At 35.5% G+C, this 60480-nt stretch overlaps 1 long non-coding RNA gene across 1 annotated transcript; it reads left to right on the top strand.

Moving 5' to 3' along the window:
• Nucleotides 1-9743: 9743 nt before the first annotated feature.
• On the top strand, nucleotides 9744-11464 carry LOC126370179 (uncharacterized). Its single transcript, XR_007566830.1, has 3 exons — nucleotides 9744-9875; nucleotides 10292-10579; nucleotides 10723-11464. It is a non-coding gene; the product is annotated as an uncharacterized LOC126370179 (long non-coding RNA).
• Nucleotides 11465-60480: the final 49016 nt, after the last annotated feature.

Genomic DNA, 60480 nt, shown 5'->3' with positions numbered 1-60480 from the left:
TGTGCCGTCTATTTTTTTTGTATGTTTCCTCTGTCCTATTGTGTACAAATACGTACATTAAATGACACAAAATAAAACAAATAAATAAATATATTTATTTATTTCAATAAGTGCATTAAATGACAAAATATAAATAAATATAGGTATTTATTTATTTCAGATAAATACAATTATAATAATGAATTGAAAAATAAGTTTATAAATAAAAGAAATGTTATATATTCAGATAAAAATATAAACATAGGTACCTTACATATTAAAAAATATACCTAGTACGAATAATACTTACTAATTAATTACACTTAGTAATAAAATCATTCTGTTATATACTTATGTGTATATAACGAGTACTTCGCTTCGTTCTCTATTTACTCTAGGAGGATAGATTTAGGTGTTTATTAGGTAAGCGTACCTACTACATAGTCATTTACCAGCATCAGGAGAAATTCTGATCTAACCTAAGCTTAATTCCAATTCAATGTTTAGAATTCAGTCAGTCATTTAATATTAAAAAGCTAAAATATATTTATTAAGAAATGTTGTTTATTATGTGTTAGGTAATTTGAAAAAAGAAAAAGGAAACTATTTGATGTATTAGAAAGTCAAGTATATTATTAACTTAAATTAATGAAACGACATTTATGAAGCAACGCCGACTTTTTTTACTATTTTTTCCCTTTTTTCAATAATACTAACTAGAAGCAAAAAGCATTTTAAATGTACCGCTCCTAAAGTGGTGCGTTCATGAATGTTATTTTTTATCCGACTGCGGCAAAGCAAATAGGAGGGTTATAGAAGGAATACATTTTCGGTTGTTTAAAAAAGGTCGTCTATCTTATACTACGCATGTTAAATAATGTGAGTGCTTAACAATTTAGAGACACATTGCTAATGAAAAAATAATATTTCAGATATGGACTATGACGTTGTGACGTCACAAAGAGGAAGGCAGCTGTTGCTGGTCGAAGGCTACACGTTCAATCGTCAAAGCATGAATTCGTGGGCATGCTCATCCAGAACAATAAGAAACTGCAAGTGCAAACTCCTGATGGACAAAAATGGGCGGATTGTCAAAAAAATTGACTGCCACAATCATCTTCCTCCGAGAAATTGGAGGAAACGCATGCCTAAACCTGGTTTAAACTATATACCTTAAGATCGTATTGGTCTAAAAGGCATAAGGAGGATAACCTTCCGTTGTCGAAAAGCGAAATCTCTTAGATATTTATCTTCCCAATTCTCTAATAAAATGGGTTTGGATGGGTTTTACCCTGGTGTGAAAATTAATCAAGTCGGTACCTAAGATCTGCGACGAAGCTCATAAAAAAGCGCCGCTAGATTAAATGTCAAAAAGGTCTTATTTTAGAGAACAGGATACCTTTTTAAAAAGATAATGACATATTTATTATATTTTATAGTGCATAACGACTTACTAAGTCAATTGGACACGAATTCCAAAAATGTTTAGGTTCGATAGAGAAAAGGGCTTTTGCCCAATAGTATGGTAGTATAGCTTAGCATAGAATTAGAAAGAATAGTACAGCTACAGAATACCTACATAATATTATATTTCCAATAAAATTATATAATTCTATATAAAACGGCCTCTCAGCCTCTATAATGTTGTCTCGAATTGAATATTTCGTCGTGTTGATTGGTTTCAAACAAAAACTTGCACAAACGACGCCATTATGAACGCGTGGGCGCGAGAATATTTTGCGATCGATATATATTATATCTAAATATAATATAATATTATTTCATGTTAATAATTAAATGTTTATGTCTTATAAGTAATATATTTAAGCTCTTCATACTTACAGTCATATTCGTAGGTTGTAATATTGTGATTGTTAGTAAACTAAGCAGTTAGCAGCTATACATTATAGTAAAAACCACATACTTAAGCATCTTTTTGAAAAATCACATTCGTATGTGATTTCTATTCTTAACAAACCTCGCAATGGACACGCTAACAATACAAGCATAACATTGTGAATTATATTTATAGCCGGATTCTTCTTCTATCGTGTGGGTTGTGTGGTGGATTACCAACCCCATCAACCCTAGGGTTACTATTGAGCCGCCCTATTGGATTTTAGCCGGATAGAAATTAGTTGAAATAAATCAAGGTTTTGTTGAAGAAAATAACATCAAAATGTGATTTTTCAAAAAGGCGCTTATGACGTTTTCCCTAGCAGGTGATAAGCCTACTATAACTTGAGTATGAAGTTGATTCACGCACAAAGGCTTTAAGATTTTGGTTTCGATTCCTTTAAAAAGCGGACAAAATTGCGACCAAATTGAAGACGATATTTACCACAGAAATTTCGTTTGGGCGGATGACCAGAGGGAAACCACTGCCTTATTTTCTCTAAAAAAGAAGCACGGAGAATGCTACACCGACAAGAGCGTGGCTCTTAAATTAATGATGATGATGATGATTTACTACGGAGTATCTCCAGTTTTTTAATGTCTGCTACCTATTTACATTGGTTTTATGCGTGGCAGGATTTTTATTCAATTTTCAAAATGGCGGCTTGTAGCGAAGACAGTTTTTTTACGCTTGCAAAGATCTTGTGTTTATGGTATATTAAGTATTATCTTATATTAAGTGAATTTGCCATTCTTTTTTGAGAAATAAATATCTTTAACCTGATGTTATAGTACGGTCACGAGCATTAATATGTATACACTTTGGTACTATGTCACATTACATTTTTTTGACAAATTGAACTGTAAGTCTCACTAAATGTCGAATAAGTTAGTGGGAAGAGTCCTAAAGTGGATACATTATATTGCTCATGACTGTACCTACTACAAATAGCCAGTAGTGATCGTTCTCAGTGTCATATTGTGTTTAGTATAAGTATCAGAATCAAATTATATTTAGCGATGAAATGTAAAAATCTATGTTAGATTATAAATGTACATAATGTTATTATGCGAATTAATTACGAATGACTTTATTCGGATATTCTTTCTATGGATGTGTGTGTAGTCTGTGTCTAGTATAAATATTAAAAAATAAATGTTACTTAGAGATATATATATATATATATATATTACTAAAAATCTATGTTACTCACTGACCTAATAAATGTTATTTACGAATAAAACAGACTGTCCTTCACAATTTCATACGGACATAGATACAAGGTACACCTGAAAACAATAACCATTAAAAGTGTCAAAGCCACGATTTTTTTTTAAATAATGACAACTTTGATGTATTGGAAATTCAAGTATATTATTAATCTATCCAAATGAAACGACGTTTATGAAGCAACGCAACTTATTTAATATTTTTTCCATTTTTTCGGTACTTCCAAAGCATTATAAATTAACTACTCATCAATCAACTCTTTGGCCTCAATGAAGTCATTTACTTTCTTCCATCACAGGTAAAGAAAGAATACCTAGGCGAAGTAAACATGGTAGATGTTCGTTAGAAGATCTAAGCGTCGCAATGGAAGCAGTAACACATGACAACACGGCGCGCCTAGAAGCCACTCAACAATACAATATTCCAAAACAAACCTTAAGGGACAACTTAAAATAGGAATAGTATCAAAATGCGCAGGACGCAAACCGACGTTAGATCAAAATCACGAAAGTGACCTTGTTAAGAAACTAATAAAAATTGCAAATACAGAGCCCCTAACTTCTCGTGTTATCCGTAAAGAAACATTTTTGTTTTGCGAACAATTTAATATTAAACACGAGTTTGATAAACAAACAGGTCTTACTAGTTATGGCTGGTACCAAAAGTTTGTGAAAAGGCACGATATATTGTCGCAGTATTTGACTAGGGCTAAATAAAATACTTATTACGTAACTTTTTTATTTTCCTACGCCTAGGTACTATTTTTTTAGACGATTACAAATTCGACGTAACAAAAGCCTCTTATTAAATTAAATTATGAATGATATATTTTATATAGGTACCTACATACATAGATGACTAGTTTACGGCTACGGAACTGGTCCGCTGGGATAAACTGTATCTTCTTCTGTCGTGTGGGTTGAGTGAGACGATGAGATCTGTCCAAATATAATGATCAACCTCATCGACCCTGGTGTCAGGGTTGCTATCGAGCTAAAGGCCCCTGACATGGCTCTTATGACGACTATACTTAAGTAAATAGTAGTTGTGACTTATTATTTCTGTGTATATGTGTATTATACATGTATGATTATGCTCTTGCTCACAGATCCAACTAAAAGAGTCCGGAAGGGTATGTGGTTGGAAGAAGACTTACGCGCGGCTATGACAGCAGTGGAACGAGGTGTGATCACGCAGCAAGACGCTTTTGCGCTGTACCAAATCCCGCCACGAACCCTGAGAAACCATTTGAAAACAGGTAACACCGTAAAACGTCTCGGACGCAAATTGACGTTGGATGAACAACAGGAAACTGACCTTGTTAATCATTTAATAGAAATTTCAAAGACAATGTCCCTTACTTCGCTGGACGTCCGCAGAGAAGCATTTCTTTTCTGCGAAAAATTAAACATTAAACACGGGTTTAATAAAACAAAAGGTATCGCTGGTTACAGATGGTTCAGAACGTTTTTGAATAGGCACGAAATATTGTTGCATTATTTGACTAAAGTCTAATCTAGCCTACAAGATCCTACAGCTGGGCAAAGGCCTTCCCTTTCATTAAATTAAGTAAATAAATATTTATTTATTTTGGCATTATTTGACTAAAGATAAATAAATTCTTACCGGTATAAAATCGGTTTATAAGTAAATACGAAAATTAGAATAATATATATTTTTTTCAAATTCCTATATATTTATGACTTGTAGCACGTACAAATTTTAAGGGGCTTGACCACACGCAGGGTTGGTTTGTGTGTTTTTGTTTCTGTGTGTTAAGTATCATATGTCTATTTTTCTTTCTGTGTATTAGATTTAAGACTTACTTGTTTGGTTAGTTACAAGCCTATATGGATTATGTCCGAAATAAAACTTTTTATTACTATTATTATGTTTGTCATTTCCATATCTCGGGACTATAGAGTCCCAAACTGAAGCCAACACGTAGAAGGCATTTTAAGACAAATTAGTCAATGTGATGGTGAATACGTATTGTCTAGTAGATTGTTTGTTAGATTGTGTGGTGGGTTGTGTACCTGATAATGTGTTGGGTTGTGGGGTAGTTGGAGTGGCGGTAAGGATGGGAGCTATATTCAGGGGGGGTTAAAATGGTCACATCGAAGCAATTCATCTATGAAAGCAATTGAAATTTGTTAGCATTGCGCACTCACTTTTATACGCGCAAATTTCAAATTGCAGTATTGCTTTTTAACCCACCAGATTGCAAGAACATCCTGGCTAAACTGGTTTTTGTAGTATAAGGTGTGGGGTGGCAAAGTCAGGGTTTTGAATGATTTGTGCAGCTGTTTTGGTATCAACCCTGTCGTAGAAAGTACTATCGAGAGTCGTTACTTTCTGAAGGTGCCAGAGTCAGGTATTTCATCTTATTATTATACTCTCTCAATCACAGATTCACCATGTAAGGTCCGGAAGCGGGGAAGGTGGTCGGAAGAAGACCTACGTGCTGCTATGGCGGCAGTAGAACGGGGCGAGTTGTCACAGTATACCGCATCTAAGATGTACAAAATTCCAAGACGAACATTAAGGGATCATTTGAAAACAGGAAGCACCATGAAACGTTTCGGACCCAAGTCTACATTGCAAAAAGAGCAAGAAAGTGATCTTGTTAAAAAATTAATAAAAATTGCAAAGACGAAGTCCCTTACTCCTCGGGATATCCGTAGAGAAGCATTTCTTTTCTGCGAAAATATAAAAATCAAACACAAATTCAATAAAAAAATAGGACATGCTGGTTATAAATGGCTTGAAATGTTTTTGAAACGACACGAAATATTGTTCCAATATATGACAAAGTAAATCATTTTCTACATCTTAAAAAGACTTTTCTTTCTCTCTTACTTGTGTTTTTTTTAGGCTTGCAACCGTTTTTAGGCAGGCGCTGTCAGGTGCGACTCGATAAACCACGCAAGATTCGCCCAATAGCCGCAGCGCGTGTTGTCTACGTAGATAAATGTCTTTGTCTACTGGTCAAAGCGTGCTTTATTTATCATGTTACGGTCGTAGATGTTTCTTGCAGCTTGATCAGGTTATCATTTTTCAAAGCGCAGATGAACACTCTTTTTGTTTAAATAATTTATGTTATATTAAATTATCACATGTACTTATGAGCCGAAGTGCGCAAGATAATATAGGTGTTCTTAATCTTTGTTACGTTCTCAGTCATATCTACCACAATTAAATAATTTGTACTTTTTTAAATTTTTGATTCGATTCTGTGCTGCAGATTCTGGACCCAACGTTTTATTGTTGTGACCACCTCAAATGTCTTTTTTTTTCATCAGAGTACGCGTTCATCCGTTCTCTTCGCTCCAAGCATGACTTGCTGCTCTTCGGAGGCTACACGTTCTCACAGCAACACAGTCAACGGCACTGGTATTGCTCGAAGAAGAAGATCGGCTGCAAAGCAAGAGTCAGAATGTCCGACAACCAGGAGATAGTATTCAGTTATAATGAACACAATCATCAACCACCCAATTTGTACTTTAAGGAATAGGCTAATGATGAAATTGTTGCTTTCAAAATATTGGTCAAAATGGCGCCGTGTCTTGTTTGACAGTTCTAAAGCTAGCTCTATCGTTTTCTTGCTCTTTTTATCTATTGTGTGAGTTGTAAGGTGGACCACCAACTTCACCAACCGGGTTGGTTGTCACGAACTTCTTGTGCTCATTGTAATTTTAGAACTGTAAAACTGAAATAAAAATGTGTCAGAAAAATGTGCGAATTCCAGCACCAATATGGAACTGTACAATTCATTCTCAGCTGTAGTTCTTTGAGGATAACTTCAGCTGAGCTATCCTCCTGGCCTGGGATGTGACGTTTGTCAACTCTGTAGATAAGTCGACGGTCAACTACATAATGTAACGATAGGCAACAAGTTACGGCGTACAGAAAAATCTGTCCATAGGATTATAGTCCCGTCAATAAAGGAGTTATAGAGTGCGTGAGAGGGGAGGAGACCTAAGCGATTCTTTCAGAAATGAGTTCAGGGTGTTTAGGGAGCTAACATCTAAAAGTCCCCATGACTTGGAGGCGAGCCGGAGAGAGGTTCTCACGCACTCTACACCCCCTTCTGAGCTACTGGTTGACCGAACTATTATGAGACACCGTATTTTAATTATGAAATGTTAATGTTGTTACTTTGAATAAATAAAATAAAACAGAAAGCTGAAGTTTATACACGTCCACCACAGACTTGTCATGTATGTAACATACGTCGTTAAAAGTCACAGGCAAGCTATACATTATTATTGGTCTGGTAAAGATCAACATTTTCTTCTTCAGTAATGACTTCCATTCAGATTTTTCAAAATAAATAATATTTTTTTGTTTCTATTGAATCTAAAATGTATATTTGAAATGTACAATTATTATTATATTAGGTTAACTTATGAATACTTCGGTATATTCTTTTTAATATGTTTCAAATAAAATGAAATGTTGTGATGTAACTTTGTTTTCAATTACCATTTTATATAATTACTATATAAGTTACCGAACAGAAACATTACACAGTATGTGGTAAGATTAGTTTAAAGTAATTTCTACTTTCCCCTAAGTGGTGACAGAATTTCCCTCCTTATCATCTTTAATTTAAGAGCCACGCTCTTGTCGGTGTAGCATTCTCCATTCTTGCCTATCATAAGCCATTTCTTTGTCTTCTTTATAATACGCGGCAATCGCCTTCTCTGTAATTTGTATCCATGTACAAGCTCTTCTTGGTCTTCCCCTACCTCTCTTTCCATTTATCCTCCGTATTCGAAAAATAGAAATATGAATATATGTCATATATAAATATATAACTTATATACAAATTTATATATCGTGGCTGACTTTGCTAATGACATATCTTTATTTTTTTGCTAAAGTGATTTGTGTCTTATTGACAATTGTAAAAGATGCAAATCAGTTTCGCTAAGAATTGCAGAAACGTCAGTTCGCAACACCAACGACAATATGTAGAAAAAAAATCCTTAACTGGAGTAAAAACCTTAACAAAAGCTTTTATTTCAGATAACAGTATAGAGATAATTTCAACGAAAAAAGACAAGTACCTTTTGGTGTGGAGGGGGCATACTTATTCTAGTATGACCAGCCTGACTCGTTGGTATTGCTCGAAGAGAAAATCTGGGTGTCCAGCTAAACTTATCACCGACACAACCTTTGTCTATATAAAGGATTTGAACTCCCACAATCATCCCCCACCCAAACTGCATCGAATGTCTGATGGCTCGTTACTTCGTGTTTAATTAATTTTATAACGTAAAATAGTAGATCCTTCATCCACTTGAATCAGTACTTTGTTTATTAAAAAACATGTGAAGAAATTGATGTTTGTTTCATATCTAAATTTTCCGTCATATCTACATGAAAGTAATACTTGACTTATTATTCAATACATCTTTCATAGCATGATTTGAGTAACAAAAATCGTATTTTATTACGCTTAGAAAAAAAAAACAATAAATGAAATCCGCACAGGCTTCGTTTTATTTGAGTAATTGTATTAATCGTTTTTTAGGCTTGGAAAAGGTAGATTTTTCTCCAAACAAACGTAGCAAATTTGCTCAGGTCTATAAAGCGCACACTTACTACAAGCATAACAGAGGCCGGTGGTAATGTTCGATAGATTTGCCGCAAATTTACTACTTAGCCGGACAAATGGGGAGCGTTTGTCCTGATTACTGTTCGAACACACCTTCTGGCTGTAAAGCTAAAGTCATTACAACTGAAGAGTCAGCTTATTAGAGGTAATTGGTAATAGTTGTTAATTATTGTTAGTGTTTTTATATGTATTCTTGCTAAATTGCGCATTCAATCAAATTTTTTTCTTATATTTTTCTATATCTCCGCTCTCTTGTCTTGTTGTATAACTCTTTTTCTTTTATTTGTGGTAGCTTGTAATTGGCCTTTATTTACTACTAAGTACACTTAGTATGTTACAACATTGGGTGAATTAAGCTGTAAGCTCCCCAAACAAAATAAAATTAATAAAATTAAATTAAAATCAACCCCAGAAAGAGCGTAAATGCGTATGGCTTACATGGCCATCTGCCTCCAATCCTTGTTTAACTGTAAGAGTCAGGGTAAGCAAAATCCATTTATATTTAAAAATGTAATTAAACATTTGTTGAGAAACATTTAAAGACTTCGCTACAAATATGTTTATGAATGCTGTTTAGCAATAAAATCACCTATTATGCTTAATTCACCCGTTTGTAACTGTCCTATATGTTATATATCATGTGCAATAAAGTATTTTCCTGTACCCAAAGGTTTCCTGGAAGAAATTGGTGCATGAGCAATAAGGCCGCCTGTTGTGCTTTTCTGTATTATTTTGTCCTTATCTCTGTATTTTGTGTCCATTGTGCCCAATAAAGTATTTTATCTATCTATAAAGACTTATTGATTAATTGACTCATAAAAGGAAAATGCTGTTATTAGTTATAAAGGTTCTGACACCAAATCTTATAGTATATTCAGTTAAATCAGGTTTGCATTGAAGCAAAGTAGCTATTCTGCAAAATTATGATATCAAAACATTAATATTGCACTTCTTAGATTTTCTGATAAGTCTCTCATAGCATGCTTCTTTTTGTAACTAATAGTTTTTGTTTTTAAGGCAATGAAGAAAAAGAATTTGTTTCAAGCCAACGTGGATTTCCTCTGATGGAAACGCGAGTTACGGCTCGGGCCGCGGATCGTGAAGCAACCTGTGCAGACCCGATTGGCATCACATCATCGCTTTTAGGTAGGTACTTTTACTACTAATAATAATCAGGTGGAAGCTGTTTATCAATTTTATTAAACACTTTGTTAATTAAAGGAAATTATACCTCTATCATTTATAAAATTCTAGGAAATTTACTTCGTGCTAGGCTTGCGACGCTGTAGGCCCTCTTTGGCTTTAGACATCATTTAGTTAGAGATTTTGTTTTTGATCCGTGCGTCCGAAGGCACCTTAAACCGCTGGTCCCAGTTACTATTTACTGACGTAAGTTAGTAGTCGTAACATGAGCCATGTCAGGGCCTTTGGCGGTTGATGGGGTTGTTATTCCACCTCACAACCCACGATAGATTCAAAGATTGAATTTTAGAATAAATCACCTACCAGCTAGGATGTTGTAAAGCAATGTTTCGAATTAATCCTTTTTATTTTTGTTTCAGACGAAGAAAAATTAGAATTTATTCCAAGCAACGGTGGCAAATTTACTCTGGTGTATAAAGGGTACACTTACTACAGCAAGTGCAATAATACAAGTCGTTGGTACTGCTCGAAGACACTCTTCGGCTGTACAGCTAAAGTAATCACGACCAAAGATGGAGGTTCTTTCTTAGATGCTACTGGTTTCCATGACCATCCCCCGCCAAATCTTTTTCAACTTCCTGATGGCACATTTCACCTTGTTTGATGTACCTATGATTGAATATGAAACTTTTACCGCTTAAGTCAAGGTCTTGTTAATATTTCGAATAAATGTACTTTCGACAAACGAACGTGGATGGATTCCAATAAATGTTGTGTACCGAAACATGCGTCCACATAATCAACAAACCCAATCCAGCAGTAAAATTAAAAACTGCTTTTATATTTCCAGACAATAGCCTTGAGTACATCCCAAGCAACAAGGGGAAGAAGTTTAACCTTGTCTATCAAGGGTTTACCTACTACAGAATGCATAGTAAAACGAGATGGTATTGCTCAAAGAAATATGTTGGATGCAATGCCAAGGTCTGCACGACGCCAACTGGACAACTAGTGGCTGTTTTGGGCAACCACGATCATCGTCCACCCACTCTATATCGTGCATCTGATGGAAAAGTCACCCGTGTATAGGTAATTGTGAAGGTATATCATCTATCTCTTCTTTGCTCATTCCCATGATCCTAATTTGACGGAAGAAGAAGAGTGAAGTATAAGGAGTGGAATTCTCTGCCGTCTTCTGTATTTCCGAATGCACATACCTAACCCGGGTGATTTCAAGGCCAGAGTGAACAGGCACCTTCTGGGCGAGCTCCATCTTAGGTTCCTCGTCAATGCCTTCGGGCAAGCCTGAGGCCAAGAGCAAACCCATCAATGGTAAAAAAAATCCTGTCCGTGGTAGTCTACATGTAAGTGACTTCAAAACATGATTATTTCATACAAAAGACATTGTAGATCTTTGTATGAGCTTTGGTCCAAATGCTGCCCAGGTAGTGCCTGTGCTGGTTTTAGATACTAATGGCATTGATTTGTGACTTTTAGTTATATTAAATCCATAGTTATATTTTTTTTGAAGTTTGTTTGCTTGTCGCAATTTTTTGTATTTTTTTTTATTTGTATTCCTGTGTTGTATGTTCCTTCTGTGCAATTAATTATTGTGTATTATATTGTATTTATTATTAATAAATATGAGCTAAATATTAATCCACGAGCTTTTTATTGTCTTGTAAGTTTGTGTTGGTAGGTATTTTCCTGAAGAAAATATTTGGAGGTTATGTGTATGGCTTTTGTGTGCCTTAGTTTGTAACTAAAAAGTAAGTTTTTTCCGTATCTTCGAAATTTAGTTTGGCAACTCAAACTAAATTACGACTTTATTATATGTTTGTTTTTAAGTTTATATTTATTTAGTTTATAGGTATATTGATAGTTAGTCACTTTTCAGAAACGCAAGACACCGTCGAATTTATTCCATCCAATCGCGGAAAGAATCTAGTGCTCCACAAAGGGTATACATACTACAGTGTTAGTAAAAATAGATGGTATTGTTCAAAGAAAGCTACAGGTTGCAACGTGCGGCTTACTGCGACAGATGATGGGAAGCTGATACACCTTGAAGGTTCCCATAATCATGACCCACCCAAACTGTATCGCACGGCTGATGGAAATGTCCTTAAAATATAACAACAACATAGTATAACGCCTGTATGCCCAAAGAGGTAGGCAGAGTTATACAGTGTGTAGTTCTTCGGACCCTACAAACTCTAAGGGTGGATTCTACTAGTAATTTCATCGAGAAAACACCCCCTATGTGCGGTCAAATCTCAATATTCTAGAAATGGCGGCCATTTTAAAATTTTAGATTTTCTCGAGATTTAAAGGCCTTACGGACATGAAATAAAATGCTTTTATCTGCAAAAAGTCGTCTCTATCCAATAAAAATATCCACAACTGCTAAAAAGGTACATAAAATAAGTTATAAGCACCTAATCTCATTTTTTTTGTATAAAAAACAGCAAACATTTTATTGAGATTTTGCCCCACATATGGGGGTGTTTTCTCGATGAAATTATTCGTAGAATTTACCCTTAAAGTTTGTCAGGTCCGAAAAACTACACACTGTATAGACCACCCACTCGCCAGTGAAAAATATTATAATATCGACGGGGAAGAAGCAAATACTCCTATCTTACACAGACCTAACTTTACAGGAGGAGGAAAAAACTGAATAACTTTTTTGTTAATAATTATAGCGCGACGTCATGTTCTGAAGGTAGTTTTGTTATTTCAAGAGACATTTTTTTAAACTAATATTAATTTTGTATATATAGAGGAATTAAAGTTAATGTAAGTTAGAGCCTATTGGTTTCTGTGTTGGGTCGAAAGTTTTGACGTTAGACGGTTTTTCCACTTGCAATTAATCCTTCAAAATTCCTATTGTTTGACTTATTTCTCTTTGTAAACTATTCACTGTAGCTTCAAAAACCTATTAATAATTAAAAAACAATAACTATAAAACTAACGTAAATTATACATGATTTTGTAAGATAGGATGTATTGCTTTGAATGAATTTCAAATTATGTTCAAGTTAGGAGATATTATAAAGCAATGCCGCAACATTTAACTAGTAAATATTTAACTGTAAACTATTATAAAGCATGCAATATAATAACAAATAATCGTATGTTTTAAAAAAAATACTGAAACGACAGTTTTTTTAAAGAAAGTGCTACGCTTAGCATTTTTAATGAAAATAAACTTTGATCTTAAACAAGGTTTAACAAATTTATTTATTGATCATGATAAAGTAGGCACCTTCGTTTTTTAATTGGCATTTAAAAAAATATCAATATAGTACGAATTATATATTTATTAAGTCAATAATCAACTGAGATCAACAAGTAGGTACTTATTAAAATCATTATCAATAGCCCGGTCAATAAAGGGGTTGTAGAGTATGTGGGAGGAATCCTATGATTTTTCTTCAGGAATGTGTTCCGGAACACATTCCTGAATTTATCCATATTTATGGAGTTAACATAGTAAAAATTCCCACGTTTACATGGTGTCATTTCCGTAACTTAATGTTTACCAAACCATACAAAAATATAAAATATCGATATTTTTGTATGGTATTGGTCGTTCGATTTACTTCTCACTTTTTATTCTAAATTTCTCTCCAAAATTAAAACTGGGAATTTTTTTGACAAAAAGATAATTATAAATAACCCAGTTATCCAATATCAAATAATTAACTTGTCAAACAATTTTTATTAATAACTGTCTTTAAAAAAATGTTTTGTGTTGCGGAATGGGTGTACGTCAGAGATACCAATTTTGAGTTTTTCGCTGATATCTCAAAAACGATGCGTCCTAGAGAAAATAACTTTTATATTAATTTAAAGAACATTAAATTGTCTACAAATTTGTTAATATAATATTTTTTTGATATTTCGCCCGTTTTCGAGCTACACGCTTAGGAAAAAAATAATTTAATATTGAAAAGTGTCAGTGATCGAATCACCCCAAAAAGTAGATCTTGGGTCCATCATCTCTTATTTTTGAAACAAAGACACATTCGTGGCATGCCCATTGCCCATCATCATCCATCAACCTCCATCATCTTCCATTAAATAAAAAGACTCATGCTTGATTCTGAAGATAGGAGCTATTATCGATTAAAACATGAGATAGGAGTTATTTATTTCTGTAGAAAGGAGATATTTTTATAAAAAATATTGCAGAATATAAAATCTTTATTTTAAGAGCTATTTCTATTCATCGAAAATCACCCTAAAAGTAGGAAATATACAACGGAGATCTTGCCAGCCAACGTAAAATTAAATTTCGCAACGATCTACATCAAAAAGTCGATTTGCCTAAAAATGTAAGATAGGAGTATTTGCTTCTTCCCCGTCGATATGTAAAATCACCTTGTGTGGATTTCATTGACTGTTTTTAATTACAATTTTGACGAAGCCTGTGCTAGATGCGTAGTCCTTTTGATTTTTTTTTTAATTTCGATGGTCGTCAAAAAAGATTATGTACTAAAATAAAAATAAATAAATTATAGGCATTTATTTTAAGGCTTTTTTATTATATTTGTAAAAGAGCAATCTAAACTTTGTAAAATATGTTGACAATTTCAAAATTCCTGTCTTTTTTTCACTTCGGTTTTTATTTCTAATAGATGAAGTGCCTGCGTTCCTGCAGTACTACAGAGAGTATCGTTCATTGAATCCTGATAGGTTCCTGTTAAGTCCTGAGGAGGAGCCAAGAGAAATACGGAACCCAGTGGGCAGAGTCTGTGACTTACTAAATACTCTGGTACCTCGCAGAAAAAAGTAAATATTCTTCCAGTCTCCTTTGACAGTAGAAAGAGAGATATTAAAAACGCAGAGACGGCGTGAGGACTTCGATGCATCCCGCATACATTGGTTGCAGTTCGCTGAAGACCGTGAAAAGTGGAAAGATGAACAGGATGGAAAGGCCTTTGACCAGCAGTGGGATGATATAATCTAGTAAAGTAAGTCGGGCAAGTCGATGGCATTTTATATCCTTTAGAATATGACTTGGTATTGTCGTGTTGAAGTATCTCAGAGGCGCTAGTAGACACGTCTGCTGAATTTTAAAGTTATTTTTATACATACATACATAAACTGACGCCTATTTCCCACCGGGGTAAGCAGAAACTAAAGAATTCCATTTGCTTCGATCCTGACACACTTCTCTTGCTTCCTCCACATTTATCGATCGCTTCATACACGCACGCCGGTTCAGAGTAGATCGATCGTACTAAATCTAGTAGTAGTAATTATTTTTATCTTGAAGTTTATTTCTTCTAAACAGTGTGTAATTCTAGTTAAAAATATTTAATATATTTTTTGTATTGTTCTAAATGTTGTCTTTCTAGCCACGCCTATGTCATCTCTAATACTATATATAAATATATTATATTTGTTGTTTATATTATTTTTACTTATTTCAAACTGTTTCCTCATAACGTTTTCTAAATGTTGTCTTTCTAGCCACGCCTCATCATCATCAGCCTATTAACGTCCTCACTGCTGGGGCACGGGCCTTCCCTATGGATGGATAGGGAGATCGGGCCTTAAACCATCACGCGGGCCCAGTGCGGATTGATGGTTATTAACGACTGCTAATGCAGCCGGGCCCAACGGCTTAACGTGCCTTCCGAAGCACGGAGGAGCTCGAGATATCAAACTGTTTCCTCATAACGTGTTTATTTCTCCAAGATAAAATATTTACTATTTTCACAGAGACAACAATAACATATCTCCCTATGGACAACGGATCGACTCAAATTATGTACCGGAGTTTCACATTTTCGTTTACAACCAAAACGGATCTGAGATGCTCGAAATACAAGCGAGGTAAATGCGATGCTAAAATCAAGATAGATGGAATAGGCAACGTGGTGTTACAAACTGGTCAACACAATCATCCTCCGCCTAAATTCCATAAAACTATCGCAGGATTTTTCGTCAGAATTTAGCTGTACGCTAACTATAAGACGTGTTAGGTAGCCAACGCGGCTGATGCGGGTAGTACAGTCCAGTCAGCGATAACATATACAGAATATTAGTGTCCTAACGAAAACTTTGACGGTTGATTCAGACCATGATTCTGAGTTGATAGCAAGTGGAATTTTACATACATACATAAACTCACGCCCATGTTCCCCGAAGGGGTGGGCAGAGCCACAAATAATCAGAAGACTATTTGCAGCCACTTTTGATACATAGCCCTAAGATGGATAATGATGAACCGTATGGTGATAGGGGATCAGCCTATCGCCCATATAGATTCATCATTTTGGGTAGGACGCAGAATTTTGGAATTTTCCGTCGCAAAAATGTGGAACTGAAAATAATTTAAAAAACTCATAAATTTTCCGACTGGAAATTCCACTTGATATTAACTCAGAATCTTGAGCTGAATCATCATCAGTATTCGATACGGTGCGGTGTCACTAACACCACAGGCGACGTATGCACTAAAATATGACATTTACAAATACTTACGTACGTACTCTGTACGATAATGAATATGGAAAATGAGTTAACATAACTTAGCATCGCGCCTGTTTCCCCGAAGGATAGGTAGAGGTGTATATAGAAAGAAAGAAAGAAACGTTTATTTTTAAGGGACACCATAGTAACAAATATGATACAATACACGGAATAACATATAACTTACAATCAAAACACGCAAGCTATGTTGTGTTATTGTTAGGTAGGTATACATATATGACTTATTTGTTATATTCGATGTAATAATTGATTATTTTGTTATATTCCAACAGACTATTTATTATAGACATTTTGAGTAGGACAGACGGACTGATAGCATAGGTTTAATAATAGAAACCCGTTACGGAATCCTGTAAACGGATAGAATAAGAAGTTCTATCGTATCAGGTATAAGTTAGCATTTTGTGTGTTTTTAGCATATAGTTTTGTTATATTGTATATGTGGCATGTAAACACATCTTGGCTGTTTTATTTCTTAAATAAATGTTTTTTTTTTCTGGAAAATTGTGGATTCATTTAAGTTCATGTAAAAAATATGATAACAAGGAGTATATATCAACTAAGCGCGTGCCAACGCATCTGTTTGTGTACTTATTCATATCGTCACTGGAAAGGCAAAATTACATAAGCGCCAAAATATCTTAAAATAGCAGTCTACTTTATAATATTAATATATATAGAAAATGAAAAACCGTGTAATCTTACGTTGACGTCATCTAAATTGAATAAATTGGTAAAAAGTTATGATAAAAAAGCGAGAAAGCTACTTTAAACGGCTTTTTCTTGAAGTATCATTTTGACGCTTACGTATTTTTGCCTTTTCAGTGACGATATTTTGATGTGCGCGTACGGCGATGCTAGGTGACAGACATTACTTTGTCCAGCCAAGTAGTTAATGCCATCTGCGGTAAATGTGCATAATAAGTCTAAAAAAAGACAGATATTAGTACTAGAGTAGAGCTATAATTGAGTCGCCAAAGGCCTCTGACAGCTCATTTTTTATCCTATAAAATGCAAGGATGCTTGGTGGTGGGTTCTACGTGTTTGTAATGTTTGTGTTGTATGTTCACTTCACTGGAGAGAATTCTAATCTAACCTAACCTAACCTCAACAAAGCGCAAGTTTTTTTTTTACCTTTGATGGGTTTGCTCTTGGCTCCAGAATTGCTTGAGTTTATGTTACGTAAGGACAAATATTGAATTAAATAAGAGTATTAGAAATAAAAAATAAATTACATTTTACAGTGGGTTATAATTCCAATTTCAAATTAAGTTAATTTCGTGTTTTTGTACAAAAATTCGGAACACTTTAATTTTTTTATGAGAATTTTATTTTACACTTACATTTATTTTATGAATATATTCATAAAATAATTTAATGAGAAAAGAAAAACCAAAAATAATAAATAAAAAATAGTAGAATCTTCCCCATTCATAGATACTTAAATAGTTATTGTATTAATTAAAAACTTGTTATTTTTTCACCTATTTGCAGATTCAGTTTTCTTCCTACCAACGGCGGATGGAAGACACGTTATCCTTTATAAAGACTATTCATTCTCCTTTCATAACAACAAGAGGAGTTTGCGATGCTCTAGAAAAAAGAGGGGGCATTGTCCTGCGACCCTCAGGATTGACGAGACGGGGAAGGTTGTCCGCGACGCCGCAATACACAACCATCCACCACCATTGATTAAGCAGACACCTGATGGACATTACGTCAGGATTAATTGAGATTTAAAAAAAAAGAAAAAATAAATCGAAAATAGATCTGACTCGGACGGGACTTGAACCCGCAGGTCAAGCTGGGACGAGCGTGTTTATCATTACACCACCGGGTCCTCCTGTCTAAGCGAAATTCTTTCGACCTATGTATCTTCATTAAGGGAGTTGGCTGGAAGAGATCTCTTTTAGAGATAGGTCCACTTTTTGTACCTACTTTTGTTTTTTTTGTCAATAATTTAATTATTGTGTACAATAAAGAGTTTAATATTAAGCCGACTCAACTCGACTCTACTCGAGTCGGGTTTTTCGATTTAAATTTTCTCTTTGTGAGTTTACCTAAGCACGGGTAAGTGCTATAAAGATAAAAATCATTTCAAAAATGGATGTGCAATAAAATTATGTATCGTATATTACAGTCTTGTAAGTTATACATTGTTTTAAGTTTACGCGGTTATTATCATAACTAAAGCACATAATAACGGCTTCTTACCGCGTTTAAATGGGGATATGAGACTCCCGTATCCCCATATTCCCAGGGAGTCTCATATCCCCATTTAAACGCGGTAATAACCCGTTATTATGTGCTTTAATTAGTCTTCTAAGTATTTTATTTAAAATTAAAATGTAAATATTAATAAATTTTAAACAACTATTATTGTTATACAGAATATATTATATATACATCTATCATTGTTTGTCTATCGTTTCACATTGCATAATGCGTGACTTTTTAACACGATCCGCCTGTTAAACTTAATAAATGTTAAAAATGTCTTAATATTTGTTTTACTTCTAAGCTTCATCCGTTTATTAGGAGAAAATAACTAGCTCTTTGTTATGAGCATGTTTATACGGAAAGATGTGTAAGGATGCGTAGCGAAGGGTGTGTGTGCGAAAAAACGGTATTATTCTCCATGAGTCAGCTGTCGTATTCACCATGATGTAACAAAAGAAGTATAATGATATGAAAATGCCAGCAAAAGTGGGTCTTCAGCTGCTTGAAGGAGAATCTAAAAGACTACTTGCGTTATCTCCAAATTTTATTTTAAGTTATACCTGTCATTTTCTTATCCGCCGAAAAGGTAAGGGACGGACGATTGACGGCTGTCAAGTTTCAAATGAATGAGTGAATGAATGAATATCCCCGACAAATCAAATATGGGGCATCTCGTTTGACGTGTGCTGTCAACTTATTTCTATCAGGTTATTGGCCATTGTAAAATATTGAGGGGGTTGTTTAAATTTCTGCTTAAACTTGACACATTTAATTTTATCCCACAGGGAAAACCATTCGATACTTACCTACGGCGGACGGGAAGAAGATAATAATGTATGAGAAGTATACATTTTCATTCCGAAACAAGCGCGAGTTGCGATGTTCGCGAAAACTCAGAGGCAACTGTCAAGCGAAGATAAAGTTGGATAACAGCGGCAAAATAGCATCTGTAGTGACCGACCACAACCATCCTCCGCCGAAATTCCATATTACTCAGGATGGGATGTACATAAAATGTTAAAAGACAATAACAGAACTGTGCAAGCTGACCGTGTGACAAAAACAGAATCTAGTTGTGTGCGTCAAGCTAGCGGCCTAAAAAAAAATGGGACCATACCAAAAATTAGTACTCTTATTGAAAAAAATAGTACCTGTTGTAAAAAAAATAGTACCATCACGGTTCTGGATTTATAGCCATGTTTTATTGCACTTGCTAGCTTGACGGTGAGCGAAATTTGGCGAGAGATAACGACAAGGTCTTTCGCTTTGATTTAAACGCCAAAAAATAGTACCAAAATAGTACTCACCCCCTGCAAAATACCGAAATTAGTACTTCAACGGTTCCAAAGTTATAAAGGCAGTTTGTTTATAAATAAATTAAAAAAAAAAAACAAAAGTATAACTCAAGGAGATTCGCCCAATCCCGTCAATTTCGAACGGAATCAATCTCGTCATATTATGCTTCGAGATTGATAAATATTACACGAGATCTCGTGAGATCGGGTTCCCGCGAGATCGGGATTGCATTCCCTAGCTATATGTTTATACAGGGTGTTAGTGACACCGTCTCGAATACTGAAGAGGATGATTCAGCTCATGATACTAAATTGATAATCGTCATCTCCCTAGCATTATCTCGTTTTTCACAGGGTCCGCTTACCTAACCTGAAGATTTGACAAGATTCATCATCATGAATCTAAGTTGATATCAAGTGGAACTTTCCGTCACAAAATTCATGACGTTTTTGTGTTTTCTAATTATGTGCAATTCTATACCTTTGCGATGGGAAATTCGACTTGATATCAACTTAGAATCTTGGTCTGAACCATCCCCCTCAGTATGCGGTTCGGTGTCACTAACACGAATTTTCACTACGCAAGCATAAATGCTTGCATTTTTTTTTTTTGCATAAATGCTTGCGTGGTGAATGGTTCACTTGGATGGTTCTTTTGATATTTTCTGTCTCTTTTTTCCAGCTGGTTTAAGAATTAGTTCGTAAGTAGTCAGTAACGATTCTCTATGTGGTCCTTCGGCTTTTGCTGAGTAACATAATTTTATTAGACTACTATCATTTGTGGCTGAGTGGACTCGATTATTAAACCTCTTCTCTTTTACTTGCTTGTCTATTTGTGCATTTTATTGTTTCTGTAACGTCGACTTAAATTGGTGCCGATTGACAATTCTAAAACGACTTCTATCTCTTTCTTGTGCTTATCGTAAGTAAAAGACGGTAGAGTATTTAAAATTGTTAAATTATAAAATTACATAAAGTTTTGTCTACCATAATCTGCACCATTGACGATGTAATAATAATTAATCAATTCACAAATTAATTACTCATCATGATTTAATGTCAATTTATTGTAAGAAATAAAGTATTTTTCTGCTTTACATGGCCTTTCATTTGATTACAAGGGACTTAACTAGACTTAGCCTGGATACCCTTAGAAGAATACAGATCATAACAGTAAAAGGCGCATGCAAATTCATTCAGTAGTTCTCGAGATGGGCTTTCAGCTAATATAAAAACAGTATTCCTTTTATAATGTGAAATTCAAAAAATCGAAACACTTTCGAATTTGTATTTATCAATATTATGAATAATATTAGACAATATAAAATATAAGGAATATGTTGTTTTTTTTTCTGCAATTTATCCCAAAATACTACGCATCGTCAAAAAATGTTTGAAGAGTTTGATTAAACAGTTTATTACTGGTGCACCCATCCTACTCAAGTAAATTCTTAATGGACGCCGTAGTTAGGCTCATGATCCAGAAGTCCCGGGTTCGAATCCCGGCGGGTATATTTATAATATTTTTGTATTTTTTTTCAGCGTTTTCTTCAGAACACGGAAGTTGCAGACAAATAAGTTACCTAGTATGTGAATTTTGATGTACATAATGTTTCCTTTTAATATAAAGATGAATATAGTTAATTATTCTTCTACTTTCAGATACTTACGAAGAGATCCCGCTTCAAAATGGCAAGTCGGTACTAATGTATAGGGAATACACATTTTCCTTTCACCAAAGGGGGAGAAGGCAGTTGCAATGTTCACAAAAATTCAGTATGAAATGTGAGGCCAAATTGAAGATAAATAACCAAGGACACATAGTCTATGCTTATTTAAGGCACAATCATTTACCCCCAAAGTATTTTAAAACTTCCAGTGGTTTGTATGTGAGAGTGGCGTGAGTTTTTTTTTTAATACAATACTCTTATTTGTACAGTTTAGGTACGCCTAAAATATATATTTTTTAAAGTAACAGTTTTGTATTTATTTTTTTCCGCCAGTCTCTAACCATATCAACATTATTATTATTGTTATTATTAGCCTGTATGATCCCACTGCTGAGCAAAGGCCTCCCCCATGTCTTTTCAAGTATCCCGGTTGATGATCTCGACGGTTATCGAAAAGACTGGATAGAGCTCGCACAGAACCAGGATACCATATCAACAACAAGTACTTAATAATAGACAGCCAATATGCCCTTAATTTTTGTCAGGTGGTCTAAACTAAAGAGGTCTAATTGAAGAAATTAATAAAAATAAAAATAACTAAGCACATATAAAAATAAGTGACTTGTTAAAGGTAGGTAATTTTTTTAAAATTTATTTAAGTACAATTTATTAAATACTAAACATGTATCATTATTTCAGAGTCACATACTTATGAACTCATCGGTGCGAAAGGCGGTACCATGGTCATACTGTATAAAGAGTATACTTTTACCAAAAATGGTCCGAATTCCCTCATGAGGTACTGTTCAAGGAAATCGAGCCAGTGTCACGCAAAGATAAGACTTGATGAAGATGGGCAAATTATTTATGCCTACACAGAACACAACCATCCGCCTCCGAACCTTTATAAAAGTGCCGATGGCACATATATTAAGATTTAGTAATATTTCACACAGCCTCCGTGGTCTAGTGGTAAGAGCGTTAGGCTCACGATCTGGAGGTCCGGGTTCGATTCCCGATGGGGACATTGTCGAAATCACTTTGTGAGACTGTCCTTTGTTTGGTAAGGACTTTTCAGGCTTGAATCACCTGATTGTCCGAAAAAGTAAATTGATTCCGTGCTTCGGAGGGCACGTTAAGCCGTTGGTCCCGGCTATTAGCCGTAAAAACACCTCCACCAACCCGCAGTGGAGCAGCGTGGTGGAGTATGCTCCATACCGTCTCCGGTTGATTGAGAGGAGGCCTGTGCCCAGCAGTGGGACGTAAATAGGCTATTTATGTTATGTACTATTTCACATCTTTTAATCCTTTTATCCCCTGTTGGGATGTAGGGCTTGATGAACAGATTTCCACACAACTTACTTAAAATTAAGTTTCATCTCCTTAGACCATTTGCCTGTTTTAAAGGGTAAGCTTACTTTGTAATTTATGTGTTACTCCGTGTTCTATATTATATATTTGTTACTGTGGTGTCCCTTTATAATAAACGTTTCTTTCTTTCTTTCTTAATTTAGTTTGACTTGTGTAAAATAGTGTCACTTAAATTTAGTAAAATAACGTAGCGCTCTATAACTGTCAAATTATTTTGTCCAGCTCGCTAGCGACAACTATGGCCCCGATTCCTGCAGACACATCCTAATTTTATTTTAAGTTTTAAGTTATCCGCCTAAAAGGAAAGCGACGGATGATTGTCAACTGTTATAACATGAATATTCATTAATACAACCCCGGCGAATAAAATAGGCACCTTGCTCATTTGCAACCCGTTTGACGTGTGCTGTCAACTTAATTCTGTCGGGTTATTGGCCAATATACAATAGGCTAGTTTCCAACTACTGAAATCAGTTACTTTTTACTAAACGTCAAAACACGAAATTACTATGGAATTTGTATGAAAAAAACACACTGTGACATCATAGAGAAACGTGATAAAATGTCTGACTTATTATTACGTTTTTATTGATTAAAATGCATAATAATAAATAAATTAAATAGAAAAAAGAAAAAAAAAATTCGTCAGTTTTAGATCTGTCTTTTTTGTGATCAGAATTTCATAATTTGTGTTGAACCTAGTACAGTCATGAGCAATATAATGTACCCACTTTAGGACTCTGTCGCACTAACATATTTGACATTTAGTGAGACTTACAGTTCAATTTATCAAAAAAGTTAATGTGACATAGTACCAAAGTGTATACATACATACATACATAAACTCACGCCCGTAATCCCAAATGGGGTGGGCAGAGCCACAAGTAATCAAAGACAACTTGCAGCCACTGTTGATACGAAGTCCTAAGATGGATATGATGAACCTTATGGTTACCAAAGTGTATAAGTACATATTAATGCTCGTGACCGTACACGACCAAATTTTATGCCTGTCGATTACCCGTCCCTTACTTTTTCAGGGGATAAGAAAACGATAGGTATAACATAAAATAAAATTAGATGGTGTGTACAGGAATCAGCACCATTGCAGTAGTAATACTTATTTAAATCAAGATCGTTGATGATTTTGTCAAACTTTCAACTTTTTGTTAATTTTATAATAAAATAAATGATTCATTATGATGAGAACAATGTTATTTCTGTTCCCATTTTACACATATTTATGTTATGTATGTACTTAAACTCGAATTGGACAGAGGTTGGTGAAATTATTATCGATTTTCTTTAACATTTAATTATTAACTTTCATGAGCCATGTCGGGGGCATGGCGGCTCAGTAATAGCCCTAACACCAGAGTTGATGAGTTGGCAATTCACCTCACAATCCACACGATAGAAGATTCTTCTTCTATTATATAAAACTAATATTGCAATTTGACATTTGCTCTTTTAAGATTCAGTGCCATATGTCAACAAATAACAAAAGCAATAATGCTTTTTTAGGTGAATTGCTCCAATGTGGCCTTTTCAACCCCTATAAGGTACTGTTGACTTTATAACTGTTTTACTTTGCAGAATACGAAGTGATAACCCTAAAAAACAAGTCGGTGGTTTTGTACCAAGAACATACGTTTTCCAAACGAGGTTGTTCCAACTTAACCTTATACTGTTCAAGAAGACAAAATTTGCGATGTTTAGCCAAAATAAAGTTTACCACGACTGGAGAGATCGTTTTCTCCGACAATATGCATAATCATCCCCCACCCAAAATTTACAAAAGATCTGATGGGAAATACTACAAATTATAAGTTTGGATGAGCCGTGGTAGCCCAGGTGGGAGAGCGCTTTTGACTCTCATTTAAAGGTCGCAGATTCAAATCCCAGCACAGGGACTAAACAAATGAAGCAATTGTGAAAGAAAAGATCGTGAGGAAACTAATATTCCCGAGAAATGCGTTACGGAGGTATGTGACTTAAGACCTAACCAGTATTGGGCAATTTTTTCCTCGCGGGTTGGAAGGTCAGACAAGCAGTTGTTTCTGTAATAAAACTGGACCTGTCAAATTTTTAGGCTAGGTAAGCGGATCCGTGAGAAACGGTATAATGCTAGGGACATGACGATTATATGTTTGAATTTCAAGAAAAAGTTACCTTAAAATGACAAGATTATAAACCAGAAAGATTCACTATCACTTTAAAACTAGTTATGTAGGCAAAAATTAAATATATTTTGACTTGTAAACGGTGATGATTATTTATAGTACCGTCACGAGCTTTAATATGTATACACTTTGGTACCATGTCACATTAACTTTTTTGACAAATTGAACTGTGGGTCTCACTAAAAGTCAGATATGTTAGTGCGACAGAGTCCTAAAGTGGGTACATTATATTGCTCACGACTGTACCTACCTATTCGGTTTTATTCATCGGATATACGTATCAACTTAAGAGCTATAAGCCTAGCTGCTTTGTTTATCTACATAGTGGGTAAGTTTTGTCAAAAGTACAGTTATACATTGTTTTAAAAGTACAGTTATTATTCCTTCAAATCCATTCCGACCTCCTTTTCTATTTACATAGACATGTTTACAGATACGCTCTAGCGAAGACGCATTTGTTTTCACGCGAACACCCGCTACCGCTTTGCTTGACAATTCCTACAAAATGACCAAATTTTAAAATTATGCATTTTTTTTTCTTTCCCAGACACTTACACCTACGAAATGATCACATTAAATGGGAAGAATCTGCTGCTTTACCAGAACTATACCTACTCCAGGCAAGGCCCGTCGTTCCGTAACCAATACTGCTCAAGGAAATTGTCTCTGAAATGCGCCGCCAAACTGAAACTGGACAATGACGGAGTAATAGTATCTGCTGTAACTGACCACAATCATCCGCCACCCAAGTTACATAGAAGTTCTGATGGAAAATATTTTAAAATATAAATTAGGAATCCAATCTCATTAATATTAACCTTAGTAAGATTTATAAACGGTATCGAATTGATTCGGGTTCATCTCTCCGCTTTATTTCTTCACTCCGCTCTAGTAATTTAAAGCGGAGAAATGAAGCGGAGAGATGTACAAAGAGTGGAGTGAAGTGAAGACAGCGGATAGCGAAGACTACATTTGGTGTCGTGACTAGAATGATACATTTGTATTTAAAATAATAATTGTAGTTTGATTTTGAATAAGTTATTCAAAAGTAGATGCTAATTAAAATTATAGGCATTTGTTTGTGAGCTAATAATACTAAGATGAATAATGTTTACTTTTTGAACAATGATGTATTTCGCTACATCCAAGACAAACATTTATTAAATACCTACATAAAAATGCAAAAATCTTTTTTCATCTTAAAACTTGTTTCTTCCATAATATTCTGTTTCAGTACAGACAAGATGAAATTAATGATTTTGAGTTATAAAATATTTATCTTTTTTGTAATTGAATTGCTAACAAGTCGACTTTATTATTTCGCAGAAACATATGAAGTAATCACACTTGGAAATGCGAAGAATATTATACTGTATAAGAACTATACGTTTTCACAGAAAGGGATGTCTTTTCGTAACCAGTACTGTACAAGGAAGGTTGCAATTAAATGTAAGGCCAAATTGAACTTGAATGATGATGGAGTTATAGTTAATGAGGACAATAACCACAATCACCCTCCGCCAAGGTTACATAGGACTGCTGATGGGGTGTATCATAGAATATAAGTAAAAAATGTGTGCAACTATTACTGTAAAAGTCTGACATACAAAATCAAAAGTCTAAAAAGAAAAGAAAAACTAAAGTTTGGTAAATAAATAATTTTTACTGGATTTACTAGCTTGGACATAATCACTACTTATCAGGATCCAACTGGTAGCCGTTGCGTTCGATTAAAAAACTATCTGGTGAAGAAAATATGTATTTCTTTATGGTTTTTTAACTTTTACCGATTGCAGAAAAGCTTAAAAATGGAGACGTCCCTCAGAGTGGAGCCAATCCTCATTCAGAACTTTGTTTTAATATCTTAATATAATCATACATACATACATAAACTCACGCCTATTTCTCACCGGGGTAAGCAGAGACTATAGAATTCCATTTGGTTCGATCCTGACACACTTCTCTTGCTTTCTCCATATTCATCAATCGCTTATTAAACCTTTTCTAAGGACATCTCCAATTTGGTTAATGTAAGTCCTTCTACGTCTTCCTCAATAATAAAATCACAATAATTAATATTAATATAATCATATGCGTTTTTTTTGTATTTGTATAATTTAGGTTAGGTTAGAAGACATAGACAATATATTTTACGATCATAAATATGAACACGCTCTTTTATTGTACTTTTTTGCGTTAAATAAAAAGAACAGTGGACAGTTGACTGTATGTGTAGCTTCGAATTACTCTCTACTAATTATCCATATTAATTATTCAATTCATTATTTGCAGAAACATACAAAAAGATCATTGTAAACAAAAAGAAACTTCTTCTGTACAAAAACTATACGTATTCGCAAAAAGGGTCGTCGTTTCGTAATCAGTATTGCTCGAAAAAGTTGTCAATCAAATGCACAGCGAAACTGAAACTGAATAACGAGGGAGCTATCGTATTTGAAGATACTAATCATAACCATGATCCGCCTAAGTTCCATAGAACTGCTGATGGCCAGTATATAAAAATATAAGCCAAGAAATAACAAGAATAACAGGGTCTCAAAATGCCACATTCATCAAATTTGACATGTCGCATATAAGAGTAAATTCACAATGTCGACAAATGTCAAATAGAAGTATTTTCTTTTTAATGTGTGCGTGTTTAGCATGGGAAATGTCACAAGGCGATAGATAACATCATCTACTGCATTTGAATTTCGCAATTGCTACATGTAATTGTATGAAGAAAAATACATCTAACGATTAATTAGTTTTTTAAAAGCCTGTTTATAAATTTTGTTGCTTATGTCTTTGACCAAGTTTAAATACTTACATACATACATACATACATACATAAACTCACGCCCGTAATCCCTAATGGGGTGGGCAGAGCCACAAGTAATCAAAGACAACTTGCAGCCACTGTTGATACGAAGTCCAAAGATCCGAAAACCGACAGAGGGATTGTGTCCTCTAACATGATGGACTAATGTTATGGGCGATAGGCTCCCTTATCACCATAAGGTTCATCATATCCATCTTTGGACTTCGTATCAACAGTGGCTGTGGTTTAAATACTTATGAATAAATAAATTAAAATTCAGCACTGGATATTAATTTAATAACTAGAACAATGCGTCAAGATTTCCTTTATGAAGTATATAACAGGGTGTTAGTGACATCGTAACGAATACTGAGGGGTATGATTCAGACCATGATTCGGAGTTAATATCAAGTGGAATTTTCCGTCGCAAAATTCATGTTTTTGTTTTTGTTTTTTTAAATTATTTTCAATACTTACTATATTTTTGAGATGGAAAATTCGACTTGGTATTAACTCAGAATAATCATCCCTCTCAGTATTCGTTACGATGTCACTTACACCCCATAAAAGTACATACAGGTAGCCATACAAGTAGGTATGGGTGTTTTTTTAAATTATTTCCTGTTCCATACTTTTGCGATGGAAAATTCCACTTGATATCATCTCTGAATCATCCCTCAAAGTTTTCGTTACGATGTCACTAACACCCTGTATATACGTAAGACGAACTGAGTACCCATGCTTCACCTGAGCCTTCTGTTAGATTGACATGATAGGTTACAAAAATAAAATATAAAAGCTAACACTCCGATATTTTTTTCCAGGATACTACGAAATAATCAGTGTAAATAGGAAAAATGTAATACTGTATAAAAACTTTACATACTCAAAACGAGGCCAGTTTATAAATAATAAACAATACTGGTATTGCTCGAGAAGGGGAACAAATAAATGCCCAGCAAATCTGAAATTGATTAACGATGGAGCTATCACGTTCGAAAATACTAATCATAATCACTCTCCACCCAAGCTCCATAGAACTGGGGATGGGCAGTATATAAAAATATAAACCAAGATACCGTCAGACAGCTCTATGTGCTGAATTCGATCTTAAGAAAGCACCGAGATACAATACCATCCAGACCCGATAGACGCAGAAATGACCCCGCTGGTGTTACACACAGGACTGTTTTCTCCAAGCACCAATATTACGTCTTGAGTTCACTGCTTTATAAAAAACTTAATAAAATTCTAAACATCAGTAACTGCTGTCGGTATGAGCTTAAGTTTAAAATTCAAAAGTGGCTATTGGAAATGGACTACGAAAAAACGGAAGACCTAATAAAGTTTGTTGCCTGATGTTTCCATACACACTCACACCACACACCCCACAAACACACACACTCACACTCACACACACAAACACATATACACTCTAACAAATATGAACACTAATATTAAGTATGTATTTTAAATCCGAACAAGCTGTTATAACACTGGTACTGTACTGTTATCTCGCATGCACCGATCACTGCTCCTTAAGATACAGGCTAACCTAGTTTAAGGAGCAGGGTTCATGTTTTGAAGCTTATGTTTTTAGTTTTTAATCTATTGTCCTAAGTTTGTTGTTCTTATGGTCAAATAAATATTTTTATTATTATTATTAAATACTTACATACATTGTCCTCATTGTCATTGTCATTGTCTTGTCCTCATTGCCCGAATTCTTCGCGCCGGTTTGTTGGATCGCATGGTCTAAATATACATATTGGGCGCATGCACAGGGATGGGATTTCTAATGGTGCTTCTATCCTTACAAGTACTGCACCACCTTTGCCAGGGAAATTGGAGGAAGTACACAATTTAAAAAAGAATGTAAGGGTACTGAAGCATATCCCGAAGGGTGCGAGGAGCTGTGCCGCTGCAAAGCTCTCGGCTATGATTGATAACTGCGTGCGGGCAAATGGGGTAGATGAGTGGTATCAATTATTTACTTTTGCGTACACTGCCTTGAGAGTTCCTGATAGTGCAGATAATAGGTCCTTGACGGTAAAGGTAAAGGAGAATATTGCGTCAGATAGCATGTATTTCCCGCCAAACCACGGTTTTAAACCATACAATATGTATAGGGCAATTGAATCAAAGGTGTTTGAAGGGGATTTGAGGGGAGCTGTTAGGTTGTTGATTTCTGATGACTTTATTGCTCCAAATAATGGTGATACTTTATCATCTTTGCGTGCAAAGCATCCTTCTTCAAACCGAGCTTTGGTGTTGCCCGACGATCCGGATTCGTCATGTCCCTTTTTGACCGCTGCTGACGAGGATGTTGAAAGAGCCATTACCAGCTTTTATAGTGGTTCCGCTGCTGGTTTGGATGGCATTCGTCCACAGCATCTGAAGGAGCTGACGTCTTTTACTGCGGGTGATAACGGGCGTCGTCTGTTGGGCTCGCTCACTAGGCTGTCAAATTTTATGTTGAGAGGAACTTTGAATCGCGAAGTTAGTCCTTATTTGTACGGAGCGACTCTTTGTGCGTTAACAAAGAAGGATGGAGGAATCAGACCAATTGCCATAGGAAGTACATTTCGAAGACTTGTTGCGAAGCTAGGTTGTGCGGCTGTGAAGGATGAGATGTCTCGGTACTTGCAGCCGCATCAGCTGGGATTTGGGACACGTTTGGGCTGTGAGGCTGCTATTCATGCCACCCGTACCTTTGTGTGTGAGGGGAGTAATGCCGATAATGTTATAATTAAACTAGATATCCGGAACGCTTTTAATAGCTTGGAGCGGGATATCTTATTAGCTGGGATCAAGGAACACATTCCTGTGCTATATCCGTTTCTGCATCAGTGTTACTCTGCTCACACCAAGCTGTTCTACGGGGATGGTACCATTTCGTCGCAGGTGGGGGTTCAACAGGGCGACCCTTTGGGGCCGCTTATTTTTAGTTTGGCGATACAGAGAGCCATCACTGCAATTAAGTCACCACTTAATGTGTGGTATCTGGATGATGGTACTATTGGCGGGAGTCCAGATACCGTTATGCGTGACATTCCGGAGCTTTTTCGCAATTTGGCGGCAATGGGCTTGGAGGTTAATTCGCGAAAGTGTGAATTTTACTGCAATCGGGATGTGCCGGAGGTTTTTTCGCAGTTCGAGGAGCTAATACCGGGAATACAGAGCGTGGGTGCGAATAGTTTGACACTCCTTGGGGCCCCGATCTTTGCTGAGGGAGTGCCAACTGTTTTGTCAACGAAGGAGGCGGCTCTGAGTTCGCGGAAGAAGCACTTAAAGCAGCTCCATATGTGTGTCGCTTTAGTACTTTTGCGAAGTTGCCTCGCTATGCCTAGGTTGACTTACACGGTACGTACATCTCCTACTTGGCTTTGCCCAACTCAAGTGACATCTATGGATTCATGTGTGCGGAATATTTTGGAGGATGTGTTAAATATATCCTTGAGTGACACCCAGTGGTCTCAAGCTTCGTTGCCGATTAGGCATGGCGGCCTTGGTATTCGTCGGGTACAGGATGCCGGTGTTACAGCTTTCCTGGGTTCTGCGTATGGTGTTCGGGTTTTGGTCGCTCAAATACTTGGTGTTGATGGTGACGGATTCTCGATGCCATATGTTGATCAGGCTCTGGCTGAGTGGGCTATACTGTACCCTAATCAAACGATTCCAGAGCATCCGGAAGTACAGAGGGAGTGGGACGAGAAGGGCTGCAAAGTCATATTTGAGGGTCTGTTGCAGAGTTCCTCCGGGTCGGAATTGGCGCGTTTGCGGGCAGCGGCAAAACCGGAGTCTGGCGCCTGGCTGCATGCTCTCCCTTCGCCGCAGTTGGGGACACTACTGGACAGAGACACTACACGTATGGCCGTGGCTTATAGACTGGGTTGTGATGTGTGTATCCCTCATAGGTGCGTTTGTGGTGTTCATGTCGAGGCTGATGGGCACCACGCTTTGGGCTGTGTGAGGGCTGCGGGAAGATTTTCCAGACACAGTGCCTTGAATGATATCATCAGCCGGGCCTTGACGGCCGCAAACGTGCCGTGTCTTTTGGAACCGCCGGGGTTAAGCCGTACGGACGGTAAACGCCCGGATGGACTAACATTGGTTCCTTGGCAGAAGGGGCGTTCTTTGTTGTGGGATGCAACGTGTGTAAGTACGTTTGCGGCGTCGCATCTCATGGGTACAGTCCGAGTGGCCGGTGCGGCGGCGGAGACGGCAGCGAGGGCGAAACATGCTAAGTACACGAACTTGGTGGGTAACTACGTGTTTTTGCCCTTCGCGGTTGAAACTGCGGGTCCTTGGGGACATGAGGCTTTGTCTTTTATTAGGGAACTTGGGAAGCGTCTGCGGGAAAGGGGGCAAGACCCTCGCTCCGGTTCATTTCTGGTTCAGCGTATCTCTCTGGCAATTCAGCGCGGGAATGCTGCCAGTTTGATGGGTACGTTTGAGCCAGGAATGGTCCGGGGCGGGCTTTTCGAATAATGACGAAGCTTGTTGCTGATTTCGGTTTGTATTTTGACGAAACTTTTGTGGATTTATGGTTTGTTCTTGTTTTTAGTTCCTTTTTGACGAAGCCTGTGGTGGATTTAATTATGTGAATTTATTATTTATTGCCATTATAATTTAAAATAGTAAAGAAGTACACTCATTAACTATTATTAAATGTTATTATTATTATAGATAACAGTAACGTCATAAGTCGTAAAAAGAAAAATCGAATGAAACTTTTTGTTGTTAGGTTTTACTATACTCTTCTTCTTATCGTGTGGGTTATGAGGTGGATTACCAACCCCATCAACCCTGGTGCCAGGGTTATTATTGAGCCGCCAAAGGCCCCTGACATGGCTCAGTAAGTAGTGACCGGCACCAACGGCTTAACGTGCCTACTAATTCTAATGTGATTAAAAAAAGAAAATAATTTATTTGAAAATAGATTTATTTTTAAATAAATTATATATTTTACTTTTAAACACCTAAATTTCTTTTTCTGTCTTTAAATTAGAATTAAGAACAGTTTATTTCTTTAATAGCTTGGACAATACGTCAATTCTTATTACAAACTAGCGACCCGTTTGCACGGGTAGTGTATTATGTAGAAATGGAGCAGATAGCTTAAAAAAAAATTGTAAGTTTAATTTAATTAATTTAAATAACGAGTATTTTCTGGTAATTTGGATACCCTACTATTAATACTCTAGAAGTTATTTAACAGTAGGGTTTTCAAATTAAATCCTTAGGGTTGAGTTACGCAAAATTCCGCCTCTGAGCACCGACGTCCTAAACGGAACCCCCATGCAAAATCCTAACTTGTAGTTCCTGAGATTTCGTGATGACTCCTTCGGTTTTATATATAGATACACAAAACCGCAGTGTAAATTGTAATTATTAGATGCAAATGTGAACCTTATGATTATTTTCAGAGCTTTACGAAATGATTTGTTTAAATAAGAAAAATCTTATGCTGTACAAAAGTTTTACTTACTCTAAACAAGGCAGCTTGATAGTACCTAATAGGAAATACTGGTATTGTTCGAAGAGGAAAGTTACTTGTAAAGCAAAATTGATTTTGAATGATAACGGAATTATTGTGGAAGAAAAAGGTGAACATAATCATCCTCCGCCTATGTTGCATAAAACTGCCGATGGACAGTATTTTAGAGTCTAAGCCAAGAAACAGTAGAGAGGAGAGATAAGCTAAAGCGATTAGAATAAGCTAAAGCGAATAGAAAGTGGAGTGAGGGAGCTGATGAAGGATAGATGAATGACGATTAGGAATCAAAGCGAAGTGTATAGAGATTAATAGTGTCTTACGAACTGTTTTTGAAAATGGCTTTTTGTAAATAAGAATATGATTCTTGTGTCTTTTCAAATAAGTACGAATAAATAAATATTAAAAACTGTATATTCATTTAATAACCTCATCTATCTATTGCGTATCTTGCACATGACAAAAAGGAATACGTAATTGCTAAATACACATGTACAGATGTGAACATTCTATTTATTTTTTCAGGACACTACGAAATAATCAGTTTACATAACAAAAATATATTACTGTACAAAAATTTTACGTATTCTAAACAAGGGGACACAACAGTTATTAATAGGCAATACTGGTACTGCTCGAAGAGTAAAGCATACGATATAAAATGTAAAGCAAAAATGAAATTGAATAATGACGGAGTTATCGTAGAAGTAAATGGTTCCCATAATCATCCTCCACCTAGCTTGTATAGAACTGCCGATGGACGGTATTTTAGAATATAAGCAGATAAATTTCAGAGAGGAGCATTGATCTATCAACACTAGATACAGCGCGTCATACTGCAGTACCATAATATGTTACCGAAGAAGCCCAAAGTACGGTAAACGTTAAGATTTACCAAGTAATTGATCAATTTTTTGCGCTCTCATCTCCTTGTCAGGCAAATCGCTATGGAAAGTTAAAAATCTAGACCACGCATAGCGACTGTGCACAAATAGCGTCTCATTTTTAGAGCGTTCATATTAAATGGAGACAAAACAAGCTAAAGTTATAGAGCTGGCGAAGGATAGATGCGTGAAGAATAGGAACCAGAATCAGAACTGTGAGAGAACCAGACCGTAGTTATATGTATTCTGATTAAAAACTGTTTTTACAATAAGAATGTTTGTTCTGTCTTTATAAGTAAGGTTTAAATATGAATACAGAAATTAAGAATAAAAACTGTATATTTATTTAATAACTACTGTATATTGAATATTTTGCTTAAACAAGAAGGTATTACACGGGCGATAAGACTGCTGTTAGAGAAAAGCAAGGTACTTGAATATAAATCTTATTGCAGATAAAATAACACAATAATAGAGATCGTTTACTATAATTATAACAGCTGTAAACGGCCTATAATAAATGAGAAATGTATCAAAAACAACCGCAGCAGTGTATTAATGAGACTAAAGATGATGGAAATAAGAAGGAATTTCAAAATGTAACCAGCCACAACGTTAATTTCGATGGAGTATTTCAACCAATAAATAAGGTTGACATTTTTACAACATAATTTCGAAATGATATACAGATGTGAACATTCTGATAACTTTCAGGATACTACGAAATAATCAGTATAAGTAAGAAAACAGTATTACTGTACAAATATTTTACTTATTCTAAACAAGGGAACAGTACAGTAACTAATAGGAAATATTGGTATTACTCGAAAAGTAAAGCGTGCCATGCAAAATGCAAAGCAAGATTAATATTGAATGATGAGGGAATGATTGTAGAAAAAGACAGTCACCATATTCATCCTCCACCTAATTTACAAAGAACTGCAGATGGACAGTATGCTAAAGTACATGCAAATAGCAGAGAGGAGGGGTAAGCTAAAGCGGTTTAATGGAAAGCGGTGTGAGAGAACTGACGAAGGATCGACAAGTGAAGAGCGAAAAAGGGTTAGGTGACTGAATTCCTATTTTGAAATAGGAACATGTTACTTTTGTCTTCGAGAAAGTTTTAAATACGAATAAATAAATTAAGATTACGACCTGTATTTTCATTTAAATAATCAATTGAAAGAGACGAAACAATACACAAAATAAGGCGTGTCATACATTAAGAAAATGTTACTGGTATTGTTCGAAAAAACTAAATGTCAATCGCAAACCTATTTTGAATAAAGAAACAACACATTTATTATATAAGTAAAAAAATAAATAAAAAGCTTTTATAAAATAATAAAATACACTCATTGAATTAGTTTTGAAAATTAAGATGATATGACATGTATTTATTCGAGATATAAAATGGTTTTATATTTCTCCTGTACCTAAAGATTGCCTGGTTAAAATTGTTGTCTTAATTTTTGTTTGTTTTTGTACTATAATATGTCCTGTGTGCTCAATAAAGTATATTAATAATTATTATTATCGTCCGTCCGTATAAACGTCAAAATTAAAGCAATTACTAAATGCGAATATTCCAATTTTTTTTCAGGGCACTACCAAATAATCAGTATCCGTGAGAAAAATCTAATACTTTATAAAATGTATACGTTTTCGAGAAGCCGCTACCTTAATAATAAGCAATATTGGTATTGCTCTAAGAGGAAAGTTACGTGCGAAGCAAAATTGGTAGTAAATGATTGCGGGGTTATTGTGGAAGAAAGCGGTGAACATAATCATCCTCCGCCTATGTTGTATAGAACATCCGATGGACAGTATTTTAAAGTAGGGTAAGGTTGCCAGTATTGGACCACATTTTTTTACACGCTAATATCTTTAAATGTATCTAAAGTAGAACATCAAAGTTTCGTAACTTGTTAGACCCCATGGAGATCTCTAACTGTAATTGATTTGAAAGGCGAGTGTCAGACAGTGTTTAAAATATTTAAAATTTAAAGTAAATCCTCATGACGCTTTTATTGGACCAGTGGCACTTTGATTGGACCACGCGGTTGCCTTTATTGGAACACTGCTCAATTGTACTAGTGGTTCAATTAAAGAAACTCAAGATAAGAAAAAAAAAAAACAGTTTAAATCAATTATGTTTATTGTTAATTTGGTTTTTCATTTGGTTCCTATCAAACACATCAGTCTAAGTGTTAATTATTTTAACAATCAGTCTTAATTGAGATCAACTTAACTCACATTGTACTCTTTTACTTATTATAGAATTATGAGGTAATAACAAAGATAGAATTTTTGACATTTATGGTTGGCCAATCTTGAATCCTGCGGTATAAAGTAGCTTTACGAACACCGTATGTTTTGTTTTAGTGGCTGCATTCAGACAATTTGTTCCTTTTTTACAGCTTCTATGGCCAATTTCATGCTGATCTCGTTCCAAGCAAAATATTTTTTCTTGGCGACGTTTTCTTTTGATGAATCAGCCATTCTGCAAAAATAGTAAATAAACTTAAACATTACGTTTTTGGTCACCTTCATTGGACCAGTCCAATCAAAGAACTCAATTATGGTTCAATGATGGCAACAACGTCTAATATGAAAATAATTAAATTCCTAAATTAAGTGGTATGTTTTAGTCCTGAATTATTAATGATTATTGTCACACGAAGAACTAAAATCATGCTAGTAATATTTAAAATAAAGTAAAATAACAAAACAAGTACTCACTCTCGTTTTACATCCACGACGAAATATTTTTTTCCACTTCGAAATCTGTTTCAAATTCAAATTCAAAATCTTTATTTTCAGACTATTGTCCATAGATGTTAGTAACATAGTACTTAATCCTAATGTTAGTAGACTAATAACAATCAGATTAGATTAGATAAATTAGATAAATTAAAATTAAATTATATATAAAATCAAATAAAATTAATATTATTGATAACATATTATTATTGTTATTGATAACAATGATAACATTTTCATTGCAAGAAAGGTGATGAGCTGACATGTAGTCTTATCCATCTCTCCAGCATCGGCGAGTCCCACCTCGACCTGTTTCGACGTGTATCACAGGAACGCGTACCACAGCGATACTGAATATCATGCGGCACTCTTAGAGGCCCGTGTGCTTATGTTTTATCACTTTCACTATCGTCTAACTATCTCCATTTCCCAAAATTTGTAATGGTTCAATCAAAGAAGCGGTCCAACGATCAACCTTACCCTATAAGACAAGAAATAACAGACATTAGATATAAGCTGCAGCAGTTTAATGGAGTGCGGAAGGATAGATGAAAGACGAGTAAGGAACCAACGAGGAGTGATTAAGAAGAAGAATAGGAATAGTAAAAAATGCTTGAAATAAAGCGTACTATATAATAGGAAATACTGCTATAAGCATCTCTAGGAAAAAGTAACAACTTGGGGTTAAAAAGGCCACATCAAAGCAATTCATCTAGAAAAGCAATATTGTTATTTGACACTTGTCGGCACTGCACACTTACATTCATATGCTCAAATGTCAAATTGCAATATAGTTTTTTAGATGAATTGCTTCGATGTGGCTTTTTTAACCTTCCTGGTCAACTAATTCTTACTGTAACGTTTTTAACGAAATTTTCTGATTGTATTTGTAATATACAGCATAGTTATTTGTGTTGGCATTAAAAAGTTATAAATACCTAGTGTTTTATTCCCTCCTGATAAGGACATAGTCACGACGGGAGCATGCCGCCTACATGAGGAAGTAGCATCTAGACTTTATTACTTCACTAATTAAATACTTTTTTACAGACAAATCCTACGAGATGATTACAATTAGCGGCAAGAACCTTTTACTTTACAAAGGTTACACATACTCCAAACAAGGTCCTACGTTCCGTAATCAGAGTTGTTCAAAGAGGCTCTCACTCAAATGCAAGGCTAAACTGAAACTGAACAATGATAGAGTCATTATCATTGAAGATACTAATCATAACCACCCGCCGCCTAGGTTACGCAAAATCGGCGACAATAGATATTGCAAAGTTTAAATTAGAAATGTTCTATGTAATGTGTACTTTGACATTCTTATGATGATCAAAAACTATCGAACTCTATTTTTCTGTGTTCTGTTTCTGTATACAAAATATACTGTTAAATAAATAAATCATGAGTGGTTGCATGTTTCTTCTGAGGGTTTGTAGCTCTAACATTTTAGTAAGTTTATAAGGCGTGAGTTTATGTATATGGTGAGGTGATCCTATTTGAGGTGCAGCGCTTCAGAGACGTAGCGACATCGACCAATGAGAGCGAGCGACAGAGCAGTCAGTATAGCACGTCTCCGCTCCGCTCCGCATTACTCAGATTCAGTAGAAACGCATCCTACTTGTCTTTCTCCTTGGAATTTATTATTCCCATCTGATGGTGGGGTTTGCCTTCTTCAGAAAGGCACCCTACTATGGGACTTAATCGCAAATTCATATTTAATTTGCTGAGGTAATCGTTGCCCATTCTCATTGAATATTTTTAAAAACGCCTCTTTATAAACCCCCAGAAAGAAACTGTAACTGTTGATTTGCTGCTGAGATCACTACATGCGTTTTTACCACATTTCTATTAAAGTTTCTATTAGATAAGTAATAAGTCATAATGTAGTGGTTATATTATTGTGTAGGTAGTCCCCGTCATCCATAGACAAGGGGCTAAGATATGAGCCAGCTTTATAAAATATTGTTTTACTGTTATCAGAGATTAGTGTTTTAAACTGTACAACTACCTAATGCCTTTTCGTTCCAGTGCCCTAATCTAGAGAGATAAGACGTTTTATTATTTGCTTGTTTATAAGGCTGCATTATTATGTATTCCATTTTTTTATGTATTTATTTTAAACGTCAACGTGTCAGCTAATTGCACAGACCGATATTTCTAACAAAATGTACGCTTCTCTAACGGGCATTACACAGTCAGTTCAAATCGTGAACCTTGACCGTACAGTTCAAGTCCTTAAGACTAAAAACGGACTGGTTTATTTGGTTGTTTACTCAATTACCCGGTGGATTGTCTTTAAGGCAAGTCCATTACTGACGATGCCTATTTGTATGCCTTTGAGAGTCATGAAGTACATCCTGGGCCGTGATTTGGATAAACCGTGTAATGACCGCCAATATTCGACGTGTGTCAGGTGTGCGTGACGACGGCCTGAAGGTCGGCGTAGACCAGGAGATAATTTTCAGATTACACTGAAAAAACAATTGCAGTCGCTTGCCAGGGAGAGCCCGCATCTCCGTTAAGTCTACATCAACCCTAAGGCACCGTTTCTACAGAAGCGGAGTGGAGATATGCGGAAACAAATGGACCGACAGAGTGAGAGCCCTCTACTCGGTTCCCGTCTCCGCTTTTGTGGAAACGCTCCGTAAATCCGGCGATTCTTGTCGTAATAAAACGTTATATTTTAAAGGTGTTATATTGTTATTTTATATTGTTCAAGCAGCTTTTATTTTCGAACATATGTTTTGAAACTATTGTAGAGAAGTAAACATAAAGTTATACAAATATAACATTTACTTTCCCTACTGAGTTTCTTGCCCGTTCTTCTCAGTACGGTGTAATCGAATGGGCGGATCTTTCTCACTTTAAACCCGCTTTATAATAAAAAAATATGTTGATGTACCTAGCATGTTAGTGAACAATAGATAAGGACTTATTGATGTTAAAATAAACTTACTGCTTACAAATAAATAACATATAAAAATGGAATTTGTTTTTAAGACCATATAGACTTCGGTAGTCATACGTAGTAAATAAATATTGGGTTCTTGGATGTTTCACACTACGAAGGAAAGGGACTACAACGTACTTTTTGAATTGAATGTTGCGGTGTAACTTTTTTATATTGGAACGACTTTAATGAAAGGCGTGGTCCGAAACAACAAGGATAAACTTGTTGAAGGTCAATTTTGCAAAAGCAAGGCTGTATATAGCTGAGGAGAAGAATGTCTAAAAACTGCAACAGCAACACATGTGTTAAATCAATTACAAGTTATTTACCTAGAGGAACATATATTTAATACCAGCTGATATTTCAGAAACTTACGAAGTGATAATCCTGAATGGCAAGAAGTTGCTTATCTACCAGAGCTATACTTTCTCCAAGCAAGGGTCGAGTTTCCGAAACCAGTATTGTTCTAAAAAAAATTCACTTTTCAAATGCCGTGCCAAATTGAAATTGGATGATAAAGGAGAAATAGTGTATGCTGATACAAACCATAATCATGCTCCACCTAAATTGTGCAAGACAGGCGGACAATATTATAGAATATGATAATACTTCTACTCCTTTAACCCGAAAGTTCGGTGGAAAAAATGTCTACATAATCAGTAAAGCGTTTGTTTTTTGTTTCCTTGTCATAGTTTTGTTAACTGTTGTATCCTTTGTTTGCAGTAAAATATGTTTTGTGTTGTATTGTAATGCTGTTTTAACAAATATTATTAAAAATGATTAATAGCTCTATTTAGGTGATTTGATGGTTTTTACTACTTACAATTTCTTCTTCTTATCTTCTTATGTAGCCTTAAGTGTGCCACTGCTGGGCAAAGGCATCCCTCCATTTCATTTACAATTTATGTTACAATAAAACAGAGGCTTCGACTAGGATTAATCTACTTTATTAATTAGTTAAAGATACTTTCGTTTTCAGGAAACTACGAGATAGTATCCATAAACGGGAAAAATCTTGTACTGTACAAAAACCATACATTTTCAAAACAAGATGCGTTGTTTCGAAACCTAAGCTGTTCTAGAAGACTGTCCCTCAAATGTAAAGCTAAGATGAAGCTGAACGAGCATGGGGTTATTATAAGCGAAGACACTAATCATAACCATCCTCCCCCGAAGTTACATAAGACTTCTGATGGAAAATATTTCAAAATATAAGTTCAAACTTAATGACACTACGAGTTATTTTCAATTCGTAAAGTTCAATGTACGAAATTATTATAAGCTTCGGGGGAATAAGAAGGCCACATTGAAGCAATTCATCTTAAAAAGCAATAAGTATTGCACTTATGCATGCGCAAATGTCAAATTGCAATATTTTTTTAGAGGAATTGCAGTTATTATAAGCATGTTTCCCCGAACTTACATTTTCGTTTTGTTAGTTTTTGCCTGCTTCCAAATAAATAAAATTAAAATATTTGTTTCTTTTTTTAAAACAGTTTTGATTTAGAGATGTTTGATTAGAGATGCGTAGTAATAAATAGGTTACCTATTGGGTGTTTCACACGACAAGCAATTCGGACCATAGGATAAATCGCCCAAGTGCTCTTTTTAAATTCGGCGTGGAAGACCACGCCACGGTATATATTTTCTACTATCCTTTTAGGATTCCGTACCAAAATGGCGAAGAGAAACTATGACGCGACTCTGTCTCTTTGATTAAGAGGCGATTTTTACAAACGCCCAATTCTAAAGGAGCACTTGGATTATTCATTACATCCACACAATCGCATTATGTACTTTAACGAGTTAAAAAGTTTTAAAAATGAACATGTTATCTTTTAGGAACATATGAAATGATAGTCCTGAATGGAAAGAACTTGCTTCTATATCAGAATTATACTTTCTCCAAACACGGACCGAGTATCAGAAATCAGTATTGTTCTAAAAAACTTTCATCTTTCAAATGCGGTGCCAAATTGAAACTGGATAATAAAGGAGAAATAGTATATGCTGATACATACCATAATCATCCTCCACCTAAATTGTACAAGACAGGGGGACAATATTATAGAATATGATTGTACTTTCGTAGTATTCTCCACCGAGTTGCTTGGGCGAGTTTTCTTAATTTTAATAAAGCTTTTTGTATTTTGTTCGTCTTTCACGTGTTTTTTACTGTTGCATCTTTTGTAATAAAGTATGGATTGGTGTGAGTGTTCTTTAGTGCAGGTTTAATATCAATTGTATGAGCCATGAATTATAAATTCCTAAACATGATTAAACAATTTTTATAAAAATTATCGTTTATTTTAGCCGTTTTCATGGTTTTTACTATTCACGTACTCACCGGCGAAGGAAAACATCGTTCCCGACAAATGCGCGTCGGAGGTATGTGACCTAACCTGTATTGCGCTGGTTTTCCCTTCGCGGGTTCTGACCTGCGAACAGAGGCAGTTGCTTTTGTAATAAAATCAGACCTGTTAAATCTTCAGGTTAAGTGAGCGGACCTTGTGAAAACAGGATGACGCCAGGGAGATGATGATGGTTTTTACTAACGCATTATGCTTTTTTTTTGCAGGAAACTACGAGAAAGTCTCTATAAATGGGAAAAATGTTGTACTGTATAAAAACCACACATTTTCAAAAGTTGATGCGATGTTTCGTATCCTATGCTGTTCTAGAAGACTGTCGCTCAAATGCAAAGCCAAGTTGAGGTTAAACGAGCATGGAGTTATTATAAGCGAAGACACGAATCATAACCATCCTCCCCCGAAGTTGCTTAAGACCGCTGATGGGAAATATTTTAAACTATGAGTTTTTTTTTAAATTAAGTTGGGTTTGCTCTTGACTTCGTTCTTCCACTAAGAGAAGAAGAGATCGACGGTGGAACGAGCTTACCCAGAAAATGCCTATTCACCCGTGATTTAAAAGGACACCAAATAAGATACAGGAGACATCGACGCTGGCAGCCCATTCCATTCCTTGGCTGTGCGCATTATGAAAGATAAAGCGAAGCGCTAGGTGCAGATTAGTGGTATGTCAACCAAGTAAGGATGGTAACCTGCCGTACGTCTGGATGTACTCAGATGGAATGGACTTGTTCAGACTGAATAACTACGTTCGTATAACCCGAGTTATTGTAAGTGTTGTTAGTGTAAGCGAATAAATCATAAGCATCATTAATAATAATCATAAGAATAATAAGAATCTTTATTTCGCACCACAACTCAACATAAGGAAATATGAAATGTGACAATATAAGTAGATGACAATGGCAAATATAAAACTATTAACTAAATGTTCAGTCGTGGCAGACTGGTGCCCGAGCTAGGCAGTGAGCCTGTGTTACAGGTCACCAGGCCTCCACTCCTGACCGCGTCATGCAACACGGTTTACTACATACAATTGATGACATTCGCATTTACAATGTGATAGAGATCCAACCATTTTAAAGTGCGAAAACAATAATATGGTAAGAAATATACGTAGTTAAAAAATAATAATAATAAGAAAATTTAATGAGTAAAAGAAAATCATTCCTAAAGATTCAGGATTCCTGATGAGATTGATTGCAAAATATAAGTTGAAACTGAGTCATTACGGAGTTATAACAAGTGGAATTATTAAAAGCGTATTTTTTACTTACTAGCACAGATACGATCTTTCTTCTACATATCAAAAAAAATCAAACCAAAATGTTTTATTAATAATTGTGGGTACATAATGTTTACACAGCAAGGTTCTTACATTGCAAATAGTACGTGCGTTGGTGCCCGTGCTAGGAACACCTGTATTACAGGAACCAGCGCCCATTTTTTTAATTAGATTGTTGACGACATTGGATTGGTGACGAGAAATATTTTTAATTAATAAATGTAGATTTATTTTCCAGCTTTTTATAGTGTAGTAAAAATACGGAAGAACAGTAATCACACTTATTTATTCTGGTATCAAGAAAATAACACTTAACTTGGTAAACACGTCCGATGTCATCAAGGTCCCCAACGCAAGAGAGCGTGTATCAATCCGTCCGATTTGACAACCCCATTCTTGTGTTGCCATTTATAGAAAAATGTCTTATAACTGTCAACGAAATAATTAGCCTAACACTCGTCCATCCTGACCGCGTGTATGTCCCCATACACGTCGACAGATGAGCCTAACACTCGGCTGATTGATGCACGCTTCCAGCTTAATCTACCTAATTAACAAAGTATATTTAAGTTAATCACACAATAAATGCACAGAATAAATTTCATTTCATTTCATTTCAATCTTTTCACACAGTTTCATAGAACAGTTAAGTTTTTGAATAGACATGAGGTTGTTCATTTTGAAATTCACTATATAAAGACTTTAATCGTAAGACCCGGTTTTCTAGACGCAATAATTAAATGATAGAGATTCGATTTAACTCAACATTGGGTTTTACGACCATTAATGTAAAAGAAAATATGTATATATTCAAATTAAGAATGTTGGTAATATAGAATGACCGGTAATAGGTATAGATTTATATGAACCCACAAAAATGCTTTCTAGCCGTGGGTAATAGCTACCGATTTATGGTGGTACAAAGGTAATTTCAATTAGCTGCACAGAATAACAATTCAAGATATTTAGATATAAGGTAATAGATTTTGTTTACAATTAAATTAATCTATATTACATACTAATGAACCAATCACATGGTCCATTCTATCTCAGTTCTAACGAACCAATCACATGGTCCTTTTTATTTCAATACCAACGAGCCAATCACATGGTCGTCTGTTTCTCTAATATTAGTTAACCAATCACATGGTTCTTCATACCTTAAATTTAACGAACCAATCACATGGTTCTTTATACCTTAAATTTAACGAACCAATCACATGGTCCTCTGTTTCTCAAATATTACCTAACCAATCACATGGTACTTTATACTTTAAATTTAACGAGCCAATCACATGGTCGCTACCTTAACAAACTATTGTCATAATACCTTTAATCTTATCGTATCGTGATACCTTCATACACATTTTACACATATTGATATTTATACTAAATACAAATGATGTAATATCGTTGATTTAAATTTGATTCGTAACTCTAAGTCATGATCAACAACAATAAACGCTGTTAAAAATCATGTTCACTGTCAATATTTTCAAGATCCGTGTCACTTTCATTTATGCTTAAGGCTGCTACATGAACCCAGGGCAACACAACGATCGGCAGCGACTGTAGTTTTACGCTTAAGTATGTCTACTATTAAGTACTTAAACCTGGCGTCGCCGCGATTTTATACCGCTCATTACCGAGTACTGCAATAACACGATATGGGCCCGAATAATTGTGGTAGTAACTTTTTACTTTTTCCATCATTTTTAAAATTTGTAGACGTAATCTCTACGAAATGCGCACATTCCAAGAATATGCGCACATTCCAGGAATATGCGCATATTCCTAGAATACGCGCACACTCCCAGAACATGCACATTCGATGCAAGCATCCACATATATTTTTTTTTTTTTCACGAATCTTGACATCTTAGGAAAACCAATATGTCCTCTTCAACCGATCCAGTGTTCTCTAGGCCAAAGTGACATAGCTTCATACGACATAGCTGCCACCTTGCCCCTTTCGGCACCACCCAACGCAAATCAGATCTATTACAATTAACACACCTGTATAACTTGTTATCCTTGATAACATAATTTTCCTTTATTTCTTTTAATCCATTAGCATCTAAGTCAGATGAAAGTATCTCTCGAATCCGGCATAATTCACTATCGCCTAACTGCAGGGTATGAAGCCAATCGTCACCTTCCCTAACGAATAACCAACTTCGTTACCAAATCCCCTTAAAGCTGTCGTTACGTTGTTGTGTTGAAGGCCCAAATGTGTTAATTCTGAATTTGCCAAAAGAGAAACCTCACTGCCGAAATCTACAAAAGCTTTCACTGGAACCCCGTTAATAAAAACTTCTTTGAAGAACTTTAAGTTCAGAGTAGACGTGGATATGCACATCGTCTTTTGAGAATTGGTAGCCTTACTATCACGTTACTCGTCGGGTTTCATAAAACAACTGTCTATTTTATGGCCTACTTTGTTGCACCGAGTACATTGAATAAGTGGTTTCGGGCACATTCGAAATGGGTGACCTGATCCCTTACAATTAAAACAAAATATACCGGTGTCATTCGGTACTAATTTTATCTTGAAACCACTAGCTCTATTACCATTGCTGCCGCTAGTTGTATTGAACCCTACGTTTGGCCTATTCCTAAAATTGAAACGTTCTGGGATATTTGTCTCCTTATTACTCATTAGCAATTCTAATAACTGTTCAGGTTCTGTGCACCGTAACGCCAAAGCATTCGACTTTGTAGTTTTGTCACTCAACCCGTGTATCAGACAATCTACCGCGCGTTTGCCGATATTCCACTGGTTCAACATTGCCAATTTCTCGTAAAAGTACACTACGATTGGTTCTTGGAACATACTTTTGCGCTTTAGCATGTACTCCAAGGACTGGCTATAGTTTTGCTCAAATGGGAATGCACTACACAACTTTTGTTGCCATTCCACCCACGTATACATTATGGTTTCTAGACTATCATACCACGATTTAGCCAGTCCCTGCCGTTTCTGGCAACGCGAAATGAATTGTAGTTCTTTCGTCCCAACCGTAGACGGTGGCGCACTCATTCACCTTTTTTTTACCAAACATCTACTCGCTGTCCTTTCGATGACGGGTCAAAATCTGGAAGTATATTCTTAGGATTGGGGTTATTAGAGTGACTGGGTGCGCCTGCCGGCGTCGGCTGGGGCTTTATTGAGTTTAGTATGTCTATAACATCCTTGGACGTGAATGTAGGACTATCTATCCGTCTAGACCGATGCGCGGTATTAATTCCTTCGTCATGTGCATCTGTATGCGGACGTTTCATCCCATGATTGATGTCATTTCTGTCTGGTAGTCTACTACGTGCACGGTCACGTTGAAGTTGATCTTAAGGGAACTGCAGCCGTGCTCGCTCTCGCGCTTACAATTGTTCTCGCTCCTGTATACTCGAACTATTCCTAGTTCTACTTTGTTGGCGACTTACACTGCGATTACGGTGGTATAGAGTGGAGCTAGGACTACGTCTTCTACTTCTGCTTCGCGTCTTACTGTGACGATGAGAACAGCGATTTACGTCTACGACTTCTACTTCGCGTCTTACTGCGGTGACGATGACAATAGCTTGGAATACACGTCTACGGCTTCTGGTTCGGGTTTTGCTGCGGTGACGACGCGAACGGCTTGGACTACGTCTACGACTTGTACTACGTATCTTACTTGAGTCATTGCAATTAGAGTGAAGTCCACCCTCGGTATGCACATCACGGTCGGTGCGCCTTTCACGTGACTGCTCGGATGTTGGATCTCGAGAGTTGTAAGGCTCCGTCGCCTCTGAGCTTCAGATTCATCACGTTGTTGCATATCTTGGTAAACAATTACCGCTCCAACGGTAAAAACAAACTATTCAACGCCACGTGGACTAGCCAAGTTCCGTATACTTTCGCCGCCAACCTTCGAATGCCCAATTTCTGCATTGCGAAATGCACTACTGTCCTCTCATCCCAGCCGTAAACCTCCGCGCACTGATTTACCTTTTTTAGCCACGTTGGCTTTTCAGAGACGGATTAAATTCCGGAAGAATATTTTTGTAATACAAATTCTTATTTACTGATGGTGCGCTTTGATTTAACGGCTGCGATGGGAGAGCATCTTTAATAGTTTTAATTAGTTCGACAACCTTCTCCTGCTCTCTTCTCGAAGCCAGCTCGCGATCAAGCAAGCAGCGACTGCGTCTGGCACGTGAACGGCTCCTCCTAGGAGTCTCCAGACTAAGGACTCCGACTCCTACGTCCATTTCCTAGAACTCGTAAAATAAAATTGTAACCATTAATGACTAACCAACATTTGAATTTTAAAGAATCTAATTTTACTGTTTTTGATGATAACTCGAAAACGGTGCGTCCGGGGCACGTAATTATCCGCCAGATTCTACCATCCAGATAATAAATCCGAAGAACAATCCGGAGTGTTCGGTCGTCCGATATCCGGACAGCATGCCCTAGGTGCATCTAGAGAAAATAGACAATATGTTTGACCCCTTTCATCAACCTCCGTAACCTCAACCTGGTATCATCACATGTGCTGTTCATATAGGATCTATTATTGTTACTAAAGAACACCCAAAACCTGCTAGGGGGTGGATAATAAGGCTACGATAACATTTTATTCACAAAAACGTAAAAGTTAAAAATATTTGTGTAAAAATCTCGTAAACTATGCATGTGACCTTACAAACGACATCTTCAGTAATCCCTTATAACCCTCAATACCAGCAAGTTCTACTTTATGACAATAAATTACATTTAAGTAGTTCTACTTTATGATAATAATTATAATGACTCTTAATGATATTAGGCCAAACAAAATAATTACATTTTATAATTTAGTATCTAAATAAAGATTCAATTACTGAAAGCAGATTGACCGGACCATATTGTTACATATGTACATACATACATATATGATGAGGTGGGCAGAGCCACATGTAATCAAAGACAGCTTGCAGCCACTGTTGATACGAAATCCTAAGATACCATACATAACCACCATATTATGTGGCCTATAAGAAAAAAAATGTAAAAACAACACATAAATTATCTTGTAAACTATTTACATGTCTGGTCGCAATAACAACGAAATTTTTGTTACCGCTGTATTAATTAGTATTAATCTTTACCAAACATAATAACCCTTTACAACAAAACTTCACTATTATTTCCTTTAATATATTTTTTTATTTTTTTAAATGTAGGTATGTACGTAGCATTGGATTAATTAGGTCATTCATTGAAGTTGAACATATCAAGAGTAATACATTCATTTTTGTTTATTTTCTGTAATCCGTACGTAATGTTTAGAATGTGGGTAACTCTTCGAAATAAAGACAGGTTAAATAACTATAGGTAACTACTATTTGAAATAAAAGTTGACTATGCGTAATTGCAACAATTAGAGTCTCACTAATAATTAAATAATAATTATAATTCAAACAACACTTTTCCACAGTTAAACTTACAAACTATCCAGCTTGAAAAGTGGTCACGCGTGGCAACAAAACATTCCAAAAACGTAGGTACTTACCACTTCTGATATGTAGTAAAAATACGGAAGAACAGTAATCACACTTATTTATTCTGGTATCAAGAAAATAACACTTAACTTGGTAAACACGTCCGATGTCATCAAGGTCCCCAACGCAAGAGAGCGTGTATCAATCCGTCCGATTTGACAACCCCATTCTTGTGTTGCCATTTATAGAAAAATGTCTTATAACTGTCAACGAAATAATTAGCCTAACAATAGATTATTTTCCTTATAACTTTGATTAATTATAGAATTAACATTTAAATAATACGTTCTTTGGATTTTTATTTCACCTTATTTTATTTAACATGATTCACACTGTTGGAGCAGGTAATGAAAACATACTAGTGTAGTGACTTCATAGGTTTTATTTATTATTGGTTAAATAAATGCACTATTTAGAAACTAATTAGGTCCTAATATGTTGCTGATCGTAAGGTGCTTTTTTACAGATGATACCTACCAACTGATCACTTTAAATGGTAGGAGAGTTATGCTGTACAAAGACTATACTTTCTCAAAACTCACTGCGAAGTGCCGTAACTACACCTGCTCGAAAAGACAATCCAACAAATGCAAGGCCAGAGTGAAGCTAGACCAATCTGGTGGTATTGAAAACGAGGATACTGTTCATAACCATCCTCCTCCGAAGTTGCTTAGTGCTCCTAATGGCACATATTATAGACGAGCTGGGCCTACGTACAACCATGGTGCAGCTGGCCCTCCGTACAGCGACGGTACAGCTGACCCTACGTGCAGCGATGGCGCAGCTGGTGGGGATATCGGCCATTCAGTGTTTGGGTCGTTGTGGACGTAAAGCCTCGATAACTTAAGTTAATTCCGAGGTTCATATCAAAAGGATCTGTTCAAAATTACAACATTTGTTTGTGAGACAAATTCGAAAGCATACAATTTTTTTGTAAACACTGATCTGGTCAATATGAATAATGGTAGTAATATTCATGTTTTTTTTTTATAAAACCTGTATCTAAATTCGAGATTAGAGTTATTGAAAGCGAACATGCTTATTATAACCATTTCTTCCTCGAAGTAATACAGGGCTCTATAATTATAATAAATCATATAATATCCTATTAACAGACTGTTAAAAATATTTTAACTTTCAAATTATACAAATAGTAAAATATATAATACTTTATTTAATACTCACATTTATAATAATATAGTTGATTACAAATACGTTATTTACCAATAAGTAGCTAATAGAAAAATAAAAAAAATATCAAATGTAACCCATTTTTTTGTGCGTCTGAATGTACATATGTTTCTTTTGTCGTTTTTAGATTTAATAAGCCATTTACAAATAATAATTTCTTATTCAAAATGTAGTAATCACTTTATTAGGTATAATACTATTTATAAGGATTCTGCATAAAACTGGTTTCAAACGAAATAAGTTTTCAAACACTTGCTTGGTATTTCAATGGCTATTTCTTGTACATTTTACTAAACAACTATATTTTATTCAGACACACAATATAAAAAATACGGCTGTATAAGAGTGAGAACATTGAATTCCTTATATAAGGACTTAAGGATACTGTCGTGATATATATTTTTTAATATATTAGTGACTTTTGTGCTATTTTATGTGCATAGTATAATTAATAATTAACTTCATGCATTATATTAATTCATGAAGTTAATTATGTGCGTGAATTATACCTTTGTTAGATATAAATAAGCGTGCCACTTTTTTCCCCTTTTCTTCATATTATACTATGCTTCTCTTCTGTTCTAATGTGTACACTACAAATAACATAATTAATACAATAAAAATATTATTAAAATAAAAATCTTAACTTTTTCGACATATAATTGATTTGTCGGATACATAAGCATTCAAAAGTAGAGTAAAATGATCTAAATTAAACTGAAAACCAAATTGAAATATACTGTACATAACATAACAAATACTTTATTGCACAGGAGACATTTAATATTATATAATATAGCGGTATAGATAATGGATATTAAATAAATCTAAATATAGACTTTCACGCATTTTATTTCTGTAACTTATTGTATTAAAATTTTTTCGTAGGTACCTAAATAATTTTAACTTATTTTTTGATTTTTGTAAAATAGTTCTAACTTTTTATTGACTATAAAATCTACTTTTGCAGATGAAACCTACAAGATGATCACATTGAATGGAAGGAAAGTAATGCTGTACAAAAACCATACATTCTCAAAACTCACTGCGAAGTGCCGTAACTACACCTGCTCGAAAAGACAATCCAACAAATGCAAGGCCAGAGTGAAGCTAGACCAATCTGGAGGTATTGAAAACGAGGATACTGTTCATAACCATCCTCCCCCGAAGTTGCTTAGTGCTCCTAATGGGACGTATTATAGACGAGCAGGGCCTACTTACGACCATGCCGGAGATGTCGGGCATTCTGTGTTTGGTTCGTTGTGGACGTAAGATGACGAAATATATACTTAATTTTTAATTTTAATGATAAGGTTTCTATCTAGAGTATCTATCCAGATTTGCAGCTTAACCTCTCGTCTGCCGGAACGTGGATCTCAACCAGACATATTGTAAAATATATTGTGTCTGGTATCTCGGCAGATTAGAGGTTAAGGTTGTAATTCCAAATGTCTAAAATCCACATATTCAACTATTGTGTCTCAAAGTCCGGGCCTTACGAGGTTCAATATTTTTTTGCATAATCGATTTTTTTTTTGTCTAACTTATCTGATCTAGCGCAAGCGACTAACAAAAAAAAAGTTAAAACTTGGAAGTCTAGGACCATTTCCCTCCAATGTTACATAGGACTTTAGGAAATATATCAAAATATTTACGAGTAATAAAAAAATGATTTTTTTTTATTACTCGTAAATATTTTGATAAAAAATGTTTTGACTTTAAATATACAAGTACAAAAAATATATCAAAATACCTATATATCAAATACAATTGTGTAATTGATTAGAGACTAAAATATAGTGTTCGTAGTAGGTAGCACCTTGAGAAAACGAAAAAAAAAAATCGTGTACGTGTGTGTGTGTGTGTGTGTGTGTGTTTGTATGTGTGAGAGAGTATTAGCGTGTGTAATTTAGTGCATAGTATTACGTTTGTGTACACTTTTTATTTTATTGTTATTAGAATAGAAAAGCTTTTCAGTCTGTTCGTAATTTTTAAAATGTAAGGCATTTATTAGTAATAATTTTCATAGTGTAGTTTGCATTAACTTAACTTCTATTGACTTCTTCTTTTATTATCTTCTTAATACATATAAATAATAATATGAATATTTTACTTTATGATTGATATTATCTAGGACAAGATTTGGTCTTGGGTACTTTAACTATAATGTACCTATTTTTTTTAATGGATTATATGTTTCATAGTCATAAATTTATCATAATAATTTTAACTTATCGATAAATGAAATTAATCAAGAGTTTATCTAGAACAAAATGTAAAATGTATGACTTTTTGCCGATGAGAAAGTTGCATTCCATAATAATGGTCTCTGTTGAGAATCTTTTTTTCTTACATGCTTTATTATAATAAAAAAAATATTGAAGGGTTGTATCCATCCATTCCAAGATGGACCTTTATATGGGCGATTAACAGATTGTCTGTCACTAACGGTACTGTTAATCATATCTACCCCAAAAGTGACTGCAAATAGCCCCATCACGGGCATGACTGTGTGTGAGTATTTTAATCGCTTACTATTTTTTTTATTAACAAGAAATAAAAAATAAATTTTTTAGGTACCTCGGTTCTCTCTAATATATAATATAAACGATATCATTATATTGTATTAGTTAATTACAATATACGCATATTCTAAATTTAGTGGATCTAAATGTAGTGCGGGTCGCCTTACTGATTTTAGGTAGTTGCCTGCGTTCACTCACTGTATGTTAAATAAATTAAATTAACATTACTAGTTGTTTAATTTTTATAATTTATTTTCTTGTCACTTTTCAAAAGTCCTTGTCACTTTCTAATAGAAAGCTCGGTGACGTGTGGGTACTTAGTTCATCTTGCGATGAATGTAGGTACAGTCATGAGCAATATAATGTACCCACTTTAGGACTCTGTCGCACTAACATATTTGACATTTAGTGAGACTTACAGTTCAATTTGTCAAAAAAGTTAATGTGACATGGTACCAACGTGTATACATATTAATGCTCGTGACCGTACCACTGACTACTCCAATTAAGATAAAGTTATGAGGTTGTCACTTTCGAGGTAAGAGGGATAAATGAAATCGTGTTTTGATTTTGAATAAAGTTATGAAATTTGGCATAATAAAATTAACAATAAGAATAAGATTAGTATTAGATTAGAGGTTTAATGGTGCTAATTCCTGTAAATACCATCTAATTTTATTTTAAGTTATATCTGTCATTTTCTTATCCGCCGAAAAGGAAAGGGACGGGTAATCGACAAGCAAAAAATTTATGGAACACACGTCAATTTTAAGCACAAATCTAAACCAACCGTCTAAAAATTTTACATCCGTCAATAACCCGACACAGTTAAGTAGATAGCACGTCAAACGGATTGCATACCAGGGACGTACCTTGTGATTCGCCCGGGTTATTCATTCATTTACTCATTCTTCCTAAAATTAAGAGCTATGAATCATCCGTCCCTTTCCTTTTCGACGGATATGAAAATGACGGATATAACTTAAAATAAAATTAGGCGGTGTCTGCAGGAATCGGGACCATTGTGTATCTATACATTTGTAGCTACTTATAGTTACTAAAACGTTACTGGCTGTGCAATATTTTTTGAAGCCAGATCCTACGAGATAATTACTTTACAAGTATGAGAAGTGAGTGTGAAGTGTGTGACTGTATGATAACCATAATATAAGCTTACGTCTGTCAAAGGAACATCCATCGAAATATGAACAAAGTAAGTACCGACACTTACCTCACCGAGCTTTCTATTAGACCAACGCAATAGGTGGTGAGTCGTATCCCGACTATAACATACATACATAAACTCACGCCCGTAATCCCTAATGGGGTGGGCAGAGCCACAAGTAATCAAAGACAACTTGCAGCCACTGTTGATACGAAGTCCAAAGATGGATATGATGAACCTTATGGTGATAAGGGATCAGCCTATCGCCCATAACATTAGTCCATCATGTTAGAGGACACAATCCCTCTGTCGGTTTTTACGACATGCCCGGGAAGAGAAGCAGCTGAACGTGTTCTATGTTTTTTATATGCTCCCAGAACAGCATAGAAGCAACCCGACTATAATGAACAATAACTATACGTTCTCGAAAGCTCATGGTAACTATACCTGTTCGAGACTAAAGAATAAAGTATTTATAATAATAATAACACCACATTTACATTAAACTGACTTAAGGGGCCTCTACGTATTGGCTTCGGCCCCACGCACGCCTTCCAAAAATCCATACTCCATAGGGCCGAGATATGGAAACGACATATAATAATAATAATTTTATTCAGAAAAGGGTAAATAATTTTGCATAATAAGTAAGTATTACATTTTTAATGTTAAGTACCATTTTTACTGAATAAAAAAAAGTTTTTCGTCAAACCTTAAGTAAGTATATTAAATAAATAAGACATATTATATATTTTTTGAAGTTATACTTATACAGATTGTTAGTGACATCATAATTAATACTGAGAGGGATGATTCAGCTCATGATTCTGAGTTCTTCTTCTTTGCGAGTCGATGGCGATCGATACTAAATTTTTGCTGATCAATAATTGGCCACGCTTACGGCATTGTCAGTGGCTTCGTAAAGGTCTTTAATAGTGCAGGTGTTAGGGCACTTAGGACAGCACAAAAGGTGAGCCATAGTTTGTGGTGATACTCTGAGTTAATATCAAGTGAAATTTACCGTCGCTCTTTGTACATCCCCTTCAGTTTAATTTTGTTACATTGTCACTTACACCCCGTACAGTCAGCCATACGAGTACGTATGAGTGTTACTGACACCATAACGAATACTAAGAGGGATGATTCAGACCATGATTCTGAGCTGATATCAAGTGAAATTTCCTGTCGGAAAATTCACGAAAATTTTGGTGCTTTTTTAAATATTATCAGTTCCTTACTTTTGCGTCGGAAAATTCCACTTGATATTAACTCAGAATCATGGTCTGAATCAGCCCTCAAAGTTTTCGTTACGTCACTAACACTCTGAGTTATTGTAGTTTTATTTTACTTACTATTCGTAACGCTGACATTGTCAATAGAGGTCGATCACCTAAGCCGAGGTGACGAGGTTGGTTTTAAAGTTGTTGTTGCTGACTGTAAAAATACTGTGTTCTAGCCGGACACTACCAGATGATCACTTTAAACATGAAGAGAGTGATGCTGTACAAAAATCACACGTTCTCAAAACCCAATTCGGCTCGTCGTGGCTACGTGTGTTCGAAAAGAACATCCAAGAAATGCAAGGCCAAGCTGAAACTGGACAGTCACGGCGTAATCATAAGCGAATATAGTGATCATAATCATCTACCTCCAATCCTACGTAAGACTCCTGATGGCTCTTATATAAGATTATAAGGTTAAAATATTCCTGGCGTTTTTTTTATTTCCATTATTAATAAGTTTTTTTTTTGCCTAGGATGCACTTGGATAATTTATAAATCGTTTTGTGATAAAATCTTGACGCAATTAAAAATCAAATAACATCCTAAAGGTCTTTTTTTTCTTGTTGGCGTGACTTATTGTAGATTTTGTCGCAGTAGCATTAACTACTTGGTTTCAGACTAGTGTACTTAATGATAACTCTAGTAACTATTACTATTCTCATCAAGTGTAATAAGACATCGACATAGACTATTTAGTCGCGCGTGCACACAGATTGTACTTTATAAGAATAATACTAAAGTAAAGTTTTAGTGTTGTCAGAAAGTGTTCGCCTGTTGGTTACTCTTAAAGACTGTGCCCACTACTCCGTACCGTACTACGACCGAGCTAGGACCGTGTCAGGCACGGACCGGCGCGTGCCGGACGCTACTATGCTCACTGCAATGGAGCCACCGAATTCTATCCCCGTATGTACCGGGAATTTTGGCCGGTTCATGCATCGCACGCTACGGTGTTGGTCGGTGACAGAACAGTCTCGTGGGGCCATAGAAATTCATACAAATATTTTTTTGCCTGCTCCGGATCGGATACGGTCCTAGTATGATACGGTATTGTGGACACTGACTCTTAGCCTGCGCTGTCCGTAACACTTCATTGACTAAAGTATTTTTTGTAGGCGAAACCTACGAGCTGGCCACCTTAAATGGAAGGAGAATTATGCTGTACAAAAACTATACGTTTTCAAAAGTCAACGCGGCATATCGTGGGTACATCTGTTCAAAAAAAACCTCGGCTAAATGCAAGGCTAGAGTGAAACTAGACCAGTTTGGATGCATTGAAGGGGAATATACCGATCATAACCACCCTCCTCCGAAGTTATATAGGACTTTTGATGGGGTTTATTATAAAATATCGTAGGTGCACCGATCACTTTCTGAAGGCGGGAAAATATTGGATGGGAGCAATAGAAAATCAGTCATTGTGGCGAGTTTTGGAACATAACAAATACTTTATTGCACAAACAGGAAAAAACAAAATACAAAACAAAAGAGAAATAGAATGAGTACAATAGGCGGCCTTATTGCTAAGTAGCAATCTCTTCCAGGCAACCTTCCTATGTTCAGCAGTGGACGATTTACGGCTGGTAATGATCGTAGAAGAAGACTATATCGTATCAAAATATTGATTACATTTTGATGATTGACAAGTTAACAATTTACAGATTAAGCGGAGTGTAGTTCAGTCGGGTACATCTGTTAAAAAAAAAACCTCTAAATGCAAGGCTAGAGTGAAACTAGACCAGTTTGGATATATTGAAGGCGAATGTACCGGTCATAACCACCCTTGCCCGAAGTTATATAAAACTTTAATAAAATATCGTAGGTGCGTGCAATGATGACCTCTGTCTCTCTATTTAAGAGCTGCGCTCTTGTCGGTGAAGTAATGATGACCTGCAGACGGGAAAATGTTGGATGGAGGCCGCAGAAGATTAGTCGTAAGAGAATATAAAACACATCGACTGAAGGCACGAATCCTATTGACAGTTCTTAATGAATCACCACATATTTCACTCGTTTAGTTTTTCGACAAAATGTAATAAATGATGTGTGTCTGATATATATAGTACATCTTTACTAGTTTATACTATTAATCTCAAACTTATAGTTAACACAAATAAATATAGTTAAGAAAAATATTTTATATTTATTTTAGTTAATATGCCTAAACCTGTTATAGTTGTCTCCTCTTCGTATTTTTGGACGTGAATTGTTATCGCGGTAATTTTGGTTCAATTCGTTCCGATGTAGTACCTCGTTGTTACTTGGATGCGATCATTCCAGCTTCCTATACACCGATGCCATATCCATATAGTATTTCTATTTTCAACCTATAATGTCCCTCTGCTGGGCAAAGGCCTTCGGCGAGCTGCCAGCAATCTGTACTCTGTATCTTCTTCGTAACAAGATGCGGCGCGGACGCTTTATTTCCAGACGTTTTATTTATTTATTTATTGTTCAAGTAATCAACAGCTTATATAGTATACATAGTGGTGATATAACATTTTAAGTACCAAGAAAGCCAATTATAGATTACCCCGGGTTAAATATGAAACGTGCAGGTATCACTTAGTTTACAATTATACATAGAAAACCTTCGATATATGTATATTATGGTAAGTAGTAAACAAACAAAAAATAGGAAAAATATGCCTGGTGTTGGTCACCATTCCTCATGTGATTGGTAGTCTATTTGTTTTACGACATCGAAGATTGTGAGCCAGGATATCGATGTAGCTTGCGAGCATAGCTAATGGGCACATTCTTGCAGGGATAAAATTGGAATACATAACGACATCCACCTGTAAAAGAAGACTCCTAGTAGTCCATGAACATACCTTTGCACAGACGGCCACAGACAACCGATATTGGAACTGTAGTATGAAGAAATCCAGGAATTGTCCAGCCAAGCTCAGGTTTAATAATGAGGGCACGCTGGTCTTCTACCAGCTTGTTCATAACCATGAGCCAAAGAAATTACACAGAGTATCCAATGGACAGTACGTAAGGCTTTAAGTTATTCGTGAAGTCACATAAATTGAACAGGCGTTTGTGTAAATGCTGACTTAGGATCTGGTTTCCCTAATTGTTTACTTTAAGTTAAACAAAATATGTATATCATATTGTCAATGTGTAACAATAAATATTGTAAAAAACCTATAGAAGGTGCTATTGACATCGTAACGAAAACTTTGAGGGACGATTCAGACTATGATTCTGAGTTGATATCAAGTGGAATTTTCTGAAAATTATTTTATAAAGAGTATAAATTTTTCGACAGCAAATTCCACTTAATACCTTCTTAGAATCATGGTCTGAATCATCCCCCTCAGTATTCATTACGGTGTCACTAGCACTCTCTATAGGTTTTTACAACAATAAGTATGCAGGACTTATTGTTTACATATTGTTATAATTTTTTATTACGAACTAATTTGAAATAAATCCTATAATTAACAACACAGACATAACATAAACAGCCTATATACGTCCCACTTCTGGGCACAGGCCTCCCCCCAATCAACCGGAACCTATAATTAATATAAGCATTAATTAGTTTTAAACTTTGTGCTTGAAAAATACTAAAATTAAACTTACCTGCAACATGCCATGACAGTGTTTATTGCTTAATAAACTTAATGACGAATAAACTTATAGTTTTATTTACCTATTAATATTTCCAACTAGAATGTATTAAAGTATCTATACCTTGAATAAGAAATATACCTTGCTCCATACCCTCTCCGGTTGATTGAGGGGAGGCCTGTTCCCAGCAGTGGGACGTATATAGACAGTTTATGTTTGCTTTATTTATTATGTTTGAATTATCAATGGTGTTAATTGGTGACGTCAGCACGGTTAAAATGGTTACATCGAAGCAATTCATCTAAGAAAGCAATATTGCTATTTGACATTTGATTGCATTGCGCACTTACTTTTTTATGCGCAAATGTCAAATTGCAATATTGCTTTTTAAGAAGAATTGCTTCGATGTGGCCACCTTAACCCCACAGATCTTATTACATTATATTGTATTATAGATGTTTATGTATTACTATATCAAAATCTTAATTTATCTAATTTCGATATGACACTGTAGATTAGACCGTAGACTCAGGATTATCTTACTATATACGAGTTAATCGAAAGTTAATATTTCAGATTCTGACAGTTCTGAACACGAGATTAGAACAAAACGAATTATTAAAAGAAGAAAGAAAAAAAGAAAGAAAGCGGAACCAAAAACTACGAAAAAGAATCTAGAAAGATTAATGCGTCTAAGTGGGCAAACCTACACCAATAGCAGAGGAAAGGTTATCAAGGCAAAAACATGTGTTCCTACGGATTGCAGCATGTGCAGATTCAAGTGCAATGAACAGTTTCCAGAAAGTATCAGAAATAAGATTTGTAACGATTATTGGAGTCTTGGTGAGAAGAAAAATAAAATAAAATATATTTCATCGCTAATAAAACATGCAAATATTCAGTATAGAAATCTTTCAGCAAAAAGGAATCGCACAGTAGCCAGGCAATATTTTTTGTATCACCAAGATACAGGCAAAAAGAGGGTGTGTCAAATTTTTTTCTGCAATACTTTTAGTGTAAGTTCGTCCTTCGTTATTAGGATTTGCAATGCGTATGGCCAGAAAACTTAACAAAATGTTTACTGCCAAAGAGTACGCTCTAATAGAGTCTTCTGCAAGACCGAATCCAGAACCTTAAGATGATGATGAAGATGAAGACGATATTGCAATATTTGGATTTTTAAGATCTCAAACCCTTGAAAAAATCACTGAACTCAAACGCCATAAAAATAAAGACAACGAAACAGTGGAATGGATTCAAGTTAAAAAATTACCACATACGATGTGTTGTAATAGAGTCCCCATGATCATATCGCCTCAATAAAGAAGCGTCACCGTAACGAATTACTAGGGAGTGTGAGTCACTAATGAGTAAGAGTTGTGTCATCTTTGGAGGATATTTAATGACTTCAGAGGCGCTCATACCTTTAGAGGTATGTACACTACATAGAACTTAGAGGTTATTTGGAACATAAGACGGCGATCACAATAAATCTTGTACTAAGTGATACAGTGC

This window comes from Pectinophora gossypiella, chromosome 10, assembly GCF_024362695.1.
Source record: "Pectinophora gossypiella chromosome 10, ilPecGoss1.1, whole genome shotgun sequence".
NCBI lineage: Eukaryota > Metazoa > Arthropoda > Insecta > Lepidoptera > Gelechiidae > Pectinophora > Pectinophora gossypiella.
The sequence above is the reverse complement of the archived record's forward strand: the minus strand, read 5'-3'. Positions and strand labels throughout refer to the sequence as shown.